Source organism: Suncus etruscus, chromosome 1, assembly GCF_024139225.1.
Source record: "Suncus etruscus isolate mSunEtr1 chromosome 1, mSunEtr1.pri.cur, whole genome shotgun sequence".
Classification (NCBI taxonomy): Eukaryota; Metazoa; Chordata; class Mammalia; order Eulipotyphla; family Soricidae; genus Suncus; species Suncus etruscus.
Window position 1 is genome coordinate 206,836,754 of NC_064848.1, and position 60,884 is coordinate 206,897,637.

General features: G+C 58.4%; 2 protein-coding genes across 3 annotated transcripts; one reads left to right on the forward strand and one right to left on the reverse strand.

Moving 5' to 3' along the window:
- Window positions 1–1,381: 1,381 nt before the first annotated feature.
- On the reverse strand, window positions 1,382–35,761 carry TBC1D16 (TBC1 domain family member 16). 2 transcript variants are annotated; one of them, XM_049776146.1, is made up of 12 exons: window positions 35,697–35,761; window positions 28,586–28,816; window positions 27,618–28,089; window positions 10,329–10,451; window positions 9,566–9,713; window positions 8,295–8,459; window positions 7,799–7,947; window positions 7,237–7,371; window positions 6,771–6,957; window positions 5,347–5,526; window positions 2,832–2,978; window positions 1,382–1,859 (listed from the first exon to the last, which is right to left on the reverse strand). In XM_049776146.1, exons 2-12 carry the CDS (start codon window positions 28,764–28,766, stop codon window positions 1,629–1,631), a joined length of 2,118 nt encoding a protein of 705 aa, XP_049632103.1. In that variant the 5' UTR covers window positions 28,767–28,816; window positions 35,697–35,761; the 3' UTR covers window positions 1,382–1,628. The 2 variants fall into 2 exon arrangements, with proteins under 2 accessions (XP_049632103.1, XP_049632102.1); XM_049776145.1 differs by having other exon boundaries at window positions 35,685–35,761.
- A 533-nt stretch (window positions 35,762–36,294) lies between these two features.
- CCDC40 (coiled-coil domain containing 40) lies at window positions 36,295–58,294 on the forward strand. The gene is made up of 20 exons (XM_049776138.1): window positions 36,295–36,340; window positions 37,645–37,690; window positions 37,961–38,260; window positions 39,173–39,290; window positions 39,906–40,060; window positions 41,111–41,194; window positions 41,274–41,493; window positions 43,116–43,273; window positions 44,186–44,308; window positions 45,467–45,588; window positions 47,689–47,932; window positions 48,026–48,208; window positions 50,870–51,115; window positions 51,791–52,004; window positions 52,524–52,693; window positions 53,021–53,112; window positions 53,992–54,112; window positions 56,410–56,598; window positions 57,215–57,373; window positions 57,822–58,294. The coding sequence occupies exons 1-20, from the start codon at window positions 36,312–36,314 to the stop codon at window positions 58,074–58,076; spliced, it is 3,228 nt and encodes a 1,075-aa protein (XP_049632095.1). The 5' UTR covers window positions 36,295–36,311; the 3' UTR covers window positions 58,077–58,294.
- The last annotated feature ends 2,590 nt before the right edge of the window (window positions 58,295–60,884 follow it).

Genomic DNA, 60,884 nt, shown 5'->3' on the forward strand with positions numbered 1-60,884 from the left:
TTCTGGACCACACCCAGCCATGCTCAGGGGATCACCCCTGACCAAGGCAAGAGCACAGAGGAGCGCCCAGTGGGACTAACCAGCTGCCCCAGTGCAGGTCAGGGGCTAACGTGAGGGTGAGCAGACTGGTGCGGGACAGCCTGTTGAAACACAGTGAGACCGAAAGGCTGTGGTCTGAAGTAGGATTTGGCCACCTGAGCCCTTTCAGGGAGGGGTCGGGAACAAAGGCAGAAAGGCAGCCATGGGTGAGAAGCCCCCCCCCCCTCGGATGCCTGGCATGATGGACACCAGGATGCTCTCCCCAAGGGTGCCTGGGAGAGGGGCAGGAAACTGGAGATGCCATCTTGCTGGAGATGAGAAGAGCTGGTGGGTGAAAGCACATTTGCCCTGCCCCGTCCTCGAGAAAGGCCCAGCAGGACTCTGCACTGGGAGGCCTCTTTGCCTCAGACAGAGGGGCTGGAGCATCCAGCCCCTGCCCAGTGGAGTGGCCATGTGCTCCCAGAGCTCCTGAACCCACTGCCACCCATCTCCCCAACAGAGGCAGTGCCAAAAGTACTGGCACCTTGGCACCCTCTGTGGCCCCCTAAGGCTGAAACTTCCAGGGGCCAGAGCAATAGAACAGCGGTAGGGCATTTGCCTTGTACACGGATGACCTGGGACAGACCCAGGTTTGATCCTCGGCATCCCATATGGTCCCCGAGCCTGCCAGAAGCGAATTCTTTTTTTTTTTTTTTTTTTTTGGGTTTTTGGGTCACACCTGGTAACACTCAGGGCTTACTCCTGGCTATGCGCTCAGAAGTCGCTCCTGGCTTGGGGGACCATATGGGACGCCGGGGGATCGAACCGTGGTCCGTACTAGGCTAGCGCTGGCAAGGCAGACACCTTACCTCTATCAGCACCATGCCGGCCCCACCAGGAGCGAATTCTGAGTCCAGAGTCAGGAGTAACCCCTGAGCACCACCGCTGGGTGTGACCCAAAAACCAAAAAAAAAAAAAAAAAGCTAACTTCCAGAGGCTCCCCCAAAAGCAGGTGTAAAGGCTGCTCTGAGGCGCCGCGCCAGAGTCCATCAGTCCATACACAGCATTTCCGGGCACAATGGGATTCTTTGCAGGATTCACACTCATGCCACAGACACGAGCACCCACCCCTTCACCGGTCTGGTCTCTGGTGCAGAATACAGCTCCGCCATCCGGCTGGCTCCCTCTTCCCTCCCCACAGGCTCTCCCATCCGGCCCAGCTCCCACTGTCCCGAGTCGTGCCAGCTCCAGCCCCTAGTCCCTGCCCACCCGCCCCTCCAGCCTCCAGACAAGTTTCTTCTCCTGTGTCTCGCGCTGTGGCCCCAGCGCCATGCAGTGTCCTGGTCCTCCTCGCAGGATGGAAGGGGTGCTGTCCACACCTTCCTGTCCAGCTTACCTGCCCACACGAACACCCCCCACGGTCCTTCCATCTCTGTCCCATGTCATATGATTGGAGCGATTCCCGAGGGGTACTAGCCATGGGGGATTGCACCCCATCCCGTGGCCCCCAGTGACCGTCGGAAAGTGTCTCCAGGCTCCACTTTTGGGCCACTCTGAAGTTTCCTTCCTGTTGCCGGGACCTCGACAGGCACCAGCTTATCTGCGGAGCCTTATTCTCCGGGGGTCTTTGAGTCCTTCCTGGCTTCGTGGGGGGACTTGGGCGAAGGTGCCTCTACAGTGCCCCCGTAGGGACAGCTCTCGGGGCCCGAGTGGTGGCCGGTGCACTCCACGGCTGGGATGTAGCCGCTGTCCCACATGCCAGGCCCACATAGCCTGCAGAGCTCTCGCAGGCTGCAGGGGATGCGGGTCAGCAGGCGGAACTGGTACAGCAGGCTTCGGGCCTGCAAGAGAAAGCAGGGCACGAAGGGCTCAGTGTCTCCATGGGTGACGGGGAGTGAACACCGAGCTCTCCCTGTCCGGCCTCTCTGTACCCCTAGGCACAGCCCTACCCCCATCTTAGGCCTGTCCATACCGTGCCATACCCTTTGGGATTCTCCTCCTGCCCGCTTTACTCAAGTAAGTTGGGGTGACAAGTGGTCACTCAGGCCCCAAATCTCCTCCAGGTTCCCTGGATCCAGAATGAGATGCCCCAGGGGGTGGCAGAGGCTTTGACGTCAGGGCCACCCCAGCACCCAGAGGTGCTAACCTTTCTCTGGTGGGCAGTGACAGGGCTGGGTATGGGGTCCGGACTTGTCACTGGGAGAGCATCATGGTGGGGTCTGTGGGAGGAGTTACGTGGAGGGGGGCAGCAGTGCCAAGGAAAGGGACAACAAACCTAGGGCCCGTGGGGGCAGGATTATGTGGGTGACCTGTTCGTGTAGAGGTGGGGCGGTAGGCGTGGTTAAAATGGGAGGACCCATTGCGGGGTTATGGGACCTGTCAGAGCAGAGGCAGGATCTGTGACAGTGGGCGTGGCTATAGGGCCTGTTAGTGCAGAGATGGGATGGTAGGCATGGTTCTATAGGGCACAACAGACGTGCTAATGGGACCTGTCAGTGCAGGGGCGGGGCCTGTACCAGTAGGCGTGGCTACAAAGCTTCATAATGGGCGTGGCCACAGGGCCTGCTAGTGCAGAGGCTAAATGGTGGGCGTGGTTACACACAGTGGGCGTGGTTATGGGTGAGTGAGGTCACATGGAGAGGACCAATGATTATGGGGTCTGAGACTGCAGGGGCGGGACAGTGGGCCTGATTAGTAGGCCAATGGGTGTGGAGAGAGAGCGATGGGGCGGGGCCTGCAATGCAGAGGTGAGCGTGGCCAGCTCAGGTGAGCCAGCCTAGATGGGCCCAGATGCGTAGAGCAGGGAGGCTCACCTTCCTGAGCACCAGCTCCCCGTTCATGTGCATGGCCAGGTTGCCAAAGTGCAGCAGCATCTGGTCGGTGGGCAGCTGCTGCTCAATGACGTCGTCCCCGTAGATGGCCACAATGGCTACGCAGATGAAGAGGTGGAAGTAGTCCGTCTAGGCAAGAGGGGCTTTCAGCCACGGCCCCACCCAGCCCCAGGCCCAGAGCCCCAGTTTGGGTCTGTGGGCTGAACAAGACAAGCAGCTTCTTTGGGGCCTTGAGCTTTGTGCTCAGGGGAGCTGAGGGCCTCCTCTCCCAGACACAAGGCGAATGAGGTGCAGGACCTGATTTTGAGGTGCTACCAGACCTGAACCCCACAATGATAGAAAGGAGTGTGGTGATGAGGATCGGAGCAGGGTCGGTGCCTGCTGGCCACAAGTACTCCAGCCCCTCTGTCCTCAGTTTCCCCACCTGCAGCTGGGACATCAGAACCACCAGCATCCAAATGTAAGGAGCCAGCCGAAGAGATGATGAAGTGCTGGCCACCTGTTGTGTATGTAAATATTTTAGGGGATTATTATGTTACTGACCCTAACCTGATCGGTGATTGTGCCCTACCCTAGGGTGTGATCTGGCATTCTGCCCCCACCCTAGGGTAGTACCTGATTCTGCTTCCACCATTGGGTGGTATCTGATCCCACCATTGGGTGGTATCTGATTCTGGGGGATAAAAACAAGGGTCTGTGGAAGGCGAGAGGTTTTTGGCAGGAACTGATGCTGAGGCTTTGGACTTCAGTCTTGTCCACCGAATAAAGCTAATATTTCCACAAGCCTGACTGTCTGCAAGCTGTTTACCCACCATTTCACCTCAGAACCATCGGTCTGCCGTGCTTCGAGCTGAAGGGGAAAGACCTCATCCTCCATCCCTCCATCAGTCAACCTCTTCAGGGGCTGACTTGCAACAGCCACCCTTTGGGGAGTGCCTAGGCACCCCCATCTAAGTGGGGAGGGGCACTTGGAACGCACATCCTGTGGGTGCTGGCACTGCTCATGCTCAACCTTGTGGTGTGTGTGTGTGTGTGTGTGTGTGTGTGTGTGTGTGTGTGTGTGTGCTGGTGACTGCAGAGGTGGGGCCCTGGACACTTGGCAGAAGTTGTCACAGCCATGGGAGCTCGGTCCAAGTGCTATCCGGCCCCAGACCCCAAGCCTACATGAGAACAGTGGATCAATCTGAGCAGAGGCACCTCAGAGCCTGGAAGTGTCCCCACACAGTGTCCTGGGGCCCTTTGTGGAGGCTGGGCCAGGCAGGCGGAGCCTTTGATCGTCACAGGCTTCAGGGGCAGAGGAAGGACCTGAAGCAGCAGGAAGCCTGTGTTTAGTCTTTAGTGGGGGCACTCAGCGGCCGGAAGTCACCCACGGGGGGCAGAGATGAGGCTGGCCCAGGGCTTGAAAACCCAGTCAGGCTGCTGGTCCCTTCCTTCCAGTGACTCAGCATTGGCTTGTTTAAGCTCAGAAAGAGCCTTTTTTGGGGGGCGGAGGGGGCCAGCTGTCAGGAAGCACGAGCAGGGTAGGACATTCAGGAAGTGGGGAGAGGAAAGGGGATGAAGGAGCAACTCTGAGACTAATGTCAGACCAGGACAGGAGCCTCTGCCAGGCAGACAGTCAATGAGGCCTTTCTCATTGGGGCTCAGGGATCAGAGGCCCCGAGTCTCCCACTGCCGTCACCTGCACTTCGTACTGCCATTTCCATAAGGGGAGGCCAAGGTGGGTGTTCTGGGATAGAAACTTGTTTCAAACACAAAAGCAGTGGGCAGAGGCACCCCAAGACCCCTGTCTGCTCTTCCTGGGTCACATGGGGGTGGCGTGACCCTGGCATGGGGAGGCAGGGGACTGTAGGAGACTGAACACAACTTTTTCTATTGTCTTGGGGAGCAGACAGTGCTTCACTGCTCGTCTCTACACCTTGAGCCCGCACAGTCCCACTCAGGTCCATCAGCCTGGAGACCTTGGGGATAGCAGGAAGGACGGGAAATGCCGGGGCACGTTCCTGAGGGCCAGCGAGCACCCCTCACTCTGCTGTGCCTGTGGGGGCAGCTACTGGCTGCAGAGCCCTGTGTAGCCCGGCCTGCCTGGACCACCTCCCGGACATGTCAAGGCTGTCCCTCCTCCCTCCCCTGAGGTTGATGGATGCTAAGAGACTTCCTGCCCTTGACCGGGGTCAACATGCTGCTTATCTGGGTGTCAAAGCCATGACGTGATGGGAGGTCAGTGTGGGCAGGTCTGTGCTGGCAGGGAAGGAGCGGGTTGGAAAGAAGGACAGCTGGGCGGGCAGGGGCTTGGCACGTGGGCATGGGGACCCCACATGATGGCGCCTGACGACTCAGAAGCCTCCAGTGCTGTTGGGTGGTGACGGGAGCATCTGGCTGGCAGCCAGAACAGGTAGTGAGCCCAGCCAGCGGGCAACCTGCAACGTTTTCAGCTCCCGGGGAGGGGGTGAAGCCAGTTGGGGTGCTGGGCGGGGCAGCAATGGCCAGAGCCGCTCACCTGGTAGTGGGCCCAGCAGGCCTCCCAGATACGTAGGGCCTCGGCCTCGGGGAACTCGCGCTTGAAGCAGAGCAGCAGCCAGCGGTGGCAGAAAAGCATCTGCAGCGCATCTTCGCCCAGGGCCTCCAGGTGCTGGTAGAAGCGCAGATGCGTCAGCCGCAGCAGCTCCCGCAGGTACAGCTGCGTAGGGCAAGCCATGAGCCACAGTCCATGGGAGCCCTGCCCTGGCTTCTGAAACAGGGGTTCCCCTCTGGTTGGAGTCTTTGTGGTGCTTCTAGTTAGTCTTTGCACCCCTAGTTATCTATGTTGCACCCTTAGTTGTTTTTGTGGGGGGACACACCCAGTGGTGCTCAGGGGTTCCTCCTGGCTCTGCACTCAGAAATCACGCTTAGCAGGCTCGAGGACATTATGGGATGCCAGGCTTTGAACCCATGTCGTCTGTGTGCTAGTGCTCTGGCCCCTGCATCTCAAATTGGAGTCCTGTGTAGCCCTAGTCAGAATCTATGTTTCATCTCTAGATTGTGTCCCAGACCAAAGCTGCTGCGAATCTGTCTGTGTTGGGGGTCTCTGTGGGGCCAGGGCCTGGCGGATAGTTTGAGGAGACACAGTCTGCCCCTGGCAGGCAGGATTTTGGGCCCCAGAGGCCAGCTGGGAAGGGGAGTCGGGCATGGACCCCTCTCGCTCCCTGACTGTGAGACCCGCCTCGGCAAGACTGCTAAGAGTGAGGCAGGGGAGCCCAGGGCTTGGGTTCTGCACAAAGCTCAGTCACCCGCCCTTCAGCACCTGGAGCATGGGTGGCGAACACGCGGCTCTCAAGCTGCATGCGGCTCCCGGCCAAAAGGAATGGGCTCTTCGCCTCTTATCATTATTTTGTGTACTGTGGCTCTTTGCCAAGTTTGGATCTTGTTCTGCTGCTTCTGAGGAGGGACCTCTGAGGAGAGATCTCCGAGCGCGGAGTCCAGTCTCCCATCCCTGGAAACAGTTGCACTGGCCAGTGAGTGAGGGACCCCTGTGTCACATGTTGGGTCACATCTGGCCATTCGTTCTGAGTGTGGAGGACGCAGCACACCCTCACCGTCACTGCAGGATTTTGACCCTCACTCAAAATGGCGAAATGCAATATGTGTTTCATAGATTATTGTTAAAATGATGTGCTTTTGTGTGAGTGTCTGTTTTGGCACGTCACTGCGTGGTGTGGCTCTCTGACTCTCACAGTTTAAAATTTTGGCTCTTTGTGTCGAACTTGTTCACCACCCCTGACCTAGAGGGTCAGGCTAGTTGGGGTCTCACCTGCGGGAGCACCAGTGGGCGGGGGAAGGGTGATGGGTCCCTAGGGAGAGCAGGTGATGGCTGCCACACCCGCCAGGTCCCCATCCTGGCCCCATCCCCAGCTCCGCCTGTCCCCCGCCCGGCCAGGACCTCACCAGCTGCTTCTCCATGTCGTCGTCACGAGGCGAGCTGATGAAGATGGTGTTCTGCATGAGACCCACAAAGCACCAGAAGGTGTCGGCCTCGTCCAGGACCTCAGCCAGGAGGGGCGCCACGAGGTCGGACATGCCCTGAGAATAGCCGATGGCAGGGTTAAACACGGCATAGTTGAGGAGGATCCGCCTGGTGGTCAGAAGAGGGGAGCAGGCAGTCAGTGGGGGGATGGATGATCAGCAGAGGGGGGAGTGTCCCCATTTCTCCTGGAGCTCAGCCATGGTGTCCGCTGCTGGGTCAGCTCCGGGAAGGGCAGCTGATGCCCAAAGCTCTGGGACTGGCCTGGGCATAATGGGGTCACTAGGCAGCGAGGCAAGGGGAGCCTGTGCCCAATCAGTGGGGGCTGAGGCGCTGTGACCACCCACGGCTGCCGCCCTCCCCCAGGGGGCATGGGGTGGGGTGCAGCACCTCATGCTCTCCACGTTGGGGTTGCCGTCGCCGCGGAAGAACTGGTTGCTGCGGTCAGTGCGGACCACGTCCTTGTCCACCGTCACCTGCACTGTCCTCCAGAAGGTGCTGTGCTCCTCGGGGCTCATGGACAGCCTGGGGGATCCAGACAGGGTCCGCTTGGGGGGCTGCCCTCTGCCCAGTCCACCCCAGGCTCCCGATAAGGGTTATATGCGTAGTGAGTTTGTAAAGAGAGGCTGCAGGAGGGACGCCATAGTATCTGGGGACCACCCTCAGCCACAGTGGACAGCCTTGAGCAGGATTCCAGAACCTTCCCATGAGCAGGAGCAGGGAGACCCTCCCCAGAGGAAACTGGGTGGGGGCGTCTGGAGGCTGTTGGATGAGGCCTCTACATGTCTGGGCCTTTGTGGGGGCTGCCCAGGGATGGTTTGGCTTCTGTTTCTGTCGTTGAGTGGGTCAGCCTGCAGTACTAGTACTAGGGGACCCTATGTGGTGCCGGGCACTGAAGTGGGGAAGAGGCGCTCTGTGTGGGGGGGAGTGGACGCCCAGTCGAGAGGCCCACCTCTTGCGCTGGATGTCGGCGTACTCCCTCTGCTTCTGCAGCCGCAGGGCCTCCCTCTCCTCGGACGTGGACTCGGGGCTGTAGTAGCCCAGCAGAAAGGGCCACACCTCCCCCCGGATGGACACCTCAATGCCTCCGAAGAAAATGGCCTGGAAGGATCAGCGGGCGGGCGGGCGTGGGGAGGAGCCAGGGGGGCCCCGCTGCCCGCACCCCCAAATCCGCGGCTTTGGGCTTCGGGTCGTGCTTTGCCAGCGCCCTCCGACCCCTGACAACCGAAGCCTTGATTCCGGCGAGGCCCGATTTGCACATGTGTGGAGGGAACGGGCCGGGCCCGCGTTCCCAGCCGGGGCTCCCACCCCCTCATTTCAATCTCAATGCCCCCCCGGGGCGGCGCGCATTAATGCGGGGTTCTCCCCGGCCGCCTAATCCCCCACCCCGCTCGGGGAAGGCGGCGGCTCTGGGGGCCCCCGCCGGCGGACCCCCGGGCGGGCCGGACCTTGCGCAGCCGGAACTCCTCCTCCACCTGGCCCAGCGCGTTCAGGTGCCCGAGCCAGGCCGCCACGTCCAGCCGCCGGTACATGCTCTCCTCGGGGTGCGTCTCGCACGACGGCAGCTTGGGGCGCCGGATGGAGAACTGCATGCGCAGCTTCTTCTCGGAGACCTGCGGGCGGGGACGGACGGGGGCCGCTGGCAGGGCGAAAACGCCTCTCTGGACGCCGGGGCCGGGGCCCGGGCCCGCTCCTGCCCGCCCCAGCCTGGGCCGGCCCGACGTGGCCCGCGCGGAATTCCTGCCACCGGCCACGCACGAAGGGGCCGCTGTCGCGAGCCGGGCTGTCAGCGCCGCTTCTCGCCGGCCCCCCTCGGGATCACGGGCCCCGGCGGGCGAGGGGCGAAAGTCAAGCGCGTCCCGGGCGGGCTCCTTCAAGGGCGCCGCTGGCCTTTGTGCGCAGGGGAGCCACCGCGGCGGGCGGGTGGCGCGGGGACAGCGCAGGGACCGACCGACTGACCGACCGTCGCGGGGCACCGGGGGCGGGGCTTCGACGGAGGGGGCGGGGCCAGGGCGTGTGGGCGGGGCTTCGGCTAAACGGTGGGCCTGTGGCGGGGGCGGAGCCTTAGCGATACGAATGGGCTCTAGAGGTAGGGGCGGGGCCTCAGAAATGTGGGTGGAGCCTTGCCGGGGCGGGGTCACAGCATATGGGCGGAGACATAGCAATACGATGAGGCCTGCGGTAGGGCGGGGCCTCAGAAATGTAGGTGGAGCTGTGACGGGGCGGGGCCACAACATATGGGCGGGGACTTAGCAATGGGACGAGGCCCGGGCTAGGGGCGGGGCCTCAGAAATGTAGGTGGAGCCTTGACGGGGCGGGGCCACATTATATGGGCGGGGCCCGATGACAGGGGCGGAGACTTAGCAATACGATGAGGCCCAGGGGTAGGGGCGGGGCCTCAGAAATGTGGCTGGAGCCTTGACGGGGCGGGGCCATAGCGATATGGGCGGGGCCTAGAGCCAGAGGCGGAGTCTCAGCGGTATGGGCGGAGCCCAGTGGCAGAAGCGGGGTCTTAGCAATATAAGTGGGGCCTAGCGGTAGGGGCGGAGCCTCAGAAATATGGGTGGGGCCAGTGACGGGGCGGGGCCACAGCAATATGGGCGGGGCCAATGGCGGTGGCGCCTAGAGGCAGGGACACGTGGGCGTGTCCCGGGAGGCGTGACCTCGGCGCGTGGGCGTGGCCTTTCCGGTCTAGGCCGGCTCCGCCCTCCCTCCCTACCTGGTCCTGCAGGTGCGTCTCGGCGCAGTACTTCCACTGCTGGAACACGTCCGAGAGCTTGCCCAGGCCGCCGTGGTGGAAGTGCAGCACCTTGTACTGGCTCTCCCGGCTGGCCACCACCAGCTGCCCGCTGGTGCACGCCTCGTCGCTGGAGGGCGGAGGGGCGCCGTGAGCAAGGGTGCGGTTCCTTGCCGGGGCTCAGGCCCGATGCACCCACCCAGGGCAGGTTGCGGGCGCTGCCCTGGAGCTGGCTGCCGGCCCCAGGACACCCTCGACCATTTGCCAGACAGAGAAGCGGCAAACCGAAGCAGCTTTGTCCTTGCTGCCACCCCGATCCGACCCCACTTCTCTCTAGTGGGCCCTGGGGGCGGGGCTGGGGTGCTCGGGGGTCCAGCACCATGAAACACAGCCTCCCGCAGCTGGCTCCCCATCACACGCACTGGAGACAGGCAGGTAGTGGGCCCCTGGGGCCAGCGCCCTCTTCCCTGGCACAGGTGGGGTGAGGCGGGCACCCTCCAGTGGCACCTCCTGCCTGACGCGCCTGCCCCCGCCATGCACTAGGCAGGATGTTGTTCTGGGACGGGCGTGGGCTTTACTGGGGGGCTTCTTCACAGCACAATGGTGCTGCGCCCTCTAGAGAGCCAACCGAAGGGGACTGGGCGTGGTGTTGAGGGGCAGGGGTGAGGGGGTGTGGGGTGGCAGGGCCCAGACAGCATGCGTTGCCCGGCGGAGGGGGCGGCAACTGGTCCAGGGAACGTCTCACCTGAAGAAGAGGCGCAGGGAACGCATCTGGCCCAGGTCCACACGGAACACACCGCAGATCTGCTCCAGGGCACATGCCCGCTGAGGCTCATCCCAGCGTGGCGCCCGAAGGTCAGCGTCGGCACTAAGGGCAGGGCGGGAGGGTCACTCGCGACTGGGTCCCAGACACAGGGCATGGGGCATCCACCCGCCCCCAGACCGGAGATGTGTCACGAAGGGTGAGGACGGCTTTAGATGTGGGAGCCCGTGGCCACCCAGAACCCGGGGACCTAGCACCACCAAGAGAGGCCCCCAAGCCCAAATGTCATACAAAAATGCACTCCAGGCTCACACACATGCATATTCGCACACCATACACACCCCTATGAGCACACATGACCACATCTGTGCATGCAGACACATCCATACATGTACTCACACCCGTGCACACACTATCTGAGGCATCACCAGAACTTCCCAATAACCCGTGAAGAGCAGGGCAGGCCCCAGTGTCCCAGAGAAGGGTCTGCAGCCCAAAGGGGCCCCAAGCCACACAGCTGCACCCCACTAGCTTGAGCTCCCTCCCTCTGACTTCAGCAATGAAACAGCCTCTCCCTTGGCTTTTCTTCATCAGTGCCTGACCTTCTTCAGGCCCTGGTTGCAAAACTGAAACTGTTTAGGACGCACAGTGCTGGTATCCAGATGCAACAGAACCTCTGAACCCCAGAAACAACAGAACCTCTGACCTAGACCCAACAAAATCTCTGACCCAGGCCCAACATAACCCTTGACCCCAGGCCCAACATAACCTCTGACCCCGGACCCAACATAATCTCTGACTCCAGACCAGCGCAACCTCTGACCCCAGTCCCAACAGAAAGGTCAAGCCCTTCCCCAAGGCATACCCTGGGCCCCCAAGGCAGCCACAGAGTAAATCGGCCAGCCTAGGACCAAGCTGCGTCTGGAACTTTCTGCATGGTAGTGCTGCAGCCATTTTTCTTTCTAGGAGCCCAGATGACTTAGAGTCAGGATCCCCCTTTCCTTAATGGCCCCCAGACCCATAGATACCCAGCACTGCTGTGCTTACATGGCCAAAGCAAATCCCAAAAGGCAGAGGGGTGGGCCTGCCCCCGGGGCCCCTGACCAGGCAGCCATGTGGTCACCAGCTCCCACGAGGTACCCATCATGCAGCATCAGCCACAGGGAGAGCAAAGAGGCCAGAGACAGCTCAGCTGAGCCATGTGAGCCTGCCAGAGAGGATCATCTCTGCCTTCAGCGTAACCCTAAATCTTTGGGGACTCTCACTGCTCCTGCTCATCCCAAAGGCAGGCCATGAATTCCAGAAGCTGGGAGGGGTCTCCCTGGCAAAACCCTGAGCCAAATGCAGGAAACAGCCAGTAGGAACCCTCCGCCCCCAGCCTAACCACAGCTCCTGGGAGGCTTTTCTGCACTAATGATCGATTGATTAATTCAGGTGCTTTGCAGAGAGACTGTCGCGGCCGGCCGATTCCCGGAGCCTCAGCAAACAGCCAGAGCAGACGAAGAAGGGGGCATCTGGGCCCCCCCAGGGACAACCACGCACCCGGAGTCAGAGCTTCCCAGACACCCAAATGTAGCTACTGCCAGCCAGGCACTGAGGGGCCCAGAGGGACAAAAACCAGGACATACTCCAGGCACTGCCGGGCATGACCCAGGGGCTCCACAACATTCTGAGAGTGAGCAGGGCCTGATGCTATAATTTCTACAAGACTATTCTTCCCCCACTGCCCCACCTCCGATGCTGTCCCCCAGCCTGGTGTGGGGACCCCAATGTCTGTGCCGTGGGGCTGGGCAGGGTGTGGGGTGCAGACGCCACAGGGAGCACCCTGACCCGATGCAGAGGTCTCCAACGTCAGATTCTTTCGAGGCCTCCTTTTGTTTTATTCGGGGCCACACCCGGCAGTGCTGAGGGACCCTTTGTGGGCGGAGGTCACAGTGAGGCCGGCCATGTGCCCTGGCCAGACCTCCTACACTTTTCCGCTCATGACCAAGAGATCTTTTCCTTTAAAACAAAAATATTTTGGGGATGACCAGAGCTCTGGCACAGTGGGGAGGGCATTTGCTTTGCAAGCAGCCGACCCAGAATCAATTCCCAGCATCCCATATGGTCTCCCGAGCCTACCGGGGGGCATGGGGTGCACTTTCCTGAGTGCAGAGCCTGGAGTAATCCCTGAGTACCACAGAAAGTGGCCCAAAAACCAAAATCAAAAATCGTTTTGGTTTCGGGGGAAGGTTTCAGCCACACCTGGCAGTGCTTGAGGCTCACTCCTGCCTCAGTGCTCAGGGATCACCCCTGGTTTTAGGGCTCAAGCCTGGTGGGATCCATAGAAACACATGTGCTGGTGCCAGGGATCTAACCAAGGTCTGTTCTTTCTCTCAGGCCTGCACCCCGACTCTTTCCACCCCAGAAACACAACCCGCTGTGCGCCATGGGCTCTGAATTGATTTTTTCATCGGTGCTTGTTCAGAAACTTCTACTGTCTCGTCTCCACATTTTTGCAGCCCTCCAGATCAGTCATGTGACCCCATGTACGGTTGTGATCCCCATCCAAGAAGATGGAACTTACAAGGTCCACAAGGCCCCAATTCATGGCAGGCGGGGCCAGAGGAGCAGAGATGGGGGCCCACCAGGTGACTGGTTGAGACTTGTAGGAGCTCACCTGGGTTCCATACAAACATCTGCAATTTAATTTTTTTTTTTTCTTTTCGGGGAGTTTGTTCAGGCTACAGTCAGCAGTGCTCCAGGCTCTGTGCTCCAAAATTACTCCTGGCAGTGCTTGGGATATGAGATACCAACGATTCAACGTGGGTCAGTTGCTGTTTTTGTTTTTGTGCTTTTGGTCCCTACTCAATAGTGTCCTGACCTTGCTCACAAGTCAGTGCTCACACCTTGCCCCAGGATGGTTTTGGGAGTTGCTCTAATCAGTGCTCAGGTGTTGCTCCTAACTCAGTGCTCAGGCACTGCTTCAATCAGTCCCTGAGTGACTGTACATAGCCAGGGACAGAACCCGGGGCTCTGAAAAGAGCATCTCCCTGGCCTTCCTGGCCTCAGAACTCCCTACTGGTGCTGTTGGGGGTGAAGCAGCTCCCCCATGGGCAGGCTGTGGGATGGGCTCTGCGGGGAGCCGGTGGCAAACCCAGCTGGAAGAAGGCCACATGCTGCTCCCCAACTCTGGGATGTGCTGGGAAATTCCCTGCCTTGGGGGTATGGGGGCCACCAGAGGCCAGGAGGGTAGACAGCACAGCTGGCCTTGGGGGTTGGCCCTGCTTTGCATTAGGGGACAGTGAGCTCAGGGTCCCCCTTTGGAGCTTCTCTAGAATATGGAGGTTCTGAACACAAAGCAAAAGGTGGGGGTAACAAGCAGAGGCAAGTCCCCGGTAGTCCTACATTCTGGGCAGCACTACTAATGCCCCCAACTTGGCCACTGGGAAGTCGGGGGGGGAGGGGGCATGGGGAGAGCTGGGAAGCAAGCTCGAGTTTGACTTCCCCTCATAAACAGAGGAACATGTAGCCCCAGCAGGGTCATACTCTGACCTTGGCCCATCTCTCCCCAGAGCTGAGCCTGGGAAATACAACAAAAGTGCCCCAGAGGTATGGTCATAGCCCCCTAAAAAACACTCTGAGACCACATCAGTGGGAACTGCCCCTTGTCCTGAGGTGCCAGGTGCTTGAATAGAAGCTGCATTTCCAGAAGCTGGGAGGGAGCAGATAAAACACACTTGACAGGGCCATAGCACAGAGGGGAGGGCGTTTGCCTTGCACATCAACCTGGGGCTCGATCCCCCGCAATCCCATAGGGTCCCCCAAGTCCACCCGGGGATTCCTGAGCTCACAGCCAGGAATAACCCCTGAGTACTGCCGGGTGTGGTTCCCACCCCCCTCCCCCCAAATAAAACGCCCTAGTCATTCGTGAGTAAGAACCCGACAACAAGGCAGGGAAGCAGGGTTTCTGCTGGGTCAGCGTGAGCCAGGGGCGGGCATCCTGCTCAGGCCTGCCCACTGCCCCCCCCCCCCAATGCACCCTGCAGGAGGCAAGAGAGGGGAAGAAAATGCACCAAGACCAGCGGGGAAACTCAGTCCCTGTTGGCAGGTGCCCTGATTATGAGCATAAGACTTGTAGGGAATTCACAGAGGGACCCCAAGAGTAAGTGAATTGGCAAGAGTCGGGATAGGGGTGGGGGGGGGGAATAAAAACAGAAAACCTTTGGGGCTGAAGGGAGAACACAGAGGGAAGGGTTTTTCTTGCATGTGGCTGACCTGGATTCGATCCCTGGCATCCCATATGGTTCTCTTGAGCCTGCCAGGAGTGATTTCTGAGTGCAGAGTTAGGAATGATTCCCTGAGTGCCGCCGGATGTGGCCCCAAAACAAAACAAAAAAATTCAAGAAGAATTGAAAATCAAAAAAAAAAAAAAAAAAAAGAATTGAAAATCAGGGCCCGGGCCCGGAGAGATAGCACAGCGGTGTTTGCCTTGCAAGCAGCCGATCCAGGACCAAAGGTGGTTGGTTCGAATCCCAGTGTCCCATATGGTCCCCCGTGCCTGCCAGGAGCTATTTCTGAGCAGACAGCCAGGAGTAATCCCTGAGCACTGCCGGGTGTGACCCAAAAACCAAAAAAAAAAAAAAAAAAAAAGAAAATCAGGGCCCGGAGAGATAGCACAGCAGCCTTTGCCTTGCAAGCAGCCGATCCAGGACCAAAGGTGGTTGGTTCGATCCCGGTGTCCCATATGGTCCCCCGTGCCTGCCAGGAGCCATTTCTGAGCAGACAGCCAGGAGTAACCCCTGAGCACCACCAGGTGTGGCCCAAAACCCCCCCCCCCCAAAATTTGAAAATCAAATCTGTAAGGGAAAATAAATCACACACACAAAATATTTGGGGGTCAGGGTCAGTTGAACAAAGAATACTGCAGACCAGACCAGGCCAGAGCAACAAAGCACAGTGAGAGAAATAAGCAGAGGAATGGGGGGTTCCCAAACTTATCAGACTTAATGTTGCCTGATTTGGGGCAATGTCTTCTACCCCATCCAGATGGTGCCAACCAGCAGGTACAGAACAGCTGAAATCACTGGACTTAACAGCCCCAGAGCCAGCACAGAGACTGAAGAATTGCATCAAGAGTTTATTTCTCGGGGGCCGGAGAGATAGTATGGAGGTAAGGCGTTTGCCTTTCACACAAAGGTCGGTGGTTCGAATCCCGGCATCCCGTATGGTCCCCTGTACCTGCTAGGGGCGATTTTGGAGCATAGAGTCAGGAGTAACCCCTGAGCACGGCCGGGTGTGACCCAAAAACCAAAAAAAAAAGAGTTTATTTCTCAGCCCCTGCCCGATCCTCCTCCTCGGACCTGAGCTCCTTCCCATCCCCTCCTGCCCCCAGTCAGCCCCTCAGTTCTTGCTGTGCCTAACCCCAACTCCAGGGTGCAAGATCTCCCTGGAATAGCCTGTGAGACCGTCCCCAACACCACAGAACTTCTAGAATCATCCGCTCCAGAGCAGCTGTGACCCTGCAGCAGGCAGGACTCCTCAGAACACAAAGCAGCCCCAGTCACTGCAGTGCAGGGCACTCTCCTTGCACGAGGCAGTCCCAGGTTTGATCCCTGACACCACACAGGTTCTCCCCAGGCCTGCCAAGAGTGATCCCTGAGTTTAGAACTGGGGGTGCAACCGAGTGTGATCCTCAAATAAAATAATCCTATTCCACCCTTCCCAAAAAAATCCACAAAACAGCGATGACAGCCAGGAAGTTGCACCCCTAAGGGTACAGAGACCCGGGTTCTACTGCGGCACCACCAGGAGTGACATAAGAATTTAAACTGGGGCTGGAGAGATAGCATGGAGGTGGGGCGTTTGCCTTTCATGCAGAAGGACGATGGTTCGAATCCCGGCATCCCATATGGTCCCCTGTGTTTGCCAGGGGCGATTTCTGAGCCTAGAGCCAGGAGTAACCCCTGAGCACTGCCAGATGTGACCCCCCCAAAAAAAAAGATAATTTAAACTGCAAAAATAAATAAACAGGGAACTCAATCATTCTCTTCTTTTATTGTGGTTTTGGGCCACACCCAGCAGTGCTCAGGGGTTCTTCCTGGCTCTCTGGTCAGGAATCACTTCTGACAGCCTCAGGGACCCTATGGGATGCCAGGGATCGAACCCGGGTCGCCACATGCAAGGCAAGTGCCCAAGGCAAGGCACTGTGCTATCGATGAAGTCCCAAGGAAGAGGACTTGGGAAACCCAAACACACTGTGGCCCAGGGCCCGTGTCCAGCATGTGCAAAGAAGCCTTGAAAATCAAGAGAAACAACCCGATAAACAAGGGAACAGGAGCTTTTTCTGGAGTCACCACTGCCCATCACATTGGAAAAGGATGCCAAGGCTTTGGCCTTTAGAAGGGGCCGGAAGCTGGGGCTGGAGGACATGGTGGACACACTCAGTGACCTTGGCCTTTAGAGAGGGGGACAGGAAGTGGAGGCCCCACACCCATCGGCCGAGGAGAAATGCAGCTGGGGAGGAACACAGCAGGCCGAGCGGCAGTGGAGGCACACAGGGAGCAGAAGGGACGGAAATGGAGAAGCCAAATCTGAGCTCCAGCCAAGCAAACTGAGGGCCCCTTCGTGAGACCCCCCACAGAGGAGAGAGGAAATTGGGGGTCAGAGGGATACAGGGCAGCGGGCAGGGGCAGAGCAGGCCATGCATGAGGCTGACCTGTTCCGTCCCTGAAGCAGATGTGATCCCAGAGTACCACCTGTGTGAATCAACCCCGCTGCCCCCTGAAAATATGAGGTTCCCAGCTGTCCCAGACTCAGCCACCCCACCCTCAAGAAAGACAAACGAAGACCTGGCACACCCAGGCTCAGAGACAACAGTCCATCCGTCCGTTCCCCCCCCCCCCCCCCGCAAGAACCAAGACCTGGACCTGCTGGTCGGGAACAGACAACAGCTATGGGTAGGTCCAAAGTGAAACAGGGCTCTAGCCTTATACCACACAAGGTCCCTGAGCCCCACTAGCAGGAGCCTCAGAGCTCAGAGCCAGGGGTGAACCCTGAGCACAGTCTCACGTGATTCCAAGCACCCCCCACAGAAGGAGAAGGTCACATTCCCAAACAGGTGGGAGCTGGCAGGAGACAGAGGTGACTCACGTGACGCTGGGTGGGACTCGGTCTTGGGCCAGAGGCTGGCCTGGGGCTCACACTGCCGAGCAGGGCGTCGTACAGCTGCCCCAGGAAGTGGCTCAATGCCCGATGCCCGATGCACACAAAGTCAGGGACGGGGAAGGTTTGGGCCCCTACCCCAGGGTGCAGGAAGGAAGCAGATGGAAGGAGAGACAGGGCAGGAGGTAGGGGCCAGGGGTGAGCACTCCATGTGTGTGAACTCTCACATGCACACATGTTACTACGTGTGCCACACGTGTGTAGTCTCACACCCATCATGAACATACTCATAAACAGAGAGGCACACATCTGCACAGACGTACATCCCCATATGCCCACACAGATGTACAAAGCAACATGTCTACATACATGAGTCTACACAGGTATGCATACATGTTCACACAGATGCACGCATGTCCACACATATGCTCACATCCCACACATACATGTGTCCATGCAGACAGGCAACCTGGAGCCATTCCCTCTGCCTCTGCTGCTCACAGACTAGGAGGCCACGTCTAGCCCAGTGCTCAGAGACAAAAGGACAAAGACTCACAAGTCCGGGGCAGTTCGGCCTTCCGTGGCCCTGAGGCCCTTCCAAGTGGTAATGGGGGCCAGGATACACCCAGAGCCCGTGGGAGCCAGACCGATCCCACTTCTCCAACCCGGGACGCAAATGTGGTGGGTGAGGGTGGTAGAGATGGCGGGGACAGCCTGCCCCAGTCCAGCTTTCCCTCCCTGGGACCCTGTGTCGGCTCCACAGGCCAGGTCATCACCTCCGAGTCTCGCCCTATCCCTGCCACCACAGACACATTTGGAGATCATGGGAAGTGCTTGTCACAGAAGAGAGGGGCAGCAGGGCTAGGTTTGTGCCGATGTGGCTTTGGCCCCTCACCAGCCTCTGCCCTGCAGGTGCAGTGTGGGACCCACAGGCAGTAGGGACCACAGGCCTCAGGGTGGGCAGCTCAGCTCTTCAGACTGGGGGCTCCATATCCCCCCGAACGGGCACCACCCAGTGGCCAGTGGGTTCCCACCACACCCTGGGGTGGGCGACAGGACACAGCGGTTGCCCGCCAGCGCCCCCTGCCAGTCACCCCTGGAACCACAGTTAAATATGGGGAGCAGCCAGAAGAGGCCACCAGCACCCTGAGGCCACACTGGGCATTTCGGGGCACCCAGGGGCCTTGCTGCTCTATGAGGCAGGGTCCCCCACTCAGGTGGTTGGGACGCTGGGCTGCGTCTTAGTGGGTGGTCTCCTGAGATGCCGGAGAACCACCCTCTGTTCTGAGGGTCTGGGGGAGCCCCTCGTGCCATCAGGGAGCCTATCCTGGACTGCAGAGCCAGCAAAGAGGACCCTGGACTGCAAGATTGTCCAGGGTCGCACCCAGCCAAGCCCAGAAGCCACAATGGCACCATCAGGTACCAGGTCTTGTTGGATCAAAGACCTAGCAAGCCCAGTTCAATTTGCTGCGAGCGGGAGCCCGGGGTTGGGCTGGACATGGCCGCCTCTGAGAAGCAGGTCTCAGTGCAAAGGCATGAGATGCCTGGGCCCTGGAAAGGGGTGCTTCCCTCCGCAGCTGCCCAGAGATCCACATCACCCAGGAAGGCAGCTCCTTGTGCTCCCAACGAAGATCTCCAGGTGCTGGATTCAGGGGTCCCCTGGCTGGGCATGGGACTCTCTCCTGCTCCAAACCCTCAAGCCAGTCTGTGGCAAAGGCGGCTTGGTGCGCTGAACCCTGTTTCCAGCCTGAACATGGCGGGGCCACGACGGGCTGTGTGTGTGGGGGCTGCTCATTGAGGTCTGTTTCAGCACAAGCAGGAGCACCCCAGCTCGTGAGCTGGCTCATTCCTGCAGGGGCCATGCGGCTCCACCCCAGAGCTGGAACTCGGAGCCGGACAGTCTGCATGGCACTGGCTGCTCAGAGCACTGAGACAGAGCTTGTGTTGGGTGGGGGGCCGGATGTGGAGACTCAGGTAAGCACTTACCACACACACAGGAGACCGGTCTCCAGTCCTGGCACCCCAAAACAGAACAGATGAAAATGAAACTAGGGGGCCTGCAGGGTGAGCATGGCTTTTGTTTGCATGACTCTGTGTGCATGCATGAAAGCGCATAGGTGTCACACATGTGCGTACATGTGTATCATGCCCTGTGTGTATGCATCAAGCATGTGCGTGCCATATGCATACACGTTTTTTGTGTGTCCTGTGGGCACAAAGATGGGCCTATGCCTGTGTGTGCATGCTTGTGTCCTGTCCCATGTGCAAAAACACACATACCTGTGTATCTTGTGTGTATGCTTGTATGTCTTATGGTCATATACATATGTTGGACTGTGCCTTGTGCATGCGTCCTATGTTCATATGCATACTATATGCCAGCATGTCCTGTGTTCACTTGCACACATACATGTCTCATATTCATGTGTGTTCGCATACTTGTGCCTGTGTGTTTATATCCTTGTTCATATATGTCCATTTTCCCCAGGACACTGGCCCCTTCATCCCCAATTATCTAAATTGGATGAGGAAGGAATGAACCCCCTGACAGTGGCCCCATTCGACTTAACTCTAACTCTCTCTCTCTCTCTCTCTCTCTCTCTCTCTCTCTCTCTCTCTCTCTCTCTTTTTAAAATTTTTTCTTTTATCGACTTAACTCTCCTGACACTCACTGGGGGTCCCTGAGGTGCCCCTACCCCTACCTCGCATAGCAGCTGCTTCTGGAGACTCTGAGGCCCCTGTCCAGGGTCCAAGACGCAGGGCTGAGCAGCCTTGGAGAAAGACCACCTAGAGGCCAAGGTCAGGTTCCTAAACTAAGACCCTGATTTGGGGGACAGATATGCTCCTCCCAGGGACCCCACTCCACACTCAGAGCAGCTACCAGTGTCCAGGAGTGCCTGGTCCTACCCAGCCAGGTCACGGGCCAGCTGTGCTGGTCACCATGCCTCGTGGGCACTAGAACCCAGCCAGGGGGATTTGGTGGGAGGGAAGCACAGGGAGACAGACACCAGCTGGGAACAGATTTGAGTCCAGTGCTCTGTAGGCTGGGGGGCAGTGCTGGGGGGAGAAGGAGAAGAGAAAGATAGAGAGGGGAAGAAAGAGAGAAGGAGATGGGGGAAGGGTCACATCCGGCTCCCATGAACTGCGTGTCAAACAGGGGTGTCCCGCAGGGGGCCCCACTTTCCAGCCTAGATCATTTTCCCATGCTTCTGGCATTGTCCCCCCAACACCTCACATCCCTTATCTGCTGAACTCAGGTTTTTGTAAGGTGGAGCCCACGTGGCCAGCACGTCCACCAGGGAACAAGGCAGGCCCAGACCGGGGCCACCGCAGGCCAGGCAATGCTCCTCCTCACCACAGCAGGGCTGAAGGAGGGGGCTGGGGGCCAATGGGGGTTGCTGGGGGTTCCTGTACCTTGGCTGCTTGCAGGCCGCTTCGGAAGGGGTAGGCAGGGGCGGGGTTGGGGTACTGAGAAGGGATGAGCAACCTGGCTCCTGCTGGATGTACTCGGACCCTTGCTCAGAGATCTTCCACGAACAGGGCTTGCACAGAGAGAGGGCACCCCAACCCTTTCCTGCCGCCTATGAAGCTGGGTACAGTGGCCCAGGCCCCCCTCGTCAGGCCTGACGGTGCCTCTGGCCACCCTGGGTGGGCTGTGGGGTGGAGAGTCGGATCCCTGTCACTTCCAACCAGCGTCAGGCGCCCTGGAATGTGCCAGCCCGGCCAGCTGGTCTCCCCACAGGAGAAAGTTGGGGCTCCAGCACAGCCAGTCCCCGAGGGGACCCCACCGTGGCTGCTGTGGAGCCGCCAGCGCCTGTCACCGGACACCGTCCCTGCAGCCTGCCAGCCCCCAAATAAGTCCCCAGTGTTGGAATATTTACAGAAGCAGAGGAGCCCACAGGGACGCCCACCGCCCCCCCACATGCTCCGTCCCTCCCCCACTCCTGAGTCTCTGCCAATGCCCAGCAGACAGACAGCCCCTCGCCTCCTCCCAGAACATTTCCAGCTTTCTTTTTAAAAATTCACTTTTCAGGAGCCGAAGTAATAACACGGCGCGAAGGGCGCTTGCCTTGAACACGGCCGACCCGGGTTTGATCCCAGGCATGCCATAGGGTCCCCCTAAGCCTGCCGGGAGTGATTTCTGAACACAGAGCCAGGAGGAACCCCTGAGCACCCAAAAACAAACAAACAAACAAACAAAATATTCACTTTTCAGGCCAGAGAGAGAGTGCACGTGGCTGACCTGGGTTGAGTCCCCACATATGATCATTTGAGCCTCACCAGAGGGGAGCCTTGAGAGCAGAGCCAGGAGTGAGCCCTGAGCACAGAGCAGGGAGTTAGCCCTGAGCAAAGTGTCAAGAGCCAGCAGTGATCCTTCAACAGTGCCAGGCGTGGTCCAAAAACCAAAACAAAAAGGTGTAACTTGGGGGCCAGAGATAGAGAGATAGCACAGCGGTAAGGCATATTTGCCTTGCATGCGGCTAACACAGGATGGACCCCGGTTCGAATCCCGGCTTCCCATATGGTCCCCAAGCCTGCCAGGAGTGGCTTCTGAGTGCAGAGCCAGGAGTAACTTCTGAGCGCCGCCCAGTGTGATACCCCCCAAAAAAAGTGTAGCTTGTCTAGGTGACCCCAGCAGATTTGAGGACAGGGTCACTGCTAGGGAGGCTGCAGGCAGGGGTGCAGGGCATGAGGTGCTGGGCCCCAAGTCCAGTCCTGCTGCTCTATGACTCCTCCAGGAGCCACATCTATGCAAGGCAGTAGGGACGGGCACATAACAGACCAGGAATCTCAAAGAAAGGAGACTGTGGGTCAGCGGGGCGCTACCTGGGAGAGCCTTGGGCACCATCCAGGAAAATGCAGGACACGTGGGCTCAGGGGGCTGGTGGGCAGGAACTCAGGAACCCAAGCCCAGTCCAGGAATGGTAGGCGGGACCGCTTGGCAGAGGCCGGACCTTTGAGAGGATTTCATCAGGTGTTGGGTTACAATACACCATCCAGGTGCGGCTGGATCTCAGCTTCCAGCTGATGCAACAGCAGGACCCCGGGGTGCCCTCGCCTCAGCACCTGCTCCCCAGGGCCAAGCGCTCCCGCAGTTGCATCAGGAACCCCCCTGCTCCCTTAGGTCGCCCGGCCCCGCCTCTCCAGCCTCTCTCCTCTCTCAACCACCAAAGGCTTCTTCCTGGGGCTTCGGGGCCCTGTCTTTGAGTCTAAAAAGTTCCCAAGGAGCAAGAGACCCCAGCATGGCTAGGCTACAGTGCAATGTGGGAGCCCTGGGGTCACTGGGGTGGGATTGGTGCCTGAAGCTCGACTGAAAAATTATTGTATGGTGCTCTATAAAAATAAGGGAAAACTCACCCACACCTGGGAAAGAGACAAAAAAAAAAAAAAAAAAAGGCAGCACAGGGCAGGCGGGCATGCAGAACCACCCCAGAAGAAGACAGATGGGCACTAGGACAAGGAGGTGGGAAAGGAGGAAGGTCAGGGCTGGGACAGTGGAGCCAAGGCCACCGGGAGGCCTCAGTGCCCAACAGCCCTAGAATTGAGAGGTGCAGAGACAGGAGCCCCAGCAGATGTGCTCCCACCCCTGACCCTCATCCCAGGGTCAGGGGCACAGTATTCCCCAGACCCAGCCCAGAGGCAGAAGGCCAGGCCCTGCTGCCTGCATGTGAGACTGGCCCCGCATGGGCACTGAGTCAGCAAAAATGCTTTTGGTGGTTTTGTGCTTTGCTTTTGGGGCCACATCTGGCAGACTTCAGGGCTTTCTCCTGGCTCTGTGCTTGGGGCTCATGCCAGATGGGGCTTGGGGAAGCACACAGTGCCAGGGAATGAGTCAGTGCCAGCCCCATGCAAAAGCTTTGACCCCTGCACTCGCTCTCCAGCCCGACAAAACTTGTTTTGTTCTGGTTTCGTTTTGGTTTTTCAGTTTCGGGGCCCCACCCAGCAGTGCTCAGGGGTTACTTCTGGCTCTGTGCTCAGGAACACCTCCGGGAGGGCTCAGGGGACCATATGGAATGTTGTAGATCAAACCCGGGTCTACCGTGTGCAAGGCAAGTGCCTTCCCCACTGTGCTATTAGTCCAGCCCCCCAGAACTTATTTTGTTTTGGTGTTTGGACCACACCTGGTTGTGCTCAGGGCCTACTCCTGACAGTGCACAGCGGACCATATGGGGTGGCCAGAATTAAGCCCAGATCAGTCCTTAGAAAGGCAAGAGACTTCCTGCTGTCCTATCTCTCTGGTTCCAGTGTGATTCTTTTTAGGGGTGGGGACCCCACGCAGTGACACTCAGGGTTTACTCTTGGCCAGGAGTGGCAAACAAGTTCGACACAAAGAGCCACATTTTTAAACTGTGAGAGTCAGAGAGCCACACCACGCAGTGACCTGCCAAAACAGACAAACACTCACACAAAAGCATCTAATTTGAACAATAATCTATGAAACACATATTGCATTTTGCCATTTTGAGGGAGGGTCAAAATCCTGCAGTGCTGGTGAGGGTGTGCTGCGTTCTCCACACTAAGAACAAGATGTGTTAGGCAAGATGTGACACAACATGTGACACACGGGTCCCCACCCCCCCACTGCCCCCCCCTCACTGGCCCATGCAGTTGTTTCCGAGGAATGGGAGACAGGAGGACACAGCCTGGGGGCGGGACTCAGCACTTGGAAATCTCACCTCAGAGGTCCCTCCTCAGAAGCAGCAGAACAAAATCCAAACTTGGTAAAGAGCCACAGTATACAAAATCATGATAAGAGGCAAAGAGCTGCATTCATTTTGGCTGGGAGCCACATGTGGCTCAAGAGCTGTGTGTTCGCCATCCCTGCTCTTGGCTCTTTGGTCAAAGGAATCCTATGGAATGCCGGGATCAAACCCAGGTTGGCAGTATAAGAGTAAATGCCTTTCTGACCATGCTGTGGATCTGACCCCCACCCACTGTCTTTCATTTAAAAAAAAAAGTACTTTATTTATTAATTGATTCATTGATTAATTGGTTTCTGGGCCACACCCAGCAATGCTCAGGGGTCACTCCTGGCTCTGCACTCAGAAATTGCCCCTGGCAGACTGGGGGACCATATGGGATACCAGGTCAGACCACATGCAAGGCAAACACCTTGCATCTCTCTGGCCCCACCCACTGTCTTTGGCATCTCTTTCCCTGTCTCTCTCTGTGCGTCTCTCTTTTCTCTCTGCTTTTTTTATTTTGGAGGAGGAGGTTGGGCCACACCCGGTGACGCTCAGGTGTTCTCTTGGCTATCCACTCAGAAATCGCTCCTGGCTTGGGGGACCATATGGGATGCTGGGATTCGAACTACTGTCTGTCCTGGATTGGCTGCAAGCAAGGCAAATGCCCTACCATTGTGCTATCACTCAGGCCCCACTCTCTGCTTTTCTAAAGCAAGCTGGTGGCCACATGCAAAGACTGCCACTATGTTGGCACAAGGCTGGGCACAGTTCTGGGGTGGAATTTCTCAGTCTGAGGCCAGGCAGCTCTGGGCAAACACTCCCTGATGGTAAGGCCGGGGCTAATCCCCAGAAACTCCAGAGCCAAGCAGGGCAGGGGATAGGGGCATACCAGAACCCTGTGCAAGATGGAACATAAGTACCCATGACCCTCTACACCCGTGATCCTCCATATACACCTGCACATAACCGTGATTTCCACACACCTGAACACACCCATGACCCACACACTCCTGTGACCTCACGCACACCCACGACACCCTGCACACACCCGTGACCTACCATGACTGGCTGCAATCCCACCAGGGCACACAAAGCCAGTCTGTGTGGGGCACATGATCCCAGCATTGCTGCTGCAGCTTTGGGGGGCCTCCATGGGGGGCTAGAACCACATTTCTCCAAGAACAAGCACTGACAACGGGTGCGGGGCTGGCCCGTGCTCTTTTCAAGCTCACAGCTACCTGTGCCTGTGACTCCAATTTCCAGGAAGAGTCCAGAGAAAAGCCCTGGTTTGGGGGTGAGACTGCACACACACACACACACACACACACACACACACACACACACACACACACACGACAGGAGCTTCTGTGCTGGGAGAGTGACAGGGGGCCTGGCAATTGCCACAAACTCTCTGGCTTCCCAGCCCCTAGGGATCCACCCACCCCTAGTTGATTCACCCACAACACGGGCCTTTGAGAGGTGGGATGGGGGGACAACATGGGAAGGGGGGACCTTTGGTGGATCCAGCCCCCACTGAAAGCACAACCTCCATGTAGTCCCCAGGTCTGCCACCAGAGGGCACGTGTGGCCAGCCTGCCCCCGGGGCAGGGGCAAGTCCTGGGTAACCAGCATCAGAGGGGTAGTGCCTGGGGCCCTGCACTGAATGCTTCCTCTGCCCTTTCTGGCCCATAGCTGCCTGAAGGACTGGAGGAGCCGGTCCCTCTTAGCTGCCGGCAGGGCACCCCTGGGGAGCACAGGCCTGGATACGGCTTTCAAAGCCTGGAAGGCCCCATAGGACAGTGGGTGGGATGTCTGGGCTGACTGCCTGACCCACCCTGGGAACCTGGCCAGGGAGAAAAGCAGCTGCAGAGGCTAAAGACAGGGCAGAAAAACGAGGATGGTGGAAGAAGACAGGGCCGGGGAGGGGGCAGAGTTGGAGACGCAGGCCAGGGAACATGGACAGGGGTGGGGGGGTGGAGATGGGGACAGGGTGGGGGGCTGCAGTGGGGCCCACTCTGGGGTGAATGTGGGGCCCCTGTGTAAACTTGGAGCAGTTACGGTGCTCATCTGTCTATGTGGATCTCACCCCCATTGTTTTCTGTTTGTTTTTATTGTTGTTTGTTTGGGGGCCACACCCAGGAGCGTTCAGGGGTTCCTCCTGGCTCTGCACTCAGTAATCACTCTTGGCAGGCTTGGGGGACCCTATGGAATGCTGGAAATCAAACCTGGGTCACCCATGTGCAAGGCAAATGCCCTCCCCACTGTACTATTGATCCAGCCCCTCACCCCCATTTTGGGGGGCTCCTATCAGAGCTAAGAAGGCCTCTGTCCCGCAGGCAGCTCAACTGCAGAAAGTTGCTCTGGTCTTGCAGCTCCGTATATCCCAGCAGGTCTCAGAAACCATGTGGGGAACCCACACCCATGTTCTCATCTTCCCTTGCATTTTTGGTTTGTTTTGGGCCCACACCCAACAGTGCTCAGGCTCTTTTTTCTCTCTCTCTCTTTTTAAGTGGGTGATGGTAGAATTGGTGGTAGTGGTGATGGTGGTGGTGGGTGGTGGTGGTGAGGGCTCATTCCTGACCCTGTCCACGAATCAATTCTGGTGGGGCTCAGGGGACCCTATGGGGTGCTGGGGTGGAACCTGGGTTGGATGCTCACAAAGTAATCGCCCCACTTACAGTGGGGATCCTTCCCTTGGGACATAAGCAGTGTGGCTGCACTGGCAGTGGGGCACCGCCAGGGGGAGCTCCGAGTAAACCCAGGAGAAACACACCCCCTGCACCCCCTGTGTTTCTTCCAGACCCCTGGTCTCACACGCCACCTGCCCAGTGATTTGGGTCCTGGGTCCTCGGCTCCAGCCCACTCCCCAATGTGCTCAGTGACCCACATCTCGGGTCAGAAACGAACCCATTCTAAATCCCTCTTCTAGAAGCCATACAGGGGGGCTCTGCTTCCCCCCTCCGCTGACCCTTGGCTCTTATGTTCTGAGTTCGGTCACCACTGACCCCTGACCTGATGTGGCTCCGAAACAAAACAAATCTAATGGAAGGGCACAGCCAGAGGGCGTAAAGGAAGGCACTGGGGTCTCTTTAGAGGATGGGGGGCCCAGAGCTCATGGCCCTGAAGCTCTTCCCATCCAGCCCTGGCCCGACCCCACTGTCTGGAACTCTGAGCAGCCCTCCTCTGGAGGACTCAAGTCTGAGTCACCTCAAAGCCTGAGGCTTCCATGAGCCCCCACCTAGCCCTGCCAGACACCCACAGGTGTCCTGGGCCCGGCCCCATGCAGATGGGACCCTCTCTGACCCAGGTCAGGTCCAGGGCTCAGCAGGCTGAGCACTGGATGGGTTGGGAGACAGGCAGGAGCAGGGGCAGGACACCAAGAGCTCTCCAGCGACACTGGGGGTGCCCAGGAAGTCCCGGTTGGGCTGGGGCAGGGACTCACCCACTGTCGCTGTCGGGGAACACGGAGCCACCCACGGGCGACAGGCACAGCGGGGATGAGAAGGCGTCGGAGTCCGAGTCGAAGGAGCTGGCCCTGCTCAGGCCGCCGGCCGACAGGTCCAGGGACGCCTCGTCCTCGGCCACGTCCCGGGGATCCAGGCCCCGCCTCTCAGGGGCATCTGCGGCGGGACCGACGCCCAGCGTGTCCTGTAGGCTCTGTGCCACGACCAGGATGTCCTCATCTCCAGCCACCAGGCCGGGCGAGGGCTCTGCCGGGGAGCGCTGGAGGGCAGCCCCTGAGCTCTGCGCACGCCGGGCCCGGGGCCGGGGGGCTTTGCGCACCGGGGAGCTCTCAGGGGTGATGTACCGCAGCGCCTCCTCATCCTGCCGCTGGATGCGCGAGTTGGGGACCCAGGCAAGGATAAGGGTGGCCCCCAGCAGCTCGTCCTTCTCCGCATACAAGCACAGGTAGCCTGGGAGTAGGGGAGGGATCCGTTTCTTGGGCAGAAGCAGCCCCCCAGCTTCCCCAGGGGAGGCACCCCACATTCCACCCTCTTGCTCTGGGGTTCAGAGCCTCCCATGGGCTAAGCGACCTCAACACTGCTTCTGCAGGAGGTTAGCAGAGGCCTCAGGCCTGCGGGGGGAATCCTAGGGTATTGTTGAGGTGCTTAGAGGTGCAGCACCCCAGGCCTGGAGCTCACAGCCCACCCAGCAGCTCTGGGCAGTGGGGCCTGCCAGGTGGGGATGCTGAAGCAGAACCAGGGACCCCAGCCCAGAAGACAATTTTCATCATGGTGGGACCAAGCCAGGGACCACCAGGGAGGGGGCCAGGACAAAGACCACGGTGACCAATGTCCACCGGGAGTAGGGGAGCTCACCGGGGAGAGACAAGGGTAGAGCATCCCACCTCAGCACACCACGAGGGGCCCCAGTCCCCATCCGGACCGGCCTGCCCCTGGGCCCGCTCACCAGGGTGATGCTCCCCGAGCCCCTGCAGACCCTCCGGCGGGTGCACGCACACGTTGTTCTTGGAGTAGATGATCCCCGCGTCCAGCGCCGAGGAGGACCCGCTGCCGCCGGCTGAGAGCGTCAGGAGGTCGGAGGCCTTGGAGGGCGCCCGGCGGAGGCGGAGGAGGCGGCCCAGAGACATGGCGGGCGGGGTGTTCCCATCCTCCGAGCAGGCCCAGGCGGGACGGCCACCTTGGGGGATCCGGGAGGTCAAAGACGGGCCAGTGTCCCCTGGAGTACGGCCTTCCCCCAATTTGACAGTTCCTGTCACCAGCCCAGGACCGACCTGCCCTTGCAGGCACAAAGGAGGGGACTGGGCCCCCCCAAACCTCCTTGACTTCGCATCTTGGGAGATCCACCCACTAGCACCCCTTCTCTAAACAGCCCCACAAGTGTCCTATAAAAAGGAAATTTATATCCCTGTTGTACCACCCTGGGTGAACTCAGGCGGAAAAAGCACCAGAAGGAGGCAGGAGCCATAGCACAGTGGGGAGGGTATTGGCCTTGCAGATGGCCAACCCGGGTTCAAAATTCCTTGCACCCATATGGTCCCCTGAGCCCGCCAGGAGCAATTTCTGAGCACAAAGCCAGGAGTAATCCCTGAGTGCCAGCGGGTGTGGCCCAAAAACCAACCAAAAATAAGCCCCAGGATATGTGCTGGTGGAAGAGGTTTGGACACTATCACTGAAACTCAATCAGGAGCAGCACTCCATAACTGTATCTTCCCAGGCTGCGATTGAAGCGTTTATTTATAACAAAAAAAAATAAAGTATCACCTTATTGGGGGGGCGCTGGCGGGGGCTAGATCAACTGCACAAAGGGGAAGGCGTTAGCTTTGCACACGGCTGACCCGGGTTCCGTTCCTGGCATCCCATAGTATCCCCCGAGCCTGCCAGGAATGATTCCTGAGAGCAGTCAGGAGTCACCCGAGTGCCGCAGATGTGGCCCCAAAACAAAAATAACAACAAAAGCACTGGTAGAAAGAGGTGCCTGGGCTCATCTGTCATAGAGCACGAGGGGCCCCTGTATGGGCTTTTTTACAGTGGGGCACCACACTCTGGTTTCTTCCCCACATTTTGTTATCTGGTGGGGACCGCGCCAAGAACCCAGAGTCTCAGACACGCCAGTCAGAGCTTGGTGGCTCCAGGCCTGGCATGTGCTGGCGACTGATCTCATCCCACAGGGCCAGCCTGGTGCCAGGCACGCTGTGGCTTCAGTTGAAGGGGGGGCTGGAGCTCTACCTCTCACTGTGCCTCAAATTATCCCCCCAAGCCTCCCGGCCCTTCAAAAGGACAGTACATACAGCGGCATGGCATGGCTGACCCCTGAGGTGCAGGTGGGGATTGCCAGAGAGGAGGTTGAAAGGAAGGGCACCCGAAGACCCACAGCCAGTCCTTGGACCACAGCGCCTGTCCCCACAGACCCCACGGGGTCCTATCATGTGTTCTCCTTTGTTTACTAAAACTGGGAACACCAGGGCTGCGTGGGTTTGGTGGGAGGAAACAAGCCTCACACGTGTGAGTCCTAGGTATCCCCAATCCCGGGCATGACCCCAAAATGGGAACACTCAAACATTATCAAACGAGGAGGTGCCTGTCAGGGAAACTCAGGAAGAGAGGGGCCCAAGACTGGACCCCAATCCTGGCTCACCTGCAGTGCTCAAACCAGGGAGGCTCACAGAGGTGGGGGCACCCACGACTCAGTTTCCACTTTGGGGCAAAGGGGCCACATTACAAAGGTCACAAGACTTTGTTCTCGCATCCAGAGACTCCAGGTGGGGCTCAGGTACCGCACAGGGGAGTCCCCAGAAATTGTCATGCCTAGGTGTCATCTTACACCATTCCCACCAAACACCAAAATGCAGCAGGAGACACTCCAGAGGAGGCAGCAAGGCAGATATGGGCTGCAGAGCACCCCTTCTTCCAAGGTGACCCCAACACACACGTGCAGTGGTGATCTGAGTATCAGTGACATCTGGGAAGGCCCCAGGCAGGTGGCCCATGTGCCACCTCAGAAGACCCAAGCGTCCAATTTGCTGACAGGGAAGAAGATGTGCTTGCCTGGCAGCTACAGGGGACATAGACGGAGATGGGCAAAGCCTAGGTATCTGTCTGTTTCGGACAGAGGAGCGGGGAGACTAGGGGGTGGGGGGAGGGATAAGCAGCAAAGCAGCACAGCCCCTTGGGGCTGGAGTGTTAGAACAGTAATAGAGCATTTGCCTTGAATGTTGCCGGCCTGGGTGAGACCCGGGTTCAATCCCTGGCATCCCATATAGTCTCCTGAGCCTGCCAGGAGCAATTTCTGAGTGCAGAGTCAGGAGGAACCTCTGAGTGCAGCTGATGTGTCCTCCCCCAAAATAAGCACAGCCCCCAACTGTGGGCATGGTGCCCATGCCATGGGGCAGGACTGACCTTGCAAACAGGAAGATCAGGGGCTGGAGCAATAGCACAGCAGGGGGAGGGTGTTTGCCTCACACAAAGCCAACCTGTGTTCGATTCCCAGCATCCCATCGGGTCCCCTGAGCCAGCCAGGAGTGACCCCTGAGTACCACCAGGTGTGGCCCCAAATAAACAAACAAAAAAAGCCCCCAATATCACAGGAATATTAACTTGGCCTGAAGCAGAGAGTCTTTCAGCAACATCTCCCTGCACAGCCCTGCCCCACCTGGGCTGTCACCCCAGGGTCTCGCTGTTTCCCACTGACTCTAGGAATTGGGGTACACTGGGGAACACGGTTCAGTTCTCTGGTTGTGGCTTGCAGGGGCTCTGACTCTCTGAAGACTCCTAGAGCAAACCCTTCAGGCCATGCACAGGAGGCTGGAGCCCCAAATCTGGGGAAAGGTTTGTAGAAGGAACACAGAGAAGCAGCCTGGCCCACACGAGACATTGTTCAGGCCCCTATCCTCATGTTGGACATTGTCTGGCTCCATCCAAAGGAGCAAAGGTGCGAAGTCCTTTCTAGAAGCATCTATGAAGACCCGGCATGAGCTGGCCCTGTGCTTGCATGTTCTGAACCCTTAAAAGCCACAACATCCCCACTCACATGAGCCTTGGGGATGGGGTTGATGGGGAGGAGACACTGGGCATCTGGCCCATTGGAGAAATTCTCTGGGCAGGAACCGGCCCCACCGCTTTGGCCTCCAAATGGGGGGCAGGAACAGCTCAGGCGGATATGGACCCGGATCTGTCACGCCTCAAGGAGCCCTGCAGCCCCGCCACACCCCATCTCGGGAACAACCTAAACACACACACACACACACACACACACACACACACACACACACACACACACACAGCAGTGTTAAGGTTTGGGCAGAGAGTATGTGGGACCCCACCTAGACTGTGTGTTTCTAAAAGCAGGCCCCCAGATTAGGCACCCATATGCTGCCTTGGGGGATCCATGGGGGACCCACATGATTAGGAGGTGCCAACATGGTCCCAGAAGCTGGGGATGGTGTGGCTGAGTCCATAGGGTGGGAGTGCACCACCCGCTAAGACCTGGGTCACCATCAGCTCCCTGGATGGCCCCAAAGTCTCTGTCTCTCCAGAGGGTCAAGGCATAAATGGGGAAATGCCGATTCCCCCAAACAGAACTGAGCTTCTAGGACAGCAGGGCTGGGAGAGGAGCTCTGACTGCAGAGCCTCAAGGCCAGGCAAGGTGGGGCCCGGCCAGAGCTGCCCAGAACAGAGCTAAGGACAGAACATCACAGGCAAGGGAACTTGAACCCAAAAGCACCACGATCCATCAGGGGCCACACTGCAATGACCAGTGACATGGGTCAGGCAGCCCCTGTGAGAGCCCAGAGTCAGGGTCTCAGGCCACCTCAGACTATGACGTGGCGCTGGCCACGAAGTCACTGTGGGGGCCACTGATAGCTGACACACACACACACACACACACACCTGCATTGTTCTGACTGGGACCCGATGAGCTGTCCCAGGCCAGCGGTTCCCCCTGCCTCTACCCCCATGCTGCCCCATGCTGGCCTCTGGAGCGGGGTCAGAGCCAGCACAGAGCACGTCTCCTGCCCAGCCCTGGGTGTTCCAGGAAACCGAGGATCCTCTTACTTGGGTGGACACAAGCCAGCGGGGCTGCCTAGGGGAGGAGGAGGTCTGGACTGTGGCAGAAACACACAAAGTGACCAAGAGCCAAAGATGCAAGCAGGGGAGGAGGGCCAGGGTGAAGGCATTTGGCGTGCACGTGGCTGACCCCGGTTCAACCCAGCATCACACAGGACCCCGCAACACTGCAGGGAACACAGCTGAGCACCAAGCCAGGAGGAATGAGCCTTGAGAACAGCCAGGTGTGCCAGGAAAAACAGACCAAGAAGAAAATAAACCACTGAAACAAAGATAAGTGTGTGAAAGAACAAAGCCAACGGACCAACTGTGTGTGCCGAGGATCAACTTCCAATCTGATGGGCCACATTATAAGGAAGCAAAATATCAAACCAACAGGTGTTAGGGGTGTGTTCATTTTGGGGGTGCACACCCCGTGGTGCTCAGGGATCACACCTGCCGGGCTTCAGGGACCATTCAAGATGCCAGAGAACTGAACCCAGGTCAGTCATGTGCAAGGCCAGCGCCCTCTCTGCTGTGTATAACCCTACACCAACAGGGTTTTACCAACTGAATCAGTGAAACAAGAAGAAATGACAGGCTCGAGGAACTTGAGAAATGGTACAGGCATTAGGGTGCGGTCAGGAGGGATCCCTGGTCACACCACTGGATGTGACACAAACACAAACTCCCCAGGGAAGAAACTCAAGCACTTGTCAGACACAGGTTCGAGTTCAGACAGCCCTGAGGCAGGATTGTGTGCTGGAGGCAGGCTCAGCCCTGCTCAGCCCTGCTCGGTATCACCTCAGTCCTTAACTCAATCCCTGGCCGACCACCAGCAGAGGGAGGCTCTGGGAGGGCTTGAGCCTAACGGGCTCCCCCAAATACGCCTCTAGCCAGGCCAGGAGGTGCCACAGATGAGCAGGAAAGCACAGAAGGGGTGACTAGGGACACCTGCACTCCCATTTTTGTTTGAGGGCAACAGCCAATGGTACTCAGGACTTACTCCTGGCTCTGTGCTCAGGGAATCCTTCTGGTAAGGGCTGGGGGAACCACATTGGGTGTCAAGGATGGAGCTGGGTCAGCAATATGCACAGCCAGCAGCACACTGCCCACTGAGCTATCTCTATGGTTCTGACCTTCCTTGTTCTGTTGTTGTTAGTTTGGGGACCACACCTGGCAGTGCTCAGGGGACCCTATAGTCTGCTCTCCCAGGCTCAACCTGATTCCCTCTATTACTAACAGGCAGCTATACCCTGTCTCTCCTGTGAAAGGGTCTGGGGGCTCTCAGGCCTGAGGTGCCTTGGACCAGAGGGAAGTGACACGAGGTAAGGCCACTGGGCCCCAATCTCCCATCTGGACAGGCCCACTGATCACTGTGTCTGGGACTCCCACTCAGCCCACTCAGATAGACATGAATTCAGGCTCCAGCTTCAGAAGCTGCTCACACATCCCCCGTCCCAGCTGAGGGGATCCAAGCACCCCCATCCCATCCTGAGACTCTTAACAGACACAGCCCAGCTGGGGTGGCAGCAGGGACACTGAGGCAGGACGGAGCATAGCTCCCACCCCTGCCCCTGCTTGCAGCCCTTTCCCTGCAGAGGCTCCGTGCTAAGTGGGCTGATGTTTCTGATCAAGAATTTCCGGGGGGTGGGGCGGAGAGATAACACAGCGGTAAGGTGTTTGCCTTGCATGGAGAAGGACAGTGGTTCGAATCCCGGCATCCCATATGGTCCACCAAGCCTGCTGGGGGTCGATTTCTGAGCATGGAGCCAGGAGTAACCCCTGAGTGCTGCTGGTGTGACCCAAAAACCAAAAAAAAAAAAAAAAAAAAGAAAAAAAAAAACAAAGAAAAAGAATTTCCGGAGGGACGAAGAGATAGCACAGGCACAAGGGAAGGGCATTTGTCTTACACACAGCTTTTCCAGGACGGACGGTGGTTCGAATTCTGGCATCCCAAATGGTCCCCTGAGCCTGCTAGAAGTGATTTTTGAGCACAGAGCCAGGAGGAACCCCTGAGAGCCGCTGGGTGTGACCCAAAAACCAAAAACCAAAAAAAAAAAAAAAAAAAAAAAAAAGAATTTTCAGGGGCTGGAGTCTAGCACAGCGGTGAGGGTGTTTGCCTTGCACACGACCGACCCAGATTCTATCCCCGGTATCCCAGAGGGTTTCCCGATCCTGCCAGCAGTGACTCTGAGCAAAGCCAAGTGTGGCCCAAAAAACCAAAAAAACTGGGCCTTCACACTGTTCTTACCCGCGGGTCATGTAAGGAAGCTGGCACCTGGGCCACCCTGCTTCGGAGACACCTGGCAGGGCGCAGATGGTGGCAAGAGGCTGAGCCCCGCTGCCACCCACGGAGCACCCCTGGTGCCAGGCCAGACCCAGAGCCTGCTGGGGGCGTGTGGGGGGGGGTCAGGAGGTATTTCTGCCGAAGCTCCGAACTAGCTGGTGCCCAGCACATGACACCATCTCCGGGCGGTGGGAGCTCCCCTGGCAGGTTCGTGGCTATTTTTGGCAGCTTGCGATGGCTTTCCTGCGTTCCTTTCTCTTCTCTCTCAAGTAAGGAGCACCGGCTGGCGGCCAGGCCTAGAGCAAGCGCTTCCTGACGCCGTTAACAGGCCAGGGGAGGCCCCGCCGCAGGTCGGACGGAGGGGCCAGCGAGGGGCACTTGGTGGGACTGGACTGTGACAGCCCAGGCCCCTCGGGTGCCGGCGCGCGCCTTCGGGCTACAGGGCCAAACAAAGACCCCAAGTTCGGAGCGCCGGGGACCGGCAGGCGAGCGCGTCCCCGCGGAGAAGCCCCCTTCCCGGACTCCCCCGCCGTGGAGCCCGGTCCCCCGGGGGCGCCCCGCGAGATGGGGGGCTCCCCGCACGCCGGCTCCGGCTCCCGCGTGCGCCCGCACTGCCCCGGACCTGCAGGCCCCGGCGCCCCGCGCGCCCCAGCCCGGCCCGGCCCAGGCCGCACCCCCGGCCCCCCGCGCGCCCCGACACCCCCAGCTGGACCCCGATACCCACCCGGGTCCGCAGCGGGGGCCGGACTCGCTCCCGCTCCGCCAGCCGCCGCCTCCGCCGCCGCCGCAGCTGCTGCTGCCGGGGAGGCGCGGCGGGGCGGGGACTCGCGGCCAGGCCCGGCCCCGGGTCCGCCCCGGAGCGCCGGACCCGCCCTCGGACCCCGAACCCGGCCTGGACACACACCCCCCGCGCCCCTCCGAGCGGGCCACGCGCCAGGAGCGCCCGCGGGACCCGGCCTGGCGCGCCCAGGGGGCCCCGAGTTGGACACGCCGCGGTGCGCACGACGCACAGGGACACGCGCGTGGTTTAGGGAAACTGAGGCGGGGAAACTGAGGCAGGCAGGGTCGGGCCCGGCTGGGGGCGGAGCTGCGGGACACTTGAAGCTTCTCCGAGGGTCCGATTTCGGCTGCGCCCCCGGGGACCCCCACAGAGGCTGCCGCGCGCCCCCCGCGCCCCGAGACCCCGGAGCGCCCCGCGCCCCTCGCGCGCCCCAGATCCGCCCCGCGCGCCCCAGACGCCCCGAGCTCCCCGCACCCCGCGATCCCGCCTTCCCGCACCCGAGAACCCGCGCGCCCAGCCCCGCCCGCCGGAAGTCGGCGGCGTCGCCTGGTGACCGCGATGGCCGGGCGCGGAGGAGAGGGCGGCGGGTGAGCGGCCCCGGGAGGGTCCCCTCGACCGCCTCGGCTCCGGTCCGAGCCACTGGGCCTCCCCGGAGCCCGCCTTGTCCTCCCGCGGCCCCCTCGGCTCCCCCAAACCCACGCGGGCGCGTGCCCATGGCAACCGCCACCGCGGAGGCCTCTGAGGGCGGCCGGGCGGGGTGTGCGGGATGGGGGTCTTGGGGATCTGTGGGTTCTGCGGGGTGAAGGTCTCCAGCGGGTCCTGTGGACTGGTGATGGGGTTTGCGGAGTGACTCTTGGGGTGGGCAGGGGGTCTGCGAGATGAGGGTCTCGAGTCTACAGGGTCTGGGGTGAGAGTCTTGGGAGGCCTGCGAGGTCTGCGGGCTCAGGGTCTCCAGCGGGTTTTTTGATCAGCGATGGGATATGAGGGTCTTGGGCAGGGACCCCAGGGGTGGGGCCTGTGTGCAGTCTCAGCAGGGTGAGGGGCTTAGGGACGCAGTTTCTGGGGCTGTCTGTGGACGTGGCTAGGTGGGCGGGCCAACAGGTCTTGGGGGCGCGGGATTCTACAAGGCCAGTGGTGGGAGCCAGCACCCCTCAGCCGGGCTGCCCGGTCCATCTGGGCCCCAGCAGGCCCCTGCTCACCATGCGGAGCTGAGAACGTGGTCGCTGCTCACACCCGCATAGTGTCCTGGTAGTGTGCAAGGCAGGTGTGTGTCCCTGGGGTCAGAGTCGAGGTTGCAGAGGTTACGTGTTTCCAGCCGCTCAGAGACACGGGGTGACCCTCACCCTCTGGTGATGCCGATAGTCTCGGCCTGGCCTGGGGACACGGGGCCTGGGCTCTGGCCTGCTGGGCTCTGCATCATTTTTGCTTTAAAAAAAAAAATAATGGGACAGGAAAGAGCATTTGCCTTGCACACAGCCTACCCTGATTTGCTCCTCGGCATCCCATAGGGTCCCACAGGAATCAACAGGAGTGATTTCTGAGCGCAGAGCCAGGAGTAACCCTGATCACCCCCCTGGCATAGGCCCAAACAAATAAACAACATGCCTCTGTGCTAGTGGGGATGTGGCGGGAGGAGCCAGCGCGTGGTCTTGAAGTGAATCCCATGAAAGACACGGGACTGAGTCGAACACACGTTCCTCACAGCCCGGTCAGGGACCGGTCACACCTTAGGCGTCTCTGGTGCTGTCACCTGAGCGCCCCCCACTGCTTCAGATCAAATGCTCCCACCCCCAGGAGGGGAGGCAGAGGACTGCCCAGGAAGGAGCGTCCCTGGGTCCAGGGGACAGGGGAAGGATGCGTCATGGGGACTGAAGCAACACCTCTTCCCTAGGCAACCCCTGGAAGAACCCCAGGATCAGGATGCCGAAAGCCTGCAGGTGAGGTTCCTGGCCTGTCTCTGAGGAACTTTCTGGGCATGTCCTCAAAGCCATAGGTTTTGCCCATGACCGAGAGGCCTCTGCCCTGCATTCCCCAACTCAGGCCATGGACACCCCACTCTTCAGCAGCCCTGGACTGTCCAGAGCCGTTTTCTACACAGTGTTGAACCCTGATCCCAGGGAGATAGTTACTAACTTCCTGTGGCCCCAGGATTGCCCCCAGGGTGCCGGCCAGCAGCCCCCCTGACCAGTCCCTGTCCCTGGCTACAGGAATCACCCTCAGAAGAGGAGATGGGGGCGCGCCCCAGTGCTTCAGAGTCGGAAGAGTTGGAGGAATCCTCGGAGTCCTCGTCGGAGGAGCTGGAGAGTCCGGGGCGGTGGGAAAGCGAGTCAGAGACCACCTCATCCCGGGAGAGTGAGCTGCTGAGCCCCAAGGACACCAGGCACCCAGCGAGCACGACCAAGGAGTCCTCCGAGCCGCTCAATCCCCCATACCGCAGTCCAGAGGTGCAGCAACAGGAGGACGCTCGGGCCCAGTCCCCCGGTGCCAGGACGCGCCCAGAAGTGACGGTGAGTCTTGGGGACCCTGAGGGTAGAGGCGCTCCTGGGACCAATGATGGGACAGGTGGGACCCGAGCTGCTGTTGTGCTGGGAGTTTACAGCACAGCCAGCCTGAGGTTGCTGGACCTACGTGGTGGCCTGCTGGTCTGCTCTGGTCTGTGCTGGTCTGTGCTTCCGTAGCACCAGTCCTATTGGGTCAGGAGCTGAGCTGTCCTTAGAGCTCAGGTCCCTGGCACTGAGGAGGGACAGTCAATGCCATGCTCTGGGCTGCTCACCAACTGTATCCCATACAGTGGCCAGACCTGGGATTCCAAGGCCCTTCTGCTGGTGTCCCCTCTCTGAGGCTCAAGTCACACATTCCCCAAGGGGCTGACGCTGGAATAGACAGACCCTCTACAGAGGTGCGGAACCTCAGAGACAGACCCACACAAAGACACACAGACGACACACATGGACCCCCCCCACAGACGCACAACAACCCTCACACACAGACATACATGAGATACATGCAGACACACAGACACCCCCACACACATAGACCAACATACACACAGACATATACAGACCCGCTGACATACTGACCCACAATGGCACCACCACACACAGACCCATAGATGTACAAACCAACCGCACACACAGAACCATCCACACACAGACCCAACAACGGAGACCTGAGGGAGGAGATAAATCTGAAGTGGGGAGCTGCTGCCCCTGAGACTGGTCCCACTTTGCACTGGTCCTGGGGGCAGCATGTGGGTCTGGGGGGCCAGTCAGAGGTACAGACTGCCCGGCTGGGCTTCTCAGCAAGACTCATCTGACGGCCACTGTCTGAGTCCCCACATGGCTTCCTGTTCTGGCCCTGGCAGGGCGCCTAGCTGGGCCCTGGGTTCCCAGGTAACTGGTTTGGGGACGCACCCACAGGTGCCGTCAGGGACCCCCTCAGGCCGGGGCCAGCTCCAGCACAGTATGGGCAGCAGCAGTTCTGTCTCCATCACCGGCGAGACGGCCCAACACCCTGGAGTCCCCCAAGGAGAACCAGGTACCCCATGGACTAAGTACCCCCGAGTACCAAGCACACCCAGTACCAGGCACCCCCTAGGACCAGGTACTCCACAAGACCAGGTATCCCAACTTCCTCCCTGTGCTCTGGGGGTCACAGGGCACTCCCGAGGTCACAGTTGTGGGTCCAGGGGTCCCCAAAACGCTCCCAGGTGCATTTCCCCCACCAGCTCTGCATGGCTGGGCCTGAGACCATCCCAAAACCCTGGACGTGGCCAGAGCACCGGACTGAGGCATCCATCTGCCTCATGCAGCTGCACTTGGGGAACCCTGAGCCCTATGTGGGCAAGTCAATGCGGGATGGGCCCACTCAGAATTGCCAGGAGAGGCTCCAGACACCTGAGGGCTGTGGGAGCCGATCACAGATCCCTCCAAGCAAAAGGGAGCTAGAGCATCTTAGTTTGTCCCCCAGAAAAGGCCTGGCTGTGTGAGGGGACCCCGTGATCCCCATCTCTCATGCCTAGTGGTCTCACACAAATGCACCGCAGCATCCCCAGGGTTCCCAGAACAGGCCTCTGTTCGTCCCCCTAATATGCCCTTCCTGGGGTGCACGGGTGCCCTGGGAGGCCCTCAGCCTTGTGAACTGTACCCACAGGTCATAGCCCCCCAGAGGAGGGGCCACACCCCTCCTTTCTGGACCAACTGCAGCACCTGAGTGTGGTGGAGGGCCTGGAGGACCAGAGATTCCACCCTGAAGGGAGTGAGGAGTTGAGTGAGGACAATCAGCTGGTGGTCTTGGACCCTGACCACGTGAGAACCCCTGGCCCTTGCCCTTGCCAGATTGTCTGATTGGTACCCAAGCCCCTCCCCCCCATTAAGGACCTCCACTCCAAGCTACATTTCTCCACCTCCTGCCTCCACATTTGCAGTTCTGCTCATTCTCGGGGTGAGGGGGTGACCCTTAGCCCCATCCCTGACCATCCCGCACCTTAGTGCTAACAGCTCAGAACGTCTCCATCTTTCTTTTTGGGGGGGGGCCCCACACCTGGCGGTGCTCAGGGGTTACTCCTGGCTGTCTGCTCAGAAATAGCTCCTGGCAGGCACGGGGGACCATATGGGACACCAGGACTCGAACCAACCGCCTTTGGTCCTGGATCGGCTGCTTGCAAGGCAAATGCCGCTGTGCTATCTCTCCGGGCCCACATCTCCATCTATTTTGCCTGGCACTGTGGAAGCAGGACCGCCCCATTGGCAACCACAGCCCAGAGAGCACTGGGTAGCAGGGTACCCGGTCTGTCCCCTCATGACCAACATCCAGGAAATCTTGTCTCACACATTGGTGGGGCACAGAGCAGCAGGAAGGCGCAGTGGTCCCACTGCCTAGTGGGAAAGAGGGAAAAGGGGCCCAGTGGGGGCTGGGCTGGCCTCCCTCTTTCTCCCTCCCTGCATATTTGCCCTGAGTAGCCCAGTGGTCACGGGTGGGCAGGCAGTTGCCCCCATCTCCTTCCTTTCACCAAAGTGCACCCCTCAAGCTTCAGAACTCAGGGTAAAACCTGGAGCCTCCTAAGTGCCTTCTGAGCTGGGAGACCTGGGAAGAAGTGGGGTGTGGGCCAGAGCCAGAACACAGTGGGGTGGGCACTAGCCTCACACACAGTCAGCCCGGGTTCGATCCCTGGTATCACGTAGGGGCCCCAGAGCACTGCCAGGAGTGATTCCTGGGTGTAGAGCCAGAGGGAAGCTCTGAGCACCACCGGTGTGACCCCAACATAAAACACAATAGAGGCCAGAAAAAGTCTCCTACCCACCTCCTCAGGGCTTTGTGGTGGCCCTAGTCACCAGGTCTTTCCTTCCCGCCTTCAGCCGCTCATGATCAGGTTCCAAGCTGCCTTGAAGCGCTTCCTGACGCGGCAGATCGACCAGCTGCAGCTGGAGATCAAGGAGCTGGTGAGTGGGCTCCTGCACCCCCACCACCCCACCACGCCTCGCCCCCCCTTCTACCTCCCTATCTCCCTCTCTCACCCAGTACATGGCCACCAAGCAGAGCCAAGCGCAGCGGCAGGAGCTGGGGGTAGAGCTGTATGGGGCGCAGCAGAGCCTGGCGGAGCTGCAGGGGCGGCTGGAGAAGAGCCACGGGCTCCACGCGCAGGCGGCCCGGGACCGGCAAGTCTGCGAGGACGAGCTGCGCATCGTGCGCCACAGCTACGAGAAGGCCCGCCAGGAGGCCGAGGGGGAGCACAAGAAGAGTAAGGGGGGCTGGAGAGAGACCACAGGGCTCAGGCATTTGTCTTGCATGCAGCCAAACCGGAACGGACCCCGGTTCGATTCCTGGCATCCCATATGGTCCTCCGAGTCTGCCAGGAGTGACTCCTGAGCACAGAGCCAGGAGTAACCCCTGAGCGTGGCTGGGTGTGACCCAAAAGCCAAAAAGCAAGAAGAGTAATGGGAGCCCCCATCCCACACCCAGGCTCCCAACCCCAGACCCTGGCATTCCATGTTCCTGGGGTGTGCATGTGCCCAGTGCTCCTCTGTTGCAAGTCAGCCCTTGATGGGGTTGACTGATGGAGGGATGGAGGATGAGGTCTTTCCCCTCCAGCTCAGAGCACTCGTCTGCCACCCTGTCCAGCCTACGGTTCTGAGGTGAAACGGCGGGTAAACAGCTCACAGACAGTCAGGCTTGTGGAAATATTAGCTTTATTCGGTGGACAAGACTGAAGTCCAAAGTCTCAGCCTCAGTTCCAGCCAACAAGCCCCTCGCCTTCCACAGACCCTTGTTTTATCCCCCAAAATCAGGTACCACCCAATGGTGGGATCAGATACCACCCAATGGTGGAAGCAGAATGCGGTACCACCCTAAGGTGGGGGCAGAATGCCAGGTCACACCCTAGGGTAGGGCACAATCACCTATCAGGGTAGGGTCAGTAACATAATAATCCCATTGAAATGTTTATATACACAACACTCCTCTTGCCCAAAGGAAGCCCGTTTCTCTTTTGCATCATGTGAGGCCTCTCTTGCAGGGTTAGATTTAAGGTTAGTGATTAGGGTTAGCATTAAGGGTTAGGAGTTAGGGTTTAGGGATTAGGGTTAGGGTTAGTGGCTAGGTTTAGGGGTTTGGATTAGGATTGTCCACCTCCCTCATAGATATGAGCTCTTACCCCACTCCTGGCCCCTCAAAGACCAAATGCCCTGAGTAGCTAACATTGGCAGGCTTTGCAGCAGGAGATAATTGAAGCCTTTAAAATATGCCAACGATGTAGTCAGAAAAGCAAAGGGACCTCGTGGAAAAGTGGATCGTGGATCATGGGGGTCTATCACAGAGGGTCTAGCGCAGATAGAGGGGGAGGGTCTAATTGGGAGAGTCTGACGGGGTGCTGGGGTGGTGCATTTCCCAAGTCATGCACATGACATGCCCCATGGCCTAGCTCCCTGTGTCTCCGTGTGCCCCATGCCTGGTGCCTGTGTGCCCCCACGCCTGTAAAATCACGTTTTCTGGGTTATTGGTTGAGGTTTGATTACCCCAGAGCTCCCAGAAAGAAAAGGCAACCCATTCCCATATCCAACCAGGACAGGGGAAGCAATTCCAGTCCTACAGATCTGCAGCAAGTAATCCACACAGACAAGAGGGTAAAAGGAGGCAAGATGGTCTGACACAAAACCCTTTACCAACAAGCCAGCTGCTCCAAAATTGAGAGCTCGCTCGCCTGGGGCAAAATGATTTTCCTTCTGTTTATTCAGATCCAAACAGCGCCCCCGACCTAAAGGGGGCAAGTGGAAAAGCAGGCAGAAAGAGAAATATTCTGAAAGCCTCTAATTACCTCACACATGCCCACTGCCCTGCCCCATGCCATTTGCCTTGTCCCTGCAGTAACCGAGCTGCAGGCCGAGCTGGAGAAGCTGCTCCTCCACCTGCTGCACACACAGAGCCTGGAGGCGGACGTGCGGGATGACATCAACACCATGCGGCTGGTGGTGAAGAAGGCCGAGAGCGAGCGGCGCAAGGCGGAGAAAGAGAAGCTGCAGCAGGTGGGCGCTGTTCGTGTGCACCCCACATTCCCCACACTGACCGTCTCTGGACATTTGACCCCACCGTGCCCTCCAGTGTTCCCCAGGGTCTCCTGTAAAATAAATCCCACTTTGTGAAATCACTCACACACTGTATCTCCAACCCCAGGCGGAATGTTCTGGACAGGCAGGGTAGCCATGAAGAATTAATAAACCATGCCAGTCAGGAGCATCATGGAGTCAGTGACTATCCCCTCTTGGCGTCTTAGAGTGCCAGGCCAAACTGCTCTTTCTTTATTCTTCCAGAACAAAATCCACCAGGGTGGAGCAGGTAGACTGCTGGGTGGATTTACATATCAAAGTAAGAGGTTTGAGGCTGGGGAGATATCATGGAGGTAAGGTGTTTGCCTTGCATACAGGACAGTGGTTCGAATCCCGGCATCCCATATGTTCCCCAAAGCCTACAGGAGCGATTTCTGAGCATACAGCCAGGAGTATCCCCTGAGTGCTGAATTTCTGAGCATAGAGCCAGGAGAAACCTCTGAGGGCTGCTGGGTGTGACCACCCCCCCCCAAAAAAAAAGAGGTTTAAGAAAAAGAGGAAAATGGGGGAAGGCCTTTTTTGTTTGTTTGTTTTCTGGGCCACACCAGGCTCAGGGGTTACTTCTGGCTCTGTGCTCAGAAATTCCTCCTGACAGGCTGGGAGACCATATGGGATGCCAGAGATCAAACCCGGGTCTGTCCCAGGTCAGCCACATGCAAGGCAAATGCCCTACTGCTGTGCCATCACTCCAGCCCCATGGCAGGCCTTTGTTTTGAGTTAATTGCTAAGTGTCATCTTACAGTCTCCCATGTCCCTGTCATCCTGTGTCCTCACCCTCTCCTCCATGCTCCGTCCTGGAGTGCTGAGTCAGCCCCTCCATCCACACTCCAGGACCTGCACGTAGACCGGCTGACCACACAGGTGAATGAGTTGGAGGAGCAGATCGCCCTGCTGGATGCCCAGCGCCTCGCCCAGGCTGAGGACACACGCGTGCTCAGGAAGGCAGTCAGCGAGGTGGGAGCCAGGCCTGGGGGTAGCCGGTGGGTCGGCCCAAACCCTGGGATGCGGATGCTGGGGACTCATGGGGAGAGCTGCCATCCCTCCTACCATCCACCCACTCCCTGCATTCTGCATCTTGCAGAGTCCTGGCCTGGACAGGTGGAAAAGATCATGCCCGTGGCACATGGGCAGTTGGCCCAGTCTGTCCAGGAAAAGTTGCTATCTCCCCCCCACCCCCCCCACACACACACACATGAATGGGCTCTTCTGGAACTTTCCAATCAGGGCATCACCCTGACACTGCTCCTTTGATCTGAAAAGAAAGATGAGGGGTTGTCAGTGTATGTTGGAAGCAGCCCGACCATGTGGGTAGGTGGGCCTGTGAGAGGGTCTTCTCCCTGAGGACTCGGTGGAACGAGCTGGCCAGGACAGGCCCTCCCAAACCTCAGTCGACCAACCATGCCTCTGAGTTTCTGTGGGGGACAGAGGCAAAGCCCAGAGCAGCCAGCCAGAGCCCTGCAGATGGAGTCCCTGGGACAGGGTTGGAGCAGCAGCAAATGCCTCTAGCCAGGGGTGGCAAACAAGTTCCACACAAAGAGCCAAAATTTTAAACTGTGAGAGTCAGAGAGCCACACCACGCAGTGACCTGCCAAACAGACAAACACTCATACAAAAGCATCTAATTTGAACAGTAATCTATGAAACACATATTGCATTTCGCCATTTTGAGTGAGGGTCAAAATCCTGCAGTGATGGTGAGGGTGTGCTGCGTCCTCCACACTAAGAACTAATGGCAAGATGTGACCCAACATGTGACACACGGGTCCCGTTTCCGAGGGATGGGAGACGTGATGACACAGCCTGGGGGCGGGACTATGCATTCAAAGATCTCTCCTCAGAGGTCCCTCCTCAGAAGCAGCAGAACAAAATCCAAACTTGGCAAAGAGGCACAGTATACAAAATAATGATAAGAGGCAGAGCCACGTTCATTTTGGCCGGGAGCTGCATGTGTCTTGAGAGCCGCGTGTTTGTCACCCCTGCCTCTAGCCATGCAGGAGGACCCTAGGGTCTCCCCAGAGAGAACGTGGCCCTGAGGCCCTAGCAAGGTCATTTTGCACCCCAGGGAAGGGTCCCACTCACCCAATACCTTGCACCCCACACCCTGTACCCCAGGCCTGCACCGAGGTTGACGCCATCCAGGTGGAGAAACAGCACATCCTGAACCAGTGGGGCAACAGCTTACTAAGCATGCGTGGCCGTGATGAAGCGCACCTCGTGGCCCAGGAGGCGCTCAGGTGGGCCCCAATAAGGGGAGGCGCAGCCCCCATTCCCTCCCTCTCATTTCTGCCTTACTCTGTCCTGTCAAAGTCCAGGTTCTGGGTGCTTTGATGCTGAGTTTCCCAGGAGGATCAGCTGAGAAGGGGATTTTGCTCCAGGGAGATAAAAGGGCCCTTTGACTTGCCGGCAAGACACCTGGCTGGGAAGCTCTCTCCCTTCCCTGCACTGAGCTGGGGACTGCGTTCCAGGCCAGATCCCTGCTTTCATCTCTGTGACCTTGGTCCAGAGCCAGCAGGGCCAGCGAGGTGTGCACGTGCAGATTAGGCATAGGATAAGGGGACCTGGGAGGGCAGCACCCACCCCTAAACCCCTAAACCTCCCAAAGCCGGTGATGGGGCCTCTTGGCACAGCCAGCCAGGCAGCTGGGCCGTGAGCAGACACAGCCTGAGCTGGGGGGAAGGCACCCCAGAGGCTCCCCAAGGTCCTCAGTGGGGTGTCCATGTGTCCTGCATACTCCTGGCCTTCACTCAGACTCCAACACCGAGGATCTTCCCACACTCAGAGCCCCGACATCACGATGCCCTTCATACAGACACACAAGACCAGCTAGTAGGACAGGTGCGGGCTTCTCCCAGGTGGGCAGCACCGTCCTTACCAAGGTGGGGTACATTAATCAGAATGTCTTCTCCCTGGGGGGTCAGTGCCACACGTGGGCTCCCAGTACCCCCGACTCTGGAGCCATTTGGTGCCATGTCCCTGGCCCCCCGCTGAATCCTGGCCACAGCTGGCCTCTTCAAGGCTGTGCAGGTGACACTGGCCTGTCACCCTTGTCAGTCTGGCCAATACTGTGTGACCATCCAGAGACGCATCAGCGGTGTGGGAGCACATCAGCAGTAGCAGTGGGCTACTGGGGCATAAACGATTGTATTTCAAATCATGCTATTCTTGTGGCCCATGAGATAGCACAGGGGTGGAGATAGGGCGTTTGCCTTGCATGTGGTCAACCCGATATCTCAACGGTCCCCCAAGCACTGACAGGAGTGATTCTGGAGCACAGAGGCAGGAGTAGCACCTGAGTGCTGCCTGGTGTGCCCTCAAAAAATAAGTTTAAATAAAAAGTATAGAGGGGCCAGAGAGATAGCATGGAGGTAGGGTGTTTGCCTTGCATGCAGAAGGATGGTGGTTCGAATCCCGGCATCCCATATGGTCCCCAAGCCTGCCAGGAGCGATTTCTGAGTGTAGAACCAGGAGTAACCCCTGAGCACTGCTGGGTGTGACCAAAAACCAAAAACCAAAAAAAAAAAACCAAAGTATGGGGGTCGAAGCAATAGCACAGCGGTAAGGTCTTTGCCTTGCACGCGGTCAACATTGGACAGATCCAGGTTTGATTCTCGGCATTCCATATGGTTCCCTGAATCTGCCAGGAGCGACTTTTGAGCACATAGCCAGGAGTAACCCCTGAGCACCATCGGTGTGACCCAAAATAAATAAATAAATAAGTAAATAAGTAAATAATGTTCTCAAGGGGAGAAAGGATAGAAAGAAGGAAAGTCTCAAGGGACCAAAGAGATAGCATGAAGGTAGGGTGTTTGCCTTTCATGCAAAAGAACGGTGGTTTGAATTCCGGCATCCCATATGATCCCCCGAGCCTGCCAGGAGCAATTTCTGAGTGTAGAGCCAGGAGTAACCCCTGAGCTCTGCTGGGTGTGACTCAAAAACAAAAACAAAAAAAGCCAAACAAACAAAAAAAATAGAAAAAAATAGCTGGAGAGATAGCATGAACGTAGGGCGTTTGTCTTGCATGCAGAAGGACAGTGGTTTGAATGCCGGCATCCCATATGGTCCCCCAAGCCTGCCAGGAGTGACTTCTGAGTGTAGAGCCAGGAATAACTCCTGAGCACTGCCAGGTGTGACCCAAAAACAAAAAACAAAAAAGAAAGAAAGTTTCAAGTCCATGTGCTCCTGTCCACTCTGGGCAGCTGGGGTCAACTGGCGGCAAACTGCCTGTCCCATCCCAGTGCCTCTGGCTCCCCTGGCACTGGGACCGAGTTCCCGCAGCACCAGGGAAGGTCGGCAAGGTCCAAGCAGGGACCCACAAGACCCTGGCCCCCCTACAGGGAGATGCAGCACCGCGTCCTTTCCATTGATGGAGAGCTAGACGGCTTCAAGAAGTCCATCGTGCGCGAGGAGGTGAGGAACGAGAAGCTAGCGAGCATCCTGAGCCGTGCCGAGAGCGAGGCCGCGGTGCTGCAGAAGCTCATGGCCCAGAGTGTCACGCGGTACGAGGCCCTGCAGAACGACTTTACCACCTACCGCCTGGCGCTGCAGAACACGGAGGATGCGCTGCAGAAGACCCAGGCAGTAAGGCCCGACGCAGAGGCACTGGGGTGAGGTTGGGAGTGCCTGCAGCCCACCTGACTCCGGCCTGGCTCCCCCGGCCTTCCCACTTCCCAGGAACAGGCAGCCGCCACCGAGATGCAGCAAGAGGTGATCAGACAAGTGCAACAGGAGCTGGAGTTGCGGAAGCAGATGGAGACCCGCATGGTGGAGACACTTCGCGAGCAGGTCACCTCCAACAAGATGAGTAAAGCCTTCCACCAGCATATCAAGAAGCTGGAGAAGGAGAAGACTGACCTGGTAGGTGGTGCCATGGGACGGGCCCTCTCATGACTATCCGTGGGCCCTGGGCTCGTCTCACACACTCTTCCTTCTTCCTGCCTGGAGAAGCCACATTGTTTAGCCAAAAGGAGACCAGACTGGAGAGAGAGCACAGCAGTAAGGTATTTGCCTTGCACGCGGCTGACCCAGGACGAACCTGGGTTTGATTCCCGGCATCCCGTATGGTCCCCGAGCCTGCCAGGGGCAATTTCTGAGCTCAGAGCCTGGAGTAACCCCTGACGGCTGCCGCTGGGTGTGGTCCCCCCCCCAAAAAAAAGGAGCCCAAAAGACAGAGTAAATGGAGCCATAGCAAGAGCACAGCAAGGAGGGCGTTTGCCTTGCATGTGGCCTTCCCAAGTTCAATCTTCGGCATCTCATAAGGTCTCTCGAGCCCACCAGGAGTGATCCCTGAGCACAGAGCCAGGAGAAAGCCCTGAGCACTGCTGGGTGTGGCTCCCAGAACAAAACCTAAAAGAGCAAATATATCCCAGCACCTCTGAAGGATGAACTGCCCAGAGTGTCTCCATGTTCCCACATGCCCACATCCCCTTCCTTCCAGAAATGTTTCTAAATGTGCAGCGGATGCACATATACAAATACGCATGCTCATGAGCTGGCACTAGCACATGCACACACATTTACATGCACAAATTCCTGTAGCCACAGGCATGTGTACAGCGACATAGATGTATACCTGCATTCACAGAGGCACACCCAGGCAGTCCTACACATGTTTACACGTTTAGATACACACGTATATGCATATACTCACACACATCACCACACACCTGAGCACACACCTTGAGCTGGCTCCCTGTGGGAAGGACGCATCCCCTTAGTCACGTGAGGGCCTTCAGGGTCCCCCATGGAGTGCTGACTTGGCTCTGGGCCCTCATTCCTGTATCCTAGTGGGTGGTGGCAGTGTGAAGATGTTGGTTAGGCCCATCTTCCCACCCAATCTTTCTTGATTTGTCTTTTTTTTGGGGGGGTCACACCCAGCAGCGCTCAGGGTTACCCCTAGCTCTACGCTCAGAAATGGCTCCTGGCAGGCTTGGGGGACCATATAGGATGCTGGGATTTGAACCACCGTCTTTCTGCATGCAAGGCAAATGTCCTACCTCCATGCCATCTCTCTGGCCCCTTGGTTTGAGGGGGACCAGCTCTGAGGAATCACTCCTGGCAGGCTCAGGGACCATATGGGATGGCAAGAATCAAACCCCGGTAGGCCGTGTGCAAGGCAAGCACCCTCCCATCGTGCTATTGTTCCATCCCTCTGATTTATCTTTGAACCAGATATTCATTCACACAACTAATGTTGGGGTCCCCCAGATGAACTGGGACTGCTATGTGCCTTCTTGGGTCTTGGCGGCATCCCTTTGCTGAGCTTACGAGCCTGAATCTGCAGAACATGGTCCTCAGGTTCCTCCCATGGCTGGTTGATGGGGATGCTTCTTGCTGTCTCGGCGTTGCCCTTATACTTGCCCTTGCCTGGCCAAGGCTGCCCCTGCCTGGGCCGACTTCTGCATGCGGCAGGCCTGGAACCACAGCAGCAACGGTGTATGAGTTTTGTTGCCATACTTCCTGAGGGACAGCGTCTCCCCGTCCACACACTCCACGGCAGGGCCCAAAGAAACCCAGAGAATGTGTCTTGCCTTTCTAGGGGTGCATGATGAGGGGCCCCAGGGTGTGACAGAAGCCTGGCATGAGGGCGGTTGCCTGCCAGGGGCCAGCACAGGTGGTCACAGATGTGCTCCCACCTCTGTCCAGGAGAGGGCAGGAGAGACCCCTCTGCCCGGTGCTGCTGAGACCAGGCTGGTGGGTGGGGCTGTCTGGGACAAGGAATCCAGAGTGTGGGGTGGATGGAATTACCCAAAGTTGGGGTTCAAAGAGGATAACCATGGCATGCCGGGAGTGAAGTCCCACGAGTACTGGAAACCAGGCGTGGCCCCCAAGAATGGAGGGCAAAGCCCCCCTTGACCCAAGATCTCATGCATACTCTCAGGATGAAGAGGGAACACCTGAGGGACCACTGGGCTGGGGGTGCTGGAAACGAGTGTTAAGGGCTTCCCAGGAAAACCAGGACATGGTAGAAGTTATAGGGTCAGGAGTACGGGCTCCTCCTCTCACCTGCTCTCACATGTGTGAGGCTGTTTGTTTAATAAGAAAAACTAGTTTAGGGAGCTAGAGTGACGGCACAGCAGGGAAGGCATTTGCCTTGCACAAGGCCTACCAAGATTTGATCTCTGGCATCCCATGAGGTCCCTCAACCCTGCCAGGAGTGATTCCTGAGCACAGAGCCAGGAGGAAACCCTGATCGCTGCTGGGTGTGACCCAAACCCCCCCCCCCAAAAAAAAAGAAACAGTTTGGATTCAGAGCGATGGTTATTGAGACACTCGCCTCACACACGCCCTCCCCAGTCATAATCCCACACCACATCCAGGCTCTGAGCAGGCCAGGCAGAGCCCCAGTGTGCAACCGAGAATAGCCCAGAACCTTCACTTGGGCTCCAAGCATTGAGTTCTGGCAGCCCCCGGAGGAAGAAACCCGTTGCTCCATCCTCTACCTGGGACCTGGGGACTCACACCTGCCTCCCAGAAAGAGAAAAAATGCACAGCTCGACCTGGTCCTCTCTCCTGCAGGTGACGCACTTCTCCAAGATCGAAGGCGACATCGCGCAGACCACCGTGGACATCGCCAACACCAGCTGCCGGCTGGACGTGCAGCAGAAGGCGCTGGCCGAGCTGGACAAGGAGGTCAAGAAGGTCAATGACTTCATCGTCAACAGCCAGAGCGAGATCTCGAGGCGTACCACGCTCATCGAGAGGAAGCAGAGCACCATCAACCACTTCAACAAGCAGCTCGAGAGGATGGTGTCGGAGCTGGGGGTGAGGGCGCCGACGGGAGGTGGGCGTGGACTGGGTGGTGGGCACCAACTAGAGGGCTGGAGCTGGGCACAGATGGGGTGAGGGGCACTAGGTACAGGCTTCGATGGTGTATATGGATGGGTACAGAATCTGGAAGTGCAGCTGGAAGGTCAGGGGTCATGCCACAGATGCAGTGGGGGTCAGGGGTCATGCCGTGGATCTGTAGGGGCAGTGATGGGCACAGGCAAGTCGGGGCCACACAGGTAATGGAGATGGTTCCACACTAGGGTCACTCGGTGCGGCCTGTGCCGGGTTTCCACACATCCTCTTGCCGGCTCATGGCATGGCCTTGGCCCCAGGGCACCTGCAACTTAATGTGTGCATTTTGTGGGGGCTCACGTGGGGTGAGGGCCACCCAGGGTACTCGGGGCAATGCTGAGACCTGCAGGCATACCAGGCTCACACTCAGACTCCAAGATGAGGGGCAGTTGGGGGGGTTCTGGAGCCTCCCAGCCAGCCTCGATGGATAGTAAAGGTGCACAGATCCTCCTGGGGACCCCCTCAAAGTCCCATGGGCTCAGGGGGTGGCAGCAGGGCTGGCGAGAGGCTCACTCCGAGGCCCCACCCCTGCTGTGACTCAGTGTCTCTGGGAGGCAGAGGTGGGGTCCCCTTCACTTGCCGGTGCCCCACATTTAGGGTGAAGAGCTGGGGCCCCTGGAGAGGGAGATGAAGCGGCTCAACAAGCTCATCGAGGAGCACAGTGCCAGCCTGACGCAGGCGCAGGGCAACTGGCTGCGGCTGCAGCAGGACATGGTGGCAGCCACGCACGAGCGCGAGAACCACCTGGCGTCCATGGCCTCGTCGCAGAAGGAGCTGCACATCCTGGAGCAGAAGAAGCTGCGGATAGAGAGTGAGGCGACAAGCCGGCCGGGAGGGGCAAGCCCATCAGACTCTCCCTCGAACCCACAAAGCCCCCAGGGGAGGGGCCAGCCGGACACCAGCCTCACACACTGATGACCCCAGTCCAATCCCAGATACTCCATAGTGCCCCCCTGGCCTCCACCAGGAGCCACCCCTGAGCACAGAGCCAGGAGTAAGCCCTGAGCATAGCCACGTGTGGACCTCACACCACCGACCCCCCAAAAAAACACTGGAGTGCCCAGCCCTTCATTTTGCCTTGGATTGTGCCAATGTCAGTGGGGGAGGTGGCCGACCGTTACTTCTCCCCCTGGCCACCTGGGGCAGCATCCTGGGTGCTGGTGAGACTGATGTGTGCTGTCAGAAGTGTGCAGAGCTCAGCCAGCCTGGGAGGGGTGGTGTGTGATCCTGAGACTGCTCCTCTTGGGGACCCTTGGGAAGTGTCTGCCCACCCATCTACCAGTGGCCTCTGTGCGTATAACAGCCTGCTTGCCCCCACCCGGTCCCGTAGACAAGATCAGCATGGAGAAGAAGGAGCAGAAGCAGATCGAACGACACATGCGGGGCCTGGACAACGACCTCCAGAAACTCAACACGCTTCTAGGCCAGAACCGAAGCAGCACCGAGCAGCTGCAGCAGGAGACCTTTGTGACCCAGGGAGAGTTCCTGTGCCTACTCAAGGTGGGCGAGGCCCCAGGGGTCACTTCCACTAGCCACGCCCCTGAGGGCACGCCCCCTGGTGAACACAACCCACCTGGTCAGCCTGCTGGTGGCCATACCCCTTTGTGGCCACCCCTAGTGTTCGCCTGTCCCTCCTGCCACACTCATTCAGTTCTACCCATGACCACGCCCCAAGAGCCACACCTGCTCGGTGGCCACGCCCTGTTGGCTCCACCCACATATGGCCACGCCCCCACCGAATTATCCAAACACCCATGCCCATCTGACCACGCCCCCTGGCCACGTCCCACGCGTGCCCGCTGCTGACCCTGCTCTGCGCCCCTGCAGGAGTCTGAGAGGGAGACCATCCAGATGCAGGACAAACTGAGCCAGCTCAGCGAGGAGAAGGCCACCTTGATGAACAACCTGATAGAGACCGAGTGAGTGCCAGAACAGGGCGCCAAGGGGGGCCCCAATCTCAAAGAAGCAGAGCACCCCCTGCTGCCCAGAGCCTCCTTGTCCCCACCCCAACTTCCCCGGATCCTCCAGTCCCAGCCCCAAAGTCCCACAGACTGCAGGAAAAGCCACACACTCGGCAGGGTCCCGGTGGCCAGTCATTTCTCGCTGGACACACACTTAAACTGTAACAAATTTTTCTTCCTGGGAGGCACCCCAGCAGTATTAGGGGACCCAGAGGCCACTGCTATGCAGGCCTGAGGACTTGAGGCTTGGGGCCACCAGAGACGCATCCAGGATGCTGAGTGTCCCTTGTGGTGCCAGTGGTGGCTGTGCCTCGTGTAGTAGACATGTGCTCCACCTCTGCCTCTGCCCTGTTTCTGTTTTGTTTTTTGTTTGTTTTGTTTTGTGTTTTGTTTGTTTGTGATCCTGGCCCTAGCTCTCTCTCTGGACCTCACCAGTGCGTCCTTTTAACTGTTTCCCAAAGAGTAGACACACGAATGGGTGCTTTGGAGACACTTTCTCTATATCTGATTCAAGAAGGGGGACTGGGATAGTACCGAGTATGCCTTGCATCCTGCAACCCATATGGTCCCTAGCCTCTCCAGAAATGATACCTGAGCAAAGCCAAAGCCAGGAGTATGGCCTGAACATCACCAGATGTGTCAAAAAAGACCAAAAAAAAAAAAAAAAAAAAAAGGAAAAGAAAAGGCAGGACAGGACACAGACTGATACTTTTTCCAACAAGGAAGGGAAGGCAGAGCCCTGTTAAACTGGGAGATCCTGCCTGAGAGGGTGGGTGCAGCGAAGCACAGGCGATGCCCCCTCACTTCGCAGCCTCACCCGGGCACCGTCCTCCACAGACACCAGATCATGCTCTGGGAGAAAAAAATCCAGCTGGCCAAAGAGATGCGCAACTCCGTGGACTCCGAGACCGGCCAGACAGAGATCCGGTCCATGAAGGCAGAGATCCATCGCATGAAGGTGGGCGGGGCCTGGAATGTTGGCCTGAGGGGTGGACCCTGGGGGTCCTGGTCCCAGAGGCGGGCTGTTGGTGGACCTTGGAATCCTGCCATGAATGGGCAGGGCCTGGGAGTCCTGGCCATAGGGGGCCTTGGCACCTGGCCTTGGGAGTTGGTTTGTGGATTTATTTATTTATTTATTTATTTTGGTTTTGGGGCCAACACCTGGCGGCGCCCAGGGGTTACTCCTGGCTCTCTGCTCGGAAATCTCTCCCGGCAGGGACAAGTGTGGGGAGGGCCATATGGGTTGCCAGAATTCGAACCACCATTGGTCCTGTGTCGGTGGCTTGCAAGGCAAAAGCCCTACTTCTGTGCTATCTCTCTGACCTCTGTTTTGTGGATTTTTTTTTGTTTGTTTGTTTTGTTTTTTGTTTTGGTTTGGTTTGGTTTGGTTTTTGGGCCACACCCGGTGGTGCTCAGGGGTTACTCCTGGCTGTCTGCTCAGAAATAGCTCCTGGCAGGCACGGGGGACCCTATGGGACACCGGGATTCGAACCAACCACCTTGGGTCCTGGATTGGCTGATTGCAAGGCAAACGCCGCTGTGCTATCTCTCCGGGCCCTGGTTTGTGGATTTTTGCAGCAGTTCCCTATGGGACCTGGAGGGCGCTTTATGCTCAAACTGGGTGGGGGAGGGTGCATATTTATTTCTATGCTTTTGCAATGTTCAGTCATTTGCTGTCAAGATAGTATGCTATTTGACAACCCAGTGTGAAGAAATTTCTCGTAAGCGTGTGTGTGTGTGTGTGTGTGTGTGTGTGTGTGTGTGTGTGCGCGCGCCTGTGTGTCGCAGAGGGTGTTCCTCATTTACCCTGAGGTACTGAGCACACCAGTATGTCTGTATGTACATGTATTTTGTGTGTGCATGTCTGCGTGTGTGCATGTTCACATTTATACAAATGCACACATATCGGTCATTGTGTGTCATGTTTCATGATGTTTCATACCTGTGTGTGTTCTGCGAGTGTGTGTATACATGTGTTTGTGAGTATGAATATGATGGTAAGTGTGTATTGCCCTTGCCTTGCTTCCATTGTGTCACAAGCTGTTACCTAATTAGCGGTTTCTTGGAGCTCTGAGCACCATATTTTTTTTTTAGTTTGAGAGCATACAGAGAGACATTCAGGGGTTCCTCCTAGCTCTGTGCCCAGGAATCACTCCTGGCAGGCTCAGGGGACCATATCAGATGCTGGGGATCAAAACCAAGTAGGCTATGTGCAAGGCAAATGCACTCCCGAGCTGTGCTTTCACTCCGGCTCCTCCACACGTGTTTGGGCCCGTGACCGTGTCTTCCTCCTTATTTATTTCTGGGGATAATTCCCTGCACCCCTGGCTTAGAGCATCTCTCAGCACTCCCAGGAAGTCAGTGATGTAGAGCGGGGAAGGGGCCAGCCTTTCCCTTGTGGTTTCGAGGTCCTTGGCCGGATCCTGAATATGCTGCGTTGGGAGCACCTTCACTGACACCCCTGCTCACATTCAGGTCTTGGGTATTCCAGAATTACCTTTGGACACACGGACAGTGAGTCCTGGGATCTGCCATTTGTGGGACTGACCAGTGCCAGCAGTGGGCACCAGCTTGTTGGCCCTGTGCCGATGCTTCCTGTGCCCTTGGCCTTCCACAGGCTACTGCTCAAGTGCAGCCCCTCTGGGTGTGGCCGGCCCCATCTGGTCTGTTCTGTTTTGTTTGGGGTCACACCTGGCTGTACTCAAGACTGACTCCTGGCTCATGCTCAGGAGTCACTCTTAGTGGCCTCAGGAGACCATAAGCGACACCTGGGATTAAACCTGGGTCAGCTACATGCAAGGCAAACGCCCTCCCCACTGTACTGTCGCTCCAGCCCTTCTGTCCTTGACCTGCTTGAGGGCTTCCTCCATGCCTGACCCAGGGTTTTCCCAGTGAGCTGGAGGAGGCAGGCAGGCAGGCATGGGTTCTTTCAAACTCAGTGGGCACAGAGTTCAGACATGGGGATCTGTGTACTATTCTAGAAAGTTTCTTCCTCCCCCAGTCATCCGCTTCTGACCCAGCCCCCTCTTCACCTCTGTTCCTCAAGGACAGGGTTAACCTAGAGCCTTGGACAGAGTCAAGAAGCACCCAGGGCTGTTTGCTGAGTCTGCCCAAGCCCTTCCACAGGGGTTCCTGCAGCTCCACCCTGGCGTCACCCCTCCACACCCGCTGCTAGAGGCTCTTTCTCAACTGTGGCCGGGTCTGCCCAGGTCCGTCCCATGTGTGCATGTATGTGTGTGTCGCCCGTGTGCCCAGGTCCGATATGGACACCTGCTGAAGCAGCAGGAGTCGCTGGTCCGCAGCATGGAGCAGGCCGTGGAACGCAGGGACACCATCGCCGCTAGTGCTCAGGGCCGATCCCAGGCCAACTCCAAGCTGCTCACGGAGACCGACTTCCACAACAAGCTGCTGGAGTTGCGCAGGAAGATCAAGGAGACGCAAAAGGTGGGCATCGGGGTGGGCACCGCATGGGCATGGTGGTACCGCAGCCCTGGCACAGGACAACATGGCCCAAGATGGGTATCAGGGTGGGCACCACGGTCCTCGCACAGATCAGTGCAATCCCCACCCTGTGGCCCCCAACTGGGGAGTGGCAGATTGGACCCCCCCAAGTTTCATGATGGAACCTACTGAAAGACCCAGCCCCCAGCCAGCTCTGGGCACGAGTCCCAGAGCTGTTCAGATCCCTAAACAGCACAGGGTGTGCTGGGGTGGGTTGGAAGGCCATGGTCCTGACCCTTGGGGAGGGCGAAGTCACACCTGACTTTCCCTTTCCTGCCCTCCAGCTGCTTCCAGAATTTCCTTTCCTTCTATGGTGCTGGGTGTCCTATCCCCCAACCCCCTGCAAGGAGCAGCTCTATTGGCCCCTCTGCCCCCTTTATCCCGAATGTCTCTCACCCTACTTGGTGCACGGCTGTCCACAGACTTGCATCAGGGCCCCCAGGATGGGTCAGCACCACCCCCCTCCCTCCCAGAAGCCTGTGTTGTGTGGCCTAGCAGGCCAGAGGGCGGTTCCCCAGGCCCTCTGGGGATCACCCAGGCTGACCCTGTTGCCCCCCAGGCCTCGGAGGAGAATTCACAGACCATCCAAGAACTGGAAGGGACACAGAAGGGCGTGAGTGACTCACTGGTGGACCGGCAGACAAAGCTGGCCCAGCTACAGGCTGAGCTGGACCAGCTGGAGCCGGGCGTGGATTCGCTCCTGGCCCTCAAGCGGCAGGTAATGCACCTGGGCTGGGATCGGGAGGCTGAGAACCAGGTCACCCTGCCAGTTGTCCCCGATCCCTGAGACTCTGCCCAGGAGAACTGAAGACCCAGATCCCAGGCCAGGAAGGGGCACAAAGGGCAAAGAAGAGGCCCATCACCCCAGCATTGACCCCAAGGAGAAAATGCTTGGTCGGGGGCCCCAGGAGAGCCAAGGAGGGGAGATGTCCTAAGGACTGGCAAGCATGAGGCCTCAGGTGAGCCCCAAGGGATTCACAGGCGAGGTCAGAGCAGCTGCTGTCACTGTGGGCCTGGGGACCCCTAGGAGGTCCTGCTGGGGGGTTTTCCGTGTGGGTACACAACAGGCTCCGACCCAGCCTTTGTGCCCCTGAAACCCAGGTGTGGGGAGCTGGCACCTTCACAGCCCTGGCATCTGTCAGACTCATGTGGTTTCTGTCTCCCAGAATCTTCTGCAGCTGGTGGCCCTGCAGACACGCCAGAAGCACCTACAGGCAGTCAAGGATGGCCGCTACGTGTTCCTGTCCCGCCCCGGGGCCCTGACCGGGCCTAGCATTGAGCACAGGCGCCTGGAGAAGCGGCTGGACATTATCAGTAACATCCTGGCCCAAGCAATGGAGGAACACCCCGAGTTTTGGGACACCCTGCTCAAGGTCTCTCAGGCCCTCACCCACAGGGCACTGGTGCCATGGCCCTCCTAGGATGGGGCCTGAGTCCTGAAAACCAGATCCCCCACAGAGAAGACCCAGCAGGAGGTCGGAGTTTGTTTGGGGCACTGATGGATTTTAGGGAGCCTGCCAGCCTCGCGGTGGGTCCCTGCATCTTCATGAATAAAAAGGAAGTGTGGAAGCAGGAGGCTGGTAGATTGACTTCCATGGTGCAAAGGGACCACTGCACATCCAACACCTAGCTCACCAGGTAACCCTGGGACAGGACCATCAGAGGTGGCACCACCCAGGGACCCTCTTTCTTCCTGGATCATCTATCTACCAACCTCCTCTCAACTCAAACCCCAGTTTCTGAGCTGGGCCCCTCCCTGGTGCAAAAGGAAAACAGCCAACAAGATGATTTCACTTTCTAACTTTTCAGCAAAAATTAAAAGGATTTTCTGAGACAGGGAGCCTGTTTATTTAGAAGACACTTCAGAAGCAAAAAACCAAAGAGAGGTGGCCCTGGTCCAGATACACCCTTTTCCTCTGTGGCAACCACTGCCTGCTTTCAGCTGGGACAGATTCTCTTGGCCCAGCTGTCCAGAGAGAAATAGGCAGATAATTAACGCCGAGCGTCTGGCCTCTGAGTATATGCCCTGCCTTCCCTGCCCCTTCCCTGCCTCCTTTCTGGGGGCAGGGTGAGAGGTTGAGCCAACTTGACTATGCTCAGGCTTTACTCCTGGCTCTGTCCTCAGAGATCACTCCTGGCAGTGCTTAGGGGGACACTGAGGTGCAAGAGGTGGGGGAGATTGAAGCTAGCTAGACCACAAGCAAAGCAATCACCTACCTGCTAGAGTTATTTTTTTTTCCCTTTGGTTTTTGGGTCACACTCGGTGGCACTCAGAAGTCACTCCTGACAGGCTGGGGGGGACCATAAGGGATGCTGGAATTTGAACCGGAGTCCGTCCTGTGTTGGCTGCAAGCAAGGCAAACACCTTAACGCTGTGCTATTGCTCCAGCCCCTGGAGTTCACTTTTTAAACACACTGCCTTGGGACACACACTCTCTGTGGGAGAAACTCATAAACACCTTATCAACCAAAACCACTTTTTAAGCTATTGTTCTGGTAGAGAGCTCTGATCTGGAGATTGAAGATTGAAGAAATGAATTGCCAGAAGCAGATGTTACTGGAAAGGAAAACAAGCAGGCAGGCAGGCAGAAAACCTGCCCCAAGAGGGGCTGGGCCAGGGGGCTCCCTCGACCTTTTATTACCTGCCTAGGGTGGGGGCCCGGCCAACGTGGAACCTTTGAACCATGTCCTTTAGCCTGCTGCCCAGGGGGCCCCTCGCCCAGCTGCCCAGAGAGAAGTAGGCGGCAGATCGTTATCGCCTGGCCTCTGAGCACATTCCCTGCCCACATTCCCTGCCCATTCCTTTCCCAACGGACATCGCAGCAATGCTCTCCACCGGTGGGTCCCGGTGGCTCTTCCAGGCTGCCATTGCGGGTGCACCCGTGAGCGGAACCCTCCGGGAACACTTGCAGGCGAGAGATGTGGGTACACCCTGGCAGGTGGGACAGGTGGAGGCCACTCTTGTCACTACCCGGGGCTCAGCCCGATCGGCCGCCAGGGGGCGAGCGGCCGCCGGAGGCGCTGGACCATCATGTGATCCGGTGACCCTCGGCCCCCCTGGGCGGAGCCTTTGGGCCGAAACACTCGTGCGTGGACACGACCCGGGCAGACCGGGCTGGATGGGCGTGCGCGGAGGTGAGCGGCTGGGCCGGGCCGGGCCTGCGGGAGACGGTCTGGAACCGCCTCGGCTCTGTCCATCGGGCTCAGGCGGCCGAGGCGGGTCTTCCCTGCTCTGTGCGGGCACTGTCCTCCAAACCCCGGACAGGCTGGGCGGGAAGCGTGGTCGGATCCACTGGTCGGATGGATGGAGGAGTGTGCCCAGCCCTGGATCTCTCTGCAGGCCCCCGGCGTGGGAAGGGGAAGCGGAGGCACAACTCCAGGCGGGCAGGGGGCCAGGGCGGCCCTGTCAGACCCTGCCAAGCAGTGCCCTTGGCCTCCAGGCCAGCAGCGGTTTGCAGTGGCCGGGCCTGGGGAGGGAGGCCCCGCGCGCCCCGTTACATTCATGGCAACAGCACCTGCCCTGTCCTGGCCTGCCCGGCGTTGCAACCACCCACTCACAGGGCTCTGCCTGGGCAGGGAGTGGGAAGGCCCAGGAAGAAGGCCTCTGAGTAATCTCTGCCCTTCTGAGTGATCTGTCCCGGTGCAAAAACTGCCCGAGTCTGACATGTTCTACCCAAATACTGAGCCCATGACCTCGGGGAGGGCGGGAGCACCCAGATACAGTCTGGTCTGGGTGGGAAAACTGGGAACCCTATGTGTGTGTTTGGGTGCTAACCAGGGGGCTTGGAAGGTTGGTGCTAACTGGGGGCACCGCGGGCCTTGTCAGACCTGAATTGCTGAACTCCAGCTGCTTCCCCTCTTCCCCCGCTGAACAGGACTCAGCAGCGCCCCCTGAGGTCCCCTCTGCTATGGCCCTGACCTTGCTGTGTTTTGGCGCTACAAACCAGACAGCTTGGGCCTGAGGGATAAGACAGTGGTAGGGTTTTGCCTTGCACGTAGCCAACCCCGGACGAACCCAGTTCTCTTCCCGGCATCCCATATGGTCCCCCAAGTCTGCCAAGACTGATTTCTGAGTGCAGAGCCAGGAGGAACCCCTGAGCGCCACCAAGTGTGACCCAACACCCCTCAAAACAACAATAGTTTGATCCTCGGGCTCCCACCCTACAGCCCACCCCTGCTCTGCCCACACCTCACCGGAGCCTGAGACAGACATTCAGGGCACTATGCCA

What these genes read in the sequence shown, in the direction of transcription:
- TBC1D16 (XM_049776146.1), bottom strand. Translation starts at nt 28,766, where the DNA reads ATGTCTCTGGGCCGCCTCCTCCGCCTCCGCCGGGCGCCCTCCAAGGCC. An exon ending in AGGAGTTCCGGCTGCGCAAG is followed by an intron (nt 7,948 to 8,294) that starts GTCCGGCCCGCC and finishes TGATCCTTCCAG; the next exon opens with GCCATTTTCTTCGGAGGCAT. An exon ending in CCCAACGTGGAGAGCATGAG is followed by an intron (nt 6,958 to 7,236) that starts GTGCTGCACCCC and finishes TCTGACCACCAG; the next exon opens with GCGGATCCTCCTCAACTATG.
- CCDC40 (XM_049776138.1), top strand. Translation starts at nt 36,312, where the DNA reads ATGGCCGGGCGCGGAGGAGAGGGCGGCGG. An exon ending in GGACGCGCCCAGAAGTGACG is followed by an intron (nt 38,261 to 39,172) that starts GTGAGTCTTGGG and finishes ACGCACCCACAG; the next exon opens with GTGCCGTCAGGGACCCCCTC. An exon ending in TCCTGGCCCTCAAGCGGCAG is followed by an intron (nt 57,374 to 57,821) that starts GTAATGCACCTG and finishes TCTGTCTCCCAG; the next exon opens with AATCTTCTGCAGCTGGTGGC.